At 39.8% G+C, this 68,786-nt stretch overlaps 1 protein-coding gene across 1 annotated transcript; it reads right to left on the bottom strand.

Annotated features, from left to right (window-relative positions):
* Positions 1-36,099: 36,099 nt before the first annotated feature.
* Positions 36,100-68,498, bottom strand: GABRA6 (gamma-aminobutyric acid type A receptor subunit alpha6). Its single transcript, XM_090064429.1, has 10 exons — positions 68,278-68,498; positions 67,985-68,103; positions 67,429-67,496; positions 65,877-66,097; positions 65,699-65,781; positions 64,981-65,124; positions 64,444-64,596; positions 58,299-58,546; positions 45,172-45,432; positions 36,100-38,554 (listed from the first exon to the last, which is right to left on the bottom strand). Exons 1-10 carry the CDS (start codon positions 68,313-68,315, stop codon positions 38,504-38,506), a joined length of 1,386 nt encoding a protein of 461 aa, XP_089920555.1. The 5' UTR covers positions 68,316-68,498; the 3' UTR covers positions 36,100-38,503.
* Between the last annotated feature and the right edge of the window lie 288 nt (positions 68,499-68,786).

Below are 68,786 nucleotides of genomic sequence, written 5' to 3'. Positions count from 1 at the left end.
ACCTGTTTTAAATTACCCTTAACCTTTCTGAAGGCTAGCCAATTCCCTAGTGCCCATCCTCATGGGATTAGGTAACCTTCTGGGGTATCTAAGAATCAGAAGTAGATGGGGAAGGTTTGTTACTCTACAGAATCCTATACTATACATAGGTCAGGTGGAAATCCTTCCCTACAAGCAGCATTTTTTTGATCTGCAAAAAAATTAATCCAGCAAACTTCGAGAGGCAGAAAGTTCAAATTATCATTAACTGTTGTGGTGCAAGAACTCCATGACATTGATCCCGTAAAGAATGCACCATGCTTATATCACATAACTTGTACGCTGCTGCCTAGGGGTTATATTCTCTCAGTAATCTACAGGGAGAATTTCTGTAGTGGACAGCATCAACAAAGCAATTAGCAGACAGAGAAACCAGCTGATGTAGCATTATTTTTAAAGGAGTAGGTCTGTGTGCTGGGTAACAAGGTTAAATAAAGGTGGAAGGGCTGGAAGACTTTGCACTGTTCCACAAACCTTAGAATGGTGCAATGCAACTAACGAGATATAAGAGCATGTTTAGTGGAAGCATGTGAATAGTGTGTACAGTGAATTCTCTTTAGTCTTATTTTCTGTCCTTTGGGATAATACGGTTTTATTAACTTCCCTGAGTTTTTTCCATTATATGAACTGAATCCTAAATCCTACACTTCGAACATCTTTGGCTTCACTTAGAATTCCTGAGGGCACGTGGCATCTGTTACGAGGCAATTTTCAGCTCCTACTCTAGATGTTTATCTGTCTGTGGTTTTGAGGGGTGGGAGGTTACATTTGTGAACAGTTAATAAGGTGTCATTGAGAATGTTTCTGCACTTATTAATATGCATGTTATCCATTTATTTCCTGTTTCCTTTGAAGTCACCTTCTCAAGGTTTTGAAATAAAGTTTAGACTTTCTATAGCACTCTTTTCTTTCTTGCTGAAAACATCAAAAGAGGGTTTTACCACCATTATCAGAACTGCACTCTCATTAACTGTTTCTTTCCTTTCTTAGGGAGCCTCTAGTTCTTTTTTCCTAAGAAATATTCCATTACTGTGGCCTCTGAAATCTCTGATCATTCTAAATACGCAGACAGTGAGAGGCATCGCTAATGAACAAGCATATTTTTTTTCTTTCTTCCCATCTTAAACCATCTTTTAATTAGATCTCGATCAAGTAATTTCTGAAACGAGGCTTGATTTCTATGCCTCCACCCATGGGCAAATATAGGATTTTAAAAGGGGGGTTGTAGATTTCATAGATTTTATAGACATTAGGGGCTGGAAGGGACCTCATGGAATTATCAGATTCAAGACCATACCTGCCATAGGTGGGAAGTCAGCTGGGATCAAGTTACCCCAGCAAAAAATATATCCACCTGGTTTTTGAAGGAGTCCAGAGCAGGTGCTTGCACCATCTCTGGGGGGAGTTTATTCCAGACCCTGGACACATGCACCATAAAGACCTTGTTTCTTATGTCTAATCTAAATTGGCCTTCCTGGAGTTTATGGTCATTAGACCTTGTTATCCCTTGAGGAGCTCTGGTGAACAAGTATTCTCCCAGGTCCTGATGTACCCCTCTTACATAATTGTAGGCTGCCACCAAGTCCCCCCTGAGCCTTCTCTTCTCCAGACTGAAGAGTCCCAAGTCCCTCAGCCTTTCCTCATACGGCCTTCCCTCCAGGCCTTGGATCATATGAGTGGCTCTCCTCTGGACTCTCTCAAGCTTCCCCACATCCTTCCTGAAGTGAGGGGTCCAATACCGGACACCATACTCCAGCTGCAGTCTCACTTTGAGCCTAGTAAAGCAGGAGGATGACTTCGTGGTTTTGCTTGGGATGCATCGGTGAATGCACGCCAGAGTTTGGTTAGCCTTGCCAGCCACAGCATCACATTGGTGGCTCATATTCATCTTGTAGTCAATCAAGACCCCCAAGTCCCTTTCAGTTGTGGTGCTAGTGAGTGTACCACTGCTGAGCCTGTAAGTATGCTGGGGGTTCTTCCTACCAAGCTGCAACACCTCGCACTCCTCTGCATTGAAGGCCATCAGGTTTTGGCCAGCTCACCTTGAGTGTGTGCAAGTCAGCCTGTATCCCTAGACTGTCCTGCGGTGTGACCACCCTCCCGCATAATTTGGTATTACCCAGGAACTTGGCCAGTTCACAACTGACTCTCGAATCCAGATCATTGATGAAGATGTTAAAGACTACTGGACCAAGTACCGAGCCCTGAGGGACTCCACTGGTCACCCTGTGCCATGTTGATTTGCTCCCTTTGACTAGTACTCTTTGGGTCCAACCCCGTAGCCAGTTGCCTAGTCATCAGACTGTATGATGTTCATGGCCACAGTTCCCTAGCTTAACCATGAGGGCATCATGGGGATCTAGGTCAAAGGCCTTCCTGAAGTCCAGATATATGATGTCCACATCATCTCCCTTGACCAGGGCACATGTTACCTGGTCATAGAAGGAAATGAGGTTGATGAGGCAAGACCTGCCAGTCACAAAGCCATGTTGGCTGGTGTTCAGAAGCTTGCCTTCTGTTAGTCTGGCATTGATGGATCGCTTGACAAATTTCTCCAGGATTTTTCCAGGGGATGGGCTGATTGGTCTATAATTCCCTGGGTAATCCCTCCTCCCTTTCTTGTAGATAGGGACCACATTGGTTCTTTTCCAGTCATCTGGGACTTCACCCGAGCACCATGATTTTTCAAATATCTCTGCCAAGGGGAATGCAATGATGTCTGCTAACTCTTTCAAGACTCTTGGGTGCATTCCTTCTGGGCCCATGGACTTGTGAATATCCAGTTTCTCAAGGTGTTCCCTCACCTGATCCACATCAATGTTGGGCCCGTCATCTGCTCCCAGATTGGGTTGTGCCATTCCTGGCAGTATGATTCTCCTGGGAGGGTAAAAAACCAATGCAAAAAAGTCATTTAGGAGATTGGCCCTTTCTTGGGCATTGGATGTCAGTTATCCTGTTAGATCTCTCAAGGGCCCAGTGCTATCCTTGTGCTTTTTCTGACTTCCCATGTAACTGAAGAAGGACTTTTTATTGTTCTTGATTCCTGTAGCTAGCCTAAGTTCAGTTTGTGCCTTGGCTTTTCTTGACCACTCTCTACAGGTACAGGTGAGTGCAGAATAATCCTCTTTGGTAATGTTTCCTGTTTTCCAAATGGTGTAGGCTACTCTTCTGAGCTTAATGAGGTCCAGCAGTTCCTTATTCAGCCACGGGGGCTTCCTTGCATGTTGACTGCATTTACTGAGAGATGGTATGGCTTTGCCTTGTGCTTCAAGGATTATGTTTTTGAGAGATGACCATTCCTCATGTACTCCCTTTTGTAAGGGGTATGGCCTCTACTTGCCTGGCTCACTAATTCTCTCAGTTTTCAAAAGTCAGCCTTCCCAAAGTTAAGGACTTCTGTTTCACTGAGGGGTTTGCCTGCTCTTCAGTAAACTAAGAAGGTGACCGTTTAATGGTCACTGTAACCAATCTTCCCCTCGATCTGCAGATGGTGTAGTGCATGAACAAAACACAATATTTTATTCCTGTTAAAGAAAATTAGAAGATTTATTAATATGCTTGGGCCCCAGAACTATATTATTCAGTTTAAGATCAAAGCAAAACAAAATGCAGCATTATTGGAATGTGCACTATTTTTTTAGATTAAATATTAAGTTTAAAAGCCAGAACAAACTAAGCAAAATAGTCTAAAGATATTGTTTTATTAAAGTTGTCATCTTTATAGTTAAGTGTACATCTCTTATGAAGATACATAAAACAAAATACAACCTTCTTGAGCATTTTGACAGTGCATCCAATACTTCAATGTTACTCATTTCCACACCTGAGTTAATGAACCCCTGACTTAAATTTACCACACCGGTTAAAGTTTTTAGCTGGAACTAAGAGCAGTCTTCATGGCTATGATATAGAAGAGACATATTACCAAAAATGGCAAAATTACATTGCATAGAAAAAATAGCTTTATTAATGGAACATCAAGACCATTAAAAAGGAGACAGATTGTTAACATCTGTGGATTGAAGAGAGAGTAACAGGAATAAAATAAATTATAATGAGCAGGGATCCTGGTTTTTTCTGATTAAAAATAATCCAAAATGTTCTGACTTTTTTTAAAATTCAAGATCCACATCTTTCCATGATGAAAGTGATATGTCCCTATATTTAGTGGTGTTTCATTCATTTTTCTGTGATTAAAACAAAATATCTCTCTCTCTCTCATGGAAAAATGTGGATTTTTGGTTTTGGTTTTTAATCAGAAAATGTTGGGTCTTTTATCACAGAAAACTAGGGTGCCTGATAAAGTCCACTGACCCTGCGACCACTCCCACCCACCCCTGCCACCACAGCTTTAATAGGATTGCCACCACTCCTCCTAGGCAGTTGGTTTTAGACTGTGGGTGGGTCAGGAATCAAAAGGGGAGAGATAAGTTGTGGTGGGTTGGTGCAACTGAACCACACCTATCCTGCATCCCTCCCATCCCTCACCCCTGTGCACTCACACTCCACAGAGTTCTAAGCATATCTGATTTTAGTAGAATTTGGGGTTTGAAAAACCTCCAAAAAATAATATTGTAAATTTTCAACCTTTTTTTTTTGTCTTAACAAAATAGGAGGGGCCTGAGAGTTTTGTTTGTTTGTTTTTGACCTCCCAAACTCTTTAATAGAACATGTTTACCTGTAGGTTAGATTGGGAGGTTCTTCACTTTTCTGGTGTAGTAATTCTTTTAGCCTAAGAGAGTTAAACTGAGAGCAATGCCATTGCTTATATATTCCTCTGAGTTCAGAAAGGATATAAGAGCAAGTTGTAAGGATGTGGGTAGAGGGTAAATCCAATCACCCACTTCCAGTTCTAAGAAGAATGATCAGTACTGCATAGTTTCCTCCTCCTGAGATTAGAAGACACATCCTCTCTGGATGAATTGAACTGGTGTTAGGGGCTAACTACAAACAGTCAAAAAGCCTAAGGCAGAACAGATTCAATCTTCACAGGTTAATCTAAGCTGCATAGACTGAACTGCTAAACAAGTAAACAGACATTCACTTTTGATTCCAGAAATGCAGCCATGTGACTGCAGTGGCCCAGGCCAGAAGCTGGGGGGCACAAGAGCATGACTTCCTACTCAACTGGTGCAGACAGCTTGAGCCAAGCCTAGCACACCCACCCTGCAAGGGGAGAGTTTGGTGGGAAGGTGCAAAGCATCCTGGGATTCTGGGGGACTGGAGTTAGCTTGGTTCTGGAAGGGATCTGGGACAGAAGTTCAATAAACTGATTTAACCTAAATCAGTCCAGTGTGATACTACATCCATCCAGGCTTATCTTAAACCAGTTTCAGCCATTTTCAAGGCAGTTTATGCACACTGAACTTCTGTTATGTTACAGATTTGAACCAGTTTCCGATCACTTATACCAGTTTACAGGTAATTTATGTCCCTAGTCAGAGAAACTGGATCCAAATATATATTAAATCCTATAGATTCCTTCCCAGCCTGCCCTAGCTAACCCCTGCTGTGGCTTTTTTTCCTTGCCTGTCTTGGATAGTATAGCATTAGTAGTTATTGATAACTGGGAAGTAGAAAAATATGATCTTGAGCTGAATTAAGGTTTAGGACAACTGGATTTGCCTACCCCACACTTTTCCAATGTGACTTAGAGGCCACTTGCCTATGGCCATATTTTCACATGTGTCTCTCATGCAGGCACTTCAATTGTCTGGCCAATTGATCAGCTCCATTCTAAGATCCATCCATTCTAAGATCCATCCTTTGGCCTCAAATACTATTGTAGGATTAAGGATCTGTTCCTTTCCTTTTTGCAACATTGCAATGCATGCTGAGACTGCTTCAGCCTATATGTATGTCAGTTTGACTTTATTTGCTCTGAAAACAGGTTCCTTCCTGAATTTTCTTTCTTCCCAAGCCTGCATGGCAGTGCCTTAGTAAATTTTTACAAAAAACAAATGTGCAAAATGATGCAGTCAATGGTATCTTATATTTAAACAAAAGGCAAGATCAATTCTACAAGCGTTGTTCATTTCAATATGACTACTTGCATGGGCAAGAGTTGCAGGATCAGGTCACTAGGAAGATAATGAACATTCTTCATGAGTATTCACAGTTCATATTAGTGTAAGGTAAATCTTCAAATAAACAAATGCAAATGAATATGATATTTCACAATTTGGCTAGTCTAGTAGGGGAACTTTCAAATGTCTCCATTTAAGGAGATAAAATAATATTCCTTTGAAACAGGTTTTCAAAAGATTTAAATCTGTCTCTGGACTCTACTGAATATAAGGTCCTGAAGGATACCTGTGGATACACATTTGGGGTTTAATTTTATTTTCATAAATGAATTATTCCCATCCTTTTTAAACTTGCAGCTATATGTATCTTTTGCATCATTCACTCTTCTGAATGCACCGTTGCAGTAATTTCCTAATGTGTTATATTTGTTGTGGTGGTTGTAGGGTTTTGTAGGGGGCTATAGCAGAAGTGTTCACATAATGACCACTGTCATATTCCAACAAATATGCAAATTCTGTTAAATACCTTGTTATTTACCATCTCAGATGTATATAATAAAAACCTCTAACTAGCAACAGGTTGACCTGCTGTGTCACAACCATGGGCCTTTTTCAGGGCTGGCACTGACAGTCATCTCTGTAAACATCAAGGGACTCACAGGAGTCAAATGAGATATTCTTTTCAGGATGTGCACTGATTACAATTATCATGTGCTGTGCCTTCAGAGACACACAGAGGTCCAAACAGCAATAAACTATTGATCCCTGGGATGAGATTAGCCATCAAAAGGCAGCATGAAAAATACAGCAGTACCATATTGGTAAAACCAGAGCTCACCATCAACATTGTACTGATGACAGAACAAAATGACATTGACATTTTCACCATTGACAACATCTCAATAACATCCACTTATAAGCCTCCAGGGAAGCATTTTGCCTTTGTGAGCCCAGGAAACCTAGAGCACAACATAGCATGCATGATCATCGGTGACACCAATAACCATAGCATCATGTGTGGTTACAGCAAAAATGATGAGACTAGCAACTTGGTGAAGATGAATGCTGAGGCACACCACCTAAGCCTGATCCATGACTCAGAGTTACCTGGGTCTTTGACTAGCTCCCAATGGAGATGAAGCTATAATCCAGACCTCATCTTTGTTTACAGTAACATAGAAGTTATATCCAAAAAAAGACATGTTGTAAGCCATTCCCTACACATAGCACAAACCAATTGCCAGGGTTCTAATTACAGGGGAGCTCGGGGGGAGAGGGGGACTAAGCCCCCTCAATAAGAGAAGAGAGCCCCCCCACCTCACCCCTCTGGCTTGCCCTGTGCCTCAGGTGGCAGTGATGGCAGCAGCTCTTTCTGGATGCCATCACTGCAGACCTGCCACCCTGCCAAGACTCAGAATATAATCTGAAGCCTGCTAATCACTATCAGTGTCAGAGCAGCCATAACTCCAAATATGGTATCAATGCATGGATGCTTCAGTTTTAAGACAGCAGATTATAGGCTTTGCCGAGGACTGACAAAATGTGACACACATCAAGTAATGACTACGACCTCTTTGTGAATGCAGTGTGCAAAACCTCCCAGAGGTGTATACCTCGAGGATGCAGAACTGAATATATACCAAGACTTACTTGCTTACTAGCAGCCAAATACAAACGTTACCAGCAAATGTTTCAAAGAAATCCTTTCTCAGTAGACATCATTGTGGCAGACTGCTGTAATTAACAAGCTCCAAGAAGAAAGATGACAGAAATAGAAAGAATTGGTAGAAGGAATAGACATGACCCACACTAGTAGGAAAGCATAGTTAACCATTCACAAGCTAAGTAACGACCTGAAGAAAGTACAGCAATACCACATCACAGCCAATCACGTGGCTCACCAGCTCCTGCTCAATAGTAAAGCTGCAAATAAACAGCCTAAAATATGGTTTAGACTGCAAATTGATCCAGAGGAAAATAATTTTAATGTACTATACACAATGGATGAACTCGATGCTGGAATAAGTTACTTGAAGAACAGTAAAGCAGCTGGACTCAACAACATATGCATGGGAGAGATCAAGCACTTTGCTTGTGTAATAAGTTATGGGTTTTATGCCTTTTTAACAATTACTCATCAACCCTTAGAATACCTAAACTATGGTGACAAGCCCATGTACTAGCTTTATTAAAATCAAGGAAGAATGCTCGTGGCCCAGAGAACTTCAGGCCAGTATCACTTCTGTGCCATCGTTATGACCTTTACACATGCCTTATTCTTAATTGCCTCTCATCTCAGATCAAACAGCATCTAATACCAGAACAAGCCAGATCAAGACCAGGCAAGTCCTGCTCTGGCCAAATGCTAAACATCACTCAGCCTATAAAAAACAGATTTGAGAAAGGGATGACAGTAAGTGCTGTGTTTGTAGACTTATCAGAGGCTTATGACACAGTCAACCACCAAAACCTGCTTGCAAAGTCTACGCTATGATGCATGACTACCACCTAGTGCAGCTCACCTGATCTCTTTTGGAGAAAAAGTATTTTTACATAGAATTTTGCAAGAAATGGAGCCACTGGAGATGTCAATGAAACAGCCTCCCACAGGGCAGCGTGCTAACACAAATCCTCTTAACATATATATCAATGACCAGCCCATACAGAGCAATATAGGGAGTTTCATACATCTTGATCATCTATGCACCATATTACAGGAGAAGGACTTTTTGCCACTGTACAGAACAGACTGACATGAGCACTGAGCAACATCTCAGATTATTATAGTAAGAACCAACTTTGTGCCAACCCAACCAACATGCAGGTCACAGATTTTCACTGACACCATAGAGAAGCCAAGTAGAAATTAAACATCACCTGGGATGGAATCCCACTGAGTAATAACCTGAACCCTGTGTACTTGAGGATTACACTGGACTGAACACTTAAGGCATTTATACACATACAGTTTTGTGCTCAGACATGCCAGAGATCTGGCATATCAGAGCAGACTCAATCAAGTCTGCTCTGTACGCACACTGATGCTCACAGCGCTGTGTAGGCTTGCAGTTGTATAAGTGGTGAAATGTGTGTCCCCTTTTGTAATCAGGTAGTTCCCCTTTTTGTAATCAGGACTGTAATTTCATATGTATGCTTATTAGTTAAAAAATAGCTTCTAGGTGTACTATTTTGCCTTTTTTCCAAATGTAAAGTGTGCTGGAGAGAGCAACAGTATATTTAATAATTATACATTTGCATTTTCCCCCACTGCTTTGAAAACAGCTTGCCACCATCATTCTTCCAGGTGGAAGAACAGATGTTTCACAGTTGACATCAGTGCTACTCCTTGGCCAGCTGGCAGTGGAGGTTGTGACTGCCTCCCACATGAGACCACAGATGTCACTTTTGAGACACCACTTTACTAGGAGGGGGATCAAGCTGTGACAAACTTGGCACTACCATGCAATATTACTTTGTGTCTCTGTGTGTGTGTGTGTTGTATACATACATCTGTGATTTTGTGCATGTGTGTTGATAAAGATCAGCCAAATTGTATCAGAGGAGTCATACATAGGGATTCTTATAAACAATTCAATGGAGCTAGAAATCATATGGTGCTGGCTCTTGATGGGACAACTTTCCACACACAAATAAATGCTTGCAAAGAACAAGGCTGTCATGCCAATGCTGGCATTTTTTGCTGCATGAAAGCTCCTCTTAGGCTTCCCAGTTGCAGTTTATAATCAAGCAAATGTTTTGCAGTGCCAGTTCCCTGCTGCCTCTAACTTGCTTGATACTTATGCTTTCCAGCTTTGGAGGTGGAAGGGAAGAAAAGGTGCAAAGAGAAAAGGCAGTGCTAGTTTGCAAACACTTGTGACTGAAAGAGCAGCAGTCACAAGCACGAACAGGTTTAATGGTTTTATTCTTAAATGTATGACATAATTCAGTCTCTTGGTCTTCTGGCCTCATGAAAATCAGACTGCTTGAGGATCCTTGCAGTGACTGCAACAAAATTTAGTACGACCAGCAGTTACAGTTAGACTCTAGAACTAGTGCTTGCTATACATAATTCCAAATACGGAGGTCCGCTTAACTTTCCAAGGCATTTTCTTTTTGTCCTGCATTCTTTAGGTATAAAACATCATACTGTCATGTTATTTAATGAATCATTGACTATGATATCATTAATTACTAAAAAATAGTTTTGGAAGAGGTAAATACTTGTTAAAATAAAGGGAAGATATTTTTAAAAGGCTCATATATATAAATAGCTATATCTGTGTTTGTTCCTATAGAATTTAGCTGCTGAGATAGTTAATTTTGAAACCAGCTATATCTGCCTCTCTCAGTCTTCCCTTCAGAAAATCTCTTTTCCTTCTCTTTCTTTCTTGCTGGTCAACTGACTCTGGAACCAAGTGACTCAGGAGCCAAGTACCCTTGTAAGTGCCCTTACAATGTGCTGTAAATAGTTTGACTCAAGTTAGATTTTAGGAAGCAGGAAAAGATAGGGTTAATTGTTACAGTTGAAGCAAATAATAAATACCAAAATAAGTCCAGGTGTCCTTTACTAATGAGGGAGGAACAGAATAAATGCTGAAAATATTATAAATGTTTATTAATTTTGTAAGAACTATTGTTCTTGTTGGAAGGATACCTAAAATAAAAACTCTAGCTAAAATGCCTCTGATCCTTTTTAATGGGAATTATAAAATATGGTGCATGACAATCTCCAAATTTTAAGAAGAGTAAAGCACAAAAGCTTTGCAGTAAAAGACAAATTACTACTTCACTTCTGTGTAAAACTGAGTTTACCAGTCACCTGCCGAGGTCCAAATTCCAAATATTTTAAAATGTTTTTCCCTATGCCTGTTTACAAACATTAACCCCAATGCCTACTGCTACCATCACAAGTAACACAAGTATATGGAGGGAGGGCCAGATTTTGACCAGTCCTTGTGCAGGTACAAAGGAGCATAGGAATACGCAATAACTAACCCTCCTCCACCTCACTAATTAATATGACCCAAGAAATACATTGTCTCTCACAGAGTGCTTACAGGGTAGCACAATTCTGTTTCCCCTCATCTACAAGGCTTTATATAATTTGCATAATCTAGCCCTACCTCAGAATAGCAAGCATTACTTGCCTTCATTTGGTAGAAAGATCCCAGAGCAAAATTTCTTTTTCTGACCTTTACCCAACACTGAATTACCTGGAACTGCAATGATATTTATCTAATAACTCTATTCTCCTTGAGAGAGATTTTTCTATTAATAGTAATTATTTATGACTTATAATTTATCTTGAATTTTCCTTACTTGTATAGCACTTGAATTGATTATGCACTCCCACTATTAGAATCAAGAAGTGATGTGACTGCATTCTTAATAACAGCTGTGTATAAGTGTGTGAATAAAAATATCACCTCTTTTGAAAGTGGGAGGTGTTTCTACCCACAGCAACTAGGGGGAATATTACAACCTCAAAATAACTGTTATAAAGAAGCTCCTGATATTAGGTTTAACCAGAAAGGACATCTCATAGTTTGACATTGACTTGTACAATTTCAGGTAATTTACATTATTAATAGTTGATTGTATTTGTTATGAAAGCACATGGATGCTTCAAGTAAAGTTAGTGCTTCATTGTGAATAGACCTTGTACAAGGACATAATAAGAGATAGTCCCAATCCAAAGAGTTTAATTTAAATAAGAGAACAAGAAAAAGCTAGAGAGAAAAGTATTGTTGGTTTCTTATCTATAAACAATTAGGATAATACTTATTTACTTACCTCACAAGGATTTGTAAAACTAATTAAATTTGGAAAGTGAGTGCTAGCTTTAAAGAATTTTAAAAGGGATATTTTAGAAGAGGGAACATCTGAAAGTCTGTGACATAACATATGTGACATCTCCTCAAGCCTACAAAGACTCTCACTCTTGCAACCTGTATTTCCATATACAACTAAAGATTTGTACATACAAATCATGATATTTTACTAAGGGCTTGTTCACCTTAATAATTAGAAATGTAGCAGTGACTGAAAAATCAAACAGAATTCAGGTATATAGGAAGAAAATACTGTACAAACTTTCCATAAGTGAATTATATTAAAAACATAGGCTGAGTCTGGGCTTGTTCACTTTGGTAATCAATGGCCTGAGTCTGCCTATGTTTTTAATGTAATTTACTCTATGTACAGTATGGATACCAGTGCATGAACAGAACTAGTCACAGACAACACACAAATGAACTCTAACCTGGACCTGGATAACAAGATGGACTATAAAGATGAAAGAAATCTCTCTCCAGCAGAGACCGAATGGATTGGAATGGCTTTTCATAGAAAGAAAGGGGACATGATTTAGGAAAATAAAGCAAATAGTATAAAGAAGTCAAAAAAGAGATGTGACTCAAGATTTTACATAAAAGAACATTAAGGTAAAAACTCCAATACTTTTTTTGCATAATTCAGTTTTGGTCTGTGGAGTTTTGTACAACTCAGTCCTAAAAAAAGCAAGTTTTAAAAATGATTTTTCATTTACTATTTAATTATTTGATTTATATACCCGTCTTCCCAACAAAGCTCAGGACAGCTTACAATAGCAGAAACTGAAAAAATTATAAAACAGGAGAATTAGTAAACTTATAATTCATATGCTGTGTGTAGGCTGATATTCTAGTTACAATTTAAGTTGTTTTCTAAAACAGAGATACAATATCTAAACTTCATTATATTTCAAGGTTAGTAGAAACATCCAAAGTTATAAAAGTAACATTTAAACCTTCCAGAGTTTTCTTTAAAGGTATATTGACCTTTCTGTTTCATAGTACAAGCCAAACTCATAATTAATGTTGATTAACTTTGACCTTCCTGTTGTCAAGTTATTCCAAAATCATCTCCCTTAGCATTTCTTCTATCTTCCTCTAAAACAGTACTGTTGGGCATGGGATACTGAACCAAACAGACCAGTGTTCTGATTTACTATGCCATTTTTTATTTTTCCTAGAAAACTGTTGATCTGGGACTTAGAACTCTGTTTACTAAAAATTATGGCAAAACAAGGTAAATTGCATTGCATAAATTTTTGTGCATATGCGTATATATTTTTTTTTGCTTCCTTTAATCTTTAAAAAGCTCACGTTTTAGCACTAAAGTAGCTAGGAATAATTGGCAGGTAGATTTTTTTTCTCCAGTCTTTGGACTTATTTATTAGTAGTAGCACCTTACATTGTTTTAATAAGGCTGCTAAGTGAAAATTACTCAGAAAAGTAAGTTTACATATGAGTTTCATAATTATCTGTTCATGTTAACAAGAAGAGTTGACAATTTTTTATTTAGTAAAATGAGTGAAGCCCCTGAGCCCTGCCAACAGTGTTTTTCTGTTAATTAAAGCAGGACTTTTCCACCTGACTTTTGGCTCTTAGTAGTTGGTTTAGAATCTTTCATATCTTTCAAAGAGGTAATGAGATGGAAATGTAGCACCAACAGGACAAAAACAAGAGTATGTTTTTTCATATAGGCAATGGAAAGGTTAAGGACTTCAGTCACCCAGAATGAGGAATGTTTGAGAATTGACTGTAAACCTCCAGTATATCATTTGATTGCCTTGATATTTATATGTAAATGCTGGGCTTTCTTCTTCAATATGATGAACCAGCTTTTCATCACTTCACATGACAAAAACAACCTTTTAGTAAAATGCTAGTGAAGGGATCCCCTCAGCCAGGTTGGAAGAGCCTCTCTGTAAGCTTTCCTGTATAATAGGAGACATGCCAAAGGAGGCAAGTCATTTTCCAGTCATATTCTGCAAAAGATGAAAGAGGTCAGTTAGGCCTTCCTGTACTCTACTTATTGTCACTTGCCAGTTGCTTCTATGGGTTGCGCAGTAGTATAGCCATAGTCCAAACCTAACTTGTTCATGCAATATGTACTATGTATGTTTATGGTTATGTGTGTGTGTGTGTGTGTGTGGCATCTGAGTGAAGAATTCCCATTTAAAATCCTAGTTTTTCATTTTCATAATTTCCCTATTGATACCCCTTGAAGGCTTAAATTTTCTACATTTTGTTTCTACTTTAAGGTTGGTTTGCTATTTCAAAGACGTCATTAGTTGGTTATATTGAGGAGAAGAGAAGGTTGGATTATAGCAAGTATTCTATTTTCCATGTCGATTGAAATCAAATCACTCCAGGAGATTCTCAGATACAAAATAGGTCACTAAATTGAAACATCTGTATTCAATTTTGCATATGTGCATTTGTAGTGTGTGTGTACACAGCTCTACTGATTCTGAGTTAACACCCCCCCCCATACAAAGTATAAGCATGGTAACGAGACTAACTTGTTTGGGTTTTTTTTAAAGACCGAATTGTATTTTCATTGTAAACCAGTATTATATCAGTGATCAATGATTGTGTGGGAAAAATATTGTTTACTAAAAGTTGTGCCTTTAGCTCAAAAATATTTCCTTCCCTCTGGTAGGCCTGAGACATGACTAAAATACAGTGATGACCAGCGAAAACTGTGGACCTAGCATAAGCCTAAATTATAACATTATGTGCTTAAGCTTCCATTTTAGTCATTACCACTAGGGACAGAAGTTACACATAAACCAATTTAAGTGATCACAAATTGGTTTAAGCCCATAACAGAAGTTCAGTGTACATAAACAAGTTTCAAAATGGCTGAAACTGATTGAAGATAAACCTGGTTGAATGTAATATCAGACTTAATTGATTTGGCTCAAACTGGTTAATGAAACTGCTGTCTCAAACCCCTTTCTCGTTCAAGTTAAATCACAGTCCCCCAGCATGCTTTCCAGCCCTGGGCTGGGCTGGGCTGGACTGGACTGTCTGCTTCTAGCTGGATCACTGAGGGCTGGCTGACAAAGGTGGGGGTGGGGCTGGGGATGCAGCCCAGTCTAGGGTGAAGGACTGCCCACTGCAGCCAGGGTTTGGGGCAGGGAAGGAGGTTAAACTTTCCTTCCCCCACTCAAACTTACTGCTGGCTGTGACTATGGATCACAAATCTTAGAAGTACCTGGAAGCAGGAAGAGGAAGTGGTAAGCAGCCCAACAGAGTCTTGCTACTGTAATTTTGGACTGCAAATCTCAGAGACCTCTGGGGTAGCAAGAAGAGAAAGTGAACACACAGCCAGAGAGCTGTGCTCTAGCACCTCCCTGGCTTCTGGTCTGAGCCACTACAGGCATGTGGCTGCATTTCCTGAATTAAAGGTAAATGTCTGTTCACTTCTGTTTCAATCTGTGTGGCTTAGACTAACCTGGAAAGACTGCATTGATTCAGCCTTAGGCTTTTTGACTCTCTGTACCTAGCCAAGCATGGGAAAGTAGAATAAAGTCTGTTAGTCAAGTTCACTGATACTGGGCCAGGCTAGATGTGAATAATTGTTTTCTGAAAAATCCTAATAATAGTAGTAAAAGCCACTGATAGTAGATGATGTGTTTATGTTGACTGAATATGGTAAGAAAGAAAAAGTATAATCACTTGTTGCCAGTAATGATCATTTCCAAGGGACCTATGCCAATCAACAAAGTGTGGCTAAAAGAAATAGGCCCCAAAAGCCTATATCTGAGTGAACACAAAGCAAACCTTTGCAAAGATGGCAACTAGCTTGGTCATCAAAGAAAAGCATTTAACACACACAACTGAACTAGATCTAATTAAACAGAGCACAGGCCTGAAAGAAGACATTTTAAAAGGAATGCCATGAATTAGATAATCCAAACATACTATATTGTAGCTTTAGTTTATAGTAGCAGTATACCATGATGGCTAAGGGAAGGAGATAAGAAATCCTCCATACTAGAAGTCATCTTCATAAGAACATAAATTCAAACTAATTGCTACCTTCCAGGGTCGTGAAAGAACTAGTTCATTTCAGTTCCAAAAGTTTCAGTGACCCAAAGAAATGCTGGATAAAACCAATTATAGAACAAGTTTTAAAATAAGCTATTTATAAACATAGGGTATAAGCTGGAGGGGAAATATGGGGAACTCTACATGTTCAAGAAGACAAGCTGTCCATCTGTATGCTACCTTCCCTCACTCCACTACTCCAGCTGGTAAAAATCTGTATTATGTTGTATTATTTTGTTGAGTGCCTAGATGAGCATTAGTGTTTATTCTTATGCTTTTTGGGGTGTGACAATTGTTACCTGTCCGCTCCATGTTCTTGGGGAACCCTGACACAGGACACAGACTGTCTGACTCACAAAGAATCCCCGCCCCCCAACACACACACACCCAAACAGAAGCTGATTAAGATGCAGTGAAAGACATACCTAAAACCCTCCAGATAAGGGTGAAAAGAGTGAAACAACTGCCCTATGTCTCATTTGCATCTGAGATGGGAACAGATGAGCATTCATTTACATGAGAGATGGAGAACAGAAAACCTGAAGCAGAGACTGCAGTGAATTCTGGGATCAGAGAAGCAGGGGAGCACTGCACGATGGGGAATCTGTGCTCCAAATGCTAATCAACCCTCACACCCAGCTCAGCATTTATCAGACCAGTTCTAATCTGGATTTACAAAGGACTTCCAACCCCCCCCACTCCCCCCGACACACACACCTCTAAGCAGAAATAAGTTTAATAAGCATCTTGGGCCATACATTCCCCAGTCCCACTATGGGAGGCCTATTTAAACTTAATTGGCTAAAACTCGGTTGCCAGGTTAGGGAATGCTGAAGCAAGACACTGAGTCAGAGGGGGTATGGGCAACATTTGAACAATGGTAAAGGGTTCATCACAGCATCCAGCCCGTTGGAGCCCTGACCACAAGTCTTGTCATACTTTTCCCAGGACAACTGGTGGAAGTCTTCCCCTCCCAAAGGTTATAAACACTCCAATAATTGCCTTAAGTCTCTTAAAAGACTATACTCACATCTGGAAAAGTCATGCTAAGCTGAGGCTTATTCACAACAAGTAAATTCCAAAACCCTGATGCTGCAAGCTATCTATTGTTTCTGAAGAAACCAGGAGATATCCCATCAGTATATCTGCTATCCATAGGAATGTCAAGCTGGCTCCTAAGTATCTGGTTACTCCCTAACCTTATGTGTTTCCTGAATATCAATCAGTTTCCTGAGATCTTCCAAACCATATAACCCCTTGTCAATAGAAAAGACAATTTGATTTACACTATTTAGAATGCTTGAAAGAAGCTGAACTGAGGGTATAAAAATCTGTAAAAAGCAGCAGTGTGTGTCCTGACACCACTCGCTTTGTTCTCGAGGGCTGAAGGAGGCAGATTGTCTTCCTTCAAGGATCGTGCTGAAAACTTTAACCTGTCAGCTTTGAAACCCAAGTGCCTTGGACTGGTGAGATCCCAGCTCTCTCTCTTTTCTCTTCTCTCTCTAAGCATAGATTTCTGAACCTGAACTGTATTAGTTAAGTTTGAGCTAAGTTTCCCCAAATACTTAGTGAAACCAGGGTGTACTGTGACTGTTTGTGTTTGTTTTTCCTTTGCATGTCTATTACTGCTAGTGTCATTATATATTTCATATACTTAGCAATAAATAACTTTTATAGTCAAATTGGTGGTAACTGGGTATATTTTTCCTTCTCTACTTCTCCTTCCCCACTTGCTCTGCAGCAATGCTTCTTTTACCTAAGCTAAAGATCCTTGTGTAGCCCAAAAATACTGTGGGGTCTGCTCATGAAGAGGCTAAAAGATTGGGCATGCTGAGATTGAAACACATAAGGGGATCAGCTTGCACAGGCTGATTGACCCAGTTTGGCTCAGATGTGCCCTAATGAACTGAATGCTCGCCCATGAGGGCGTCATCTGGACACCCAGCTGGATTCAGAGGTATTCTGTAAAACTGGGTGCTTGTGTCTGACTGTAGTTTATTGTTGCTCTGATGAAGTGATTCTTGGCATATGAAGGTGTCAGCCTGTCCATGCTGATCAGCCTGGCTAGGTCAGGCGTGCACGTTAATCTGTGTGTGTTTGTGTGTATGACTGATTTGGTGACTGGAAGAACCCAGCCCCACTGAAACTGAGTCCTGCAAGATAGCTCCATTGGGGGTGAGGGCTTGCAGAAGGGGGACATACAGCTCCGTATAGAAACACAAGTAACACAAGCAGCACATTGATAGAATTACCAAGACCCTAGAAACATATCCCTAATAAATGAGCAAACCCCAAAGTAATGGGCAAATCTGGTAACAAAATAGAAGGTCAGGCTGTAGAATTGTTTCTTGCTTCTTTTCTGACTGGGTTGTAATAATTAAGGTAATTTTAACTATACCGTAAATCTTTGTTTAAAAAACACTGGGTTTTTAGGTAATGAGGTAAAAGGTAAGATATTGCCAGACACAGAATGCTGACCATTTTTTTTAGTTTTACGTGGTAATTTTTCTGCTACCTTTTCATAAGACTAATATATGTTCATATGTCAGATCCATATTAAGAAACAAATTTAGCATCTTTTTATTACTTAAGTGCATAAATTCTTCTATTGGCTTAATAAAGTGTGATTGCTCTAGCAAGTGACAAAAGCTTTAATCAATAATGCATGAATTCTGTGTACTTAATTGCATGCACTGACACAACAGATCAGCTTGAGCATATCTATAATGTAAATTTATAGATTAGTAAATTAGAAGAACATCATAGTTGTTTTTACTGTTACACTTAAAAATACTGGAAGAAAAATGTATTTCAAAAGGAACTAAAGTGGAAAGTTTCCCTATAATATTAAAATAACATCATAAGATTGTTTCCATTTTTTAAAGTAAGGATAGTTAAAATTATATCTTCCATTTGGTCTGTAAATTTAACTGGGAATCTAAGTACTGTGCATGGTCTGGTTACACTATGGTGAATTAAATGAGAGCTCTGGCTGACTTTAATTGGGTGTTGTTTAATTAGAACTTAACATGACATATAACAGGTTAGTCTTTTTTCTTAACAGTTGTACATTATACCACCTTCTGTTTAGAATATTTGGATCTATCAGTGGCCTCCTTACATTGCACATGGAATGAGGTAACCATAGTTTCTTTCAATGTCTTTCTCTTATCAGCTTGTCTACCTCATATTCGGAGCTGCTCTTATGGGCTGCTCAAAGCAATAACAAATAGAAATTGAAACAGTGACATGTTTGGAAGGAGGGCAGAAGGTGATTTTGAAGGAAAATCCATAGGTAATGCTGTAAAGTAGTCTCTGCAAGTAGATTTAACTGAGCAGATAGCACACATTTTAACAACTCTGTGAGTAATTGTGTATTGGTAGGGATCCACAGATTTATTTTATACTTCCCAAAGAAATCTGGTTCAGCCATAAAATGCTAAAATCAAGTTGTACTATTGATAGAGGGCCAGATTCTGTGTAACAGACCATTATTTGAACTAGATAATCCCAAGACTTCTTTTCTAGAAAGAAGCTCTAAGGGGGATTGGTTCCGCTTGATAAGAAACAGGAAAGGGGCAGAAATGTTCTGTTTGGATTTGTAGGCCTGTAATTTATGGTGGCTGAGGTTCAGCCAGGGCAGAACAACTTTTTTGTTTGTTTTTGGGGGGTTTTTGCCTCCCTACCTGTTGGAAGGGAGGAAACATTTTGAAACCAAACCTGCTGTATGTAAGATTGAAGAGCAGAGTTGCCCGGGTAGGGAAGTTTAGGGTTTTGGGGTTGATTTAGCAATTGTAGTTGCAGGAATGTCATGGGACTCAACACAAGTAAACCAGATTAATATTCTTTTAATTCATGTAGACATTGTTTCATTGAGGAGGTATGTCCCTGGTACAATGTCCTGCATGTTTGACAAAGGAACTCTATGCAGAAACATGATCATCATGTTTAAGCTGAACATGTACACTAAAATGTAATGCTGTCATGCACTCTCATTCCTTTGATGTTTCAGTATTGTGAGGAGCCTTTCTGTGAAAAATAACACAAAGTGGAGGAACCAAGGTGCCTTTATTTTATGGTAATAACTAGTCACCAAATAGTTTGCTTAGGTAAAACATTATCTATCTCATAAAGGGAATCAGAATCTGACTACTAGAGAGTAAAGATATCAGGGACTAATCCTGTATGGACCCTGCAGTTTGGACACAGCTCTGCAGTAAGGTGCATGGGTAGAAGTCCATTACACCCCCCTGAGCCCCAGGACGCCCAGAACCCCTGACAGGACCCCAGCAGACCCCAACCCTGACCTCCAGCATGGGTGGGGCCTGTGGTGGGTGGGAATAGTACAGCTGTGGGAGGCAGCTGAGGAGGGTCACCCTCCATCCCAGCTCCTACTTGGCTCAGCCCCCCAGGGAGCCACACAACTGGAGCTCCAGAGCTGCAAAAACAGAATACACTTCTGGGCTTAGAGTGTGTGTTAATGTGGAAGTATGCGCAGGAGAGCACTAGGCTCTAGGCAGTGAGCCTAAAGGGAAGGGAATACACAGTAGTAGCCCAGACCACTATGTGGACCATGGTGGAAGGGACTTTTATAACCCCAAACTACCCTCCTTCACCTGGACCCCACTACTCTGGTACCACTGTGGTCTCTACTTAAACAAAGCCCATGATTCTGGCCTTTACCCAAACAGAGCCTGTGGTGCCTGTTTCCACCCGGGTGGGACCCACCACCCCAGGCTCCACTCACAAAGAGTCTCTGGCTTCCTGTGGGGGCTGCCCGGCATGGATGCAGGTAGCTGGGTTTGGGAGCACTGACACCTCCCCTTGACTGAAGTCCTGGAGTGCCAGATTAGAGAGCTCCAGGCAATGGTGAAGTGGTTGCGTGCCATTAGAGATGCAGAGCAAGAAGTGGATGCCTACTTCCAGGATCTCCACCTGACAGCTGATGGTGCCATGGCAGAAATAAAGAGCCGTCATGAAGTCCAGCCAGGGGTTGCCTGGACAAAGGTAGTCTCCCATCCAAGGAGACACTGAACCAGGGTGACCACTCCCCTGGAGCTGCACAACCATTTTGAACCTCTCACATCAGCAGAACCAGTTAAGCCACCAGCTCCAGAATCTGAGGATGGAGGGCCACAAGTAACTGCGCCTAGAAAAAGATGCAGAGTAATTGTGGTGGGCGACTCCCTCGTGAGGGGGACAGAAGGAGCAATCTGTCGCCCCAGCCCCTTAGCCCATGAGGTCTGCTACCTCCCTGGGGCTTGTGTCTGGGATGTGACTGAGAGGATCCCCAAACTCATCCAGCCCTCTGACCACAGTCTCATGCTACTCATCCACATGGGCACAAATGATATGGCATAGAACAATCTCAATGGGTCATGTGTGACTACAGGGCTCTAGAGGCTGGGTTCAGAGGTCTGGGGTCAGTTAGTTTTTTCCTTGATCCTCCCGGTCACAGGCCCAGAGGGAAAAGTGCATCAGTGAGGTGAACAGAAGACTTTTGCAATGGTGCCATTGCAAGGGGTTCGACTTCTTTGACCACAGTCTGTGCTTCAGTGAAACAGGTAGCGTATTGTTGGGAAGGGATTGCCTCCACCTCACCCAGAAAGGGAAGAAGCTCTTCTTGGCCAGAATGGCTGACCTACTCGACAGAGCTTTAAACTAAGATCACTGGAGGGTGGGCAGTCAATTAACAATTCTACCCGAGGTCAGGTCAACCACAGTAGAAATAATTTGGGTAGCCTAAGGAATCCCACTCATATGACAGCCCTAGGAAAGGTCACATCCCATCACATAAGGAAGCCTAGGGCTTCCCATGGCAGACACAACTGCTTGTACATAAATGCCAGGAGCCTGGAAAACAAGCAAAAGGAACTAGAGGCTAGATAGCCACCTAGCTGGGGTCATTTGACTCCAGCATCCTTTCCTGCCCATGGCAGGGGGTCAGACTAGATGATCTGCTTAGGTCCCTTCTGACCCTACCAACTATGAAACTGGCCCTTCTCTTGTGTGATAAAGGTTATGATCTTGTAGGAATAATGGAGCAATTTATTCTTATTTATTATTATTGCTTCTATTGGGAAGCAATCTTAGACAGAACAACCCCGTTCAGAGGAACAAAGAGATACCTTCTTGCTGGCCATGGCTACATGAGATGCTTACTGCTTAGTAGCTCATTAGCACTGTGCAGTAATGTTGCAGGGCATGAACCATGATGTGATGCTACTGTGCGGTAGTTACAAGCTACTTTGCAGTCAGCATCACCACAAAGCTGTGCAGAGATGCTACTCCACAGTAATGCCAGGTACTGTACAGCAATTTAGTACTTGGGTATGCAGGTACTAAATGACTGCACAGTAACAACTGCGCAGTCAGCATCTCATGTACATGTGGCCTTTATTACTTAAAAGGAAAACCAACTCTGACATCAAGGGACTAGGGAGCAAAACAGTCAATATTTGCACAGTCATCAGTGAATTATTAAAATTCTGTCTTGCTATAAGAAATATCAGTTCTTTAAATTAAACTGTTTGCAGTATTTACCTAGGTAAAGCATGGATTATATGGAGAAATTTGCCCAACAAGGCTTTCAGGAGAAAGCCTATAATGAATGTTTTTGGGGGGTTTTCATCATCAACAGTAGAAACAAATTATTTCAGTATTATGGCCCTGATGCAGGTCTTAAAGTAGATTCACTGAGATCTTGTTGTCATGTAAGGTATTGTACAACATGAGCAAGGTTATCTGCATCTAACCCTAAAAATAATTATTCCTGTTTCACCATCTCCAGAGCTGGTTAAAAAGTAACAAAAAAATATTTGTGAATAATTTATTCACCACAGAGCCAATTATTTGTGAGCTTTATTAAATCACACCTCAAAAGGGGAAAACCGTTTTACTTTAGCAGAACAAAGAATCTGAAGGAATCACTCAGCAGGAATCATTCCTTGTAATTACTAATGAAGGGGCATAACCCAAATATTTTGGGAATAGATTCAGTGAACACATTTCTAAAGCAATGAGAGTAAAATTCTGCAGCTGTACTCTAGAAATGCATGAGAAGTGCTGTGAGATTGACTGCCAGGGGCTTAAATGGATGATAGTGAGTATGAATAGCTATACTTATTCTTTCAGAAAAAGCGAAGAGAGATATATCATGCAAGTTACAAACTGAGCCTGTTAATAATACTTTAAAAAATGCTTGAATAAATCATAAAACAAGACAAAAATATAAAATAAAATGGCAAGTTGAGACCGCTTATAAAATCTAAGTGTTTATAGGATCTATTGCACTGGGTGGGGTGTGCATGTACGTAATAAATACTGAGCACCCACAAATCCCTCTGAAACCAGTTGGAAGCTGCAGACATTCAGTACCTTTGAAAATAGACCACAAATCTTCACCATTTGCTTGCCCTTCTACACTGCCATATTTCTGATGGACTCGCATGTGTGATATATTAGCTTGAGAGTATTACATTTTTAGCACGTTCACATTAAACTTTTATATGGCTTACATCATTTGTGAAAGTCACTTGATAGTTTGAGATGTATTCTGTTTGATAACTATATATTGTATTAACAATCAGCCTGAATACCAGATTCACATCTCTCACGTGCCTCAGAATAAAGTTCCTAATTTGCTGACTAATGGTATTCAAACCAGATTCACTCAGGGAAATGTGCTTTAATTTACCAAGCCTTCTCCCCTGCCTGCAGTTGTCACTATTCTGTTCTATTTAATGTCATCATACAATGTGTCTCCCTTTTTCTTCGTTTGTGCTAATTCAAACCAATGTCACACAGGCCTTGGATTCAAATTGCTTGTATAGTGCTATATGCAGCTTTCTAGCACTGCAAAATGTGACTGGGCACACATTCATGCTGTTTGTGGATCCACTACAAAAAAATTCCTGTTTCAAACAGTTACACATAGCATCACAGGGCATTTCTTGGAGTCCCAGCTTCCCAGAGTGCTCTGCTGTCCCTTCCTCCCCTTTTGTAGAGGGAAAAGGAGAGTGACTAGCTGTTAGAAAGCCATTGCTACTCCACTCTGATATTAGATACTTTTACGTATTGATTCATTACTGTGGCATCTTGAGGCTCTAATTATGTTTTGGCCTGACCTAAAAGTCACAGAATCATAGAAGTCATGTCGGAAGGGACCTTGTAGATCTTCAAGGCCGACCCCCTGCCTGGGCAGGAGAGAAAACTGGGCTCAAATGATCCCAGCTAGGTAGGCATCAAGCCTCCTCTTAAAGACCCCCAGGGTAGGAGCCAGCACCACTTCCCTTGGAAGCTGGTTCCAGCTCCTAGCCGCCCTGACAGTGAAGCAGTTCTTACGGATGTCTAATCTAAACCTCCTCTCCAACAACTTGTGGCCGTTATTCCTTGTCATGCCAGGGGGCGCTAGGGGAAACAAGGTCTCTCCCAAACCCTTCTGGTCCCCCCTAGTGAGTTTATAGCCGGTCACCAGGTCCCCCCTCAGCCTTCTCTTGTGAAGGCTGAACAGGTTCAGGTCATCTTGTTTTTGCTAGCCCATCCCTGTAACCTATCCAAGTCTTGCTGCAGTCTTTCTCTCCCTACTAGTGTGCTCACCTCACCCCAAATTTTATTATCATCAGCAAATTTAAACCTGTTGCTTTTCACCCTATCATCCAAATTGCTGATAAAGAAATTGAACAGCACGGGCCCAAGGACCGAGCCCTAGGGGACTCCACTGCCCACTTCTTCCCAGGTCGAATATGACCCATCCACCACCACCCTCTGAGTGCGACCCTTCAGCCAATCTGCAATCCATCTGACTGTGTAGGCAAGTCCTCTGAAGACAAATGAAAAAACACCTTTTTAATTGTTAAGTGTTATGGATTAGGCTTACAGGGCACATCTACATGAAATGTTAACTGTGCAGCAGCCTAAGAAAACAACACAGAGTGTCACAGCACAAACAGTGCCAACACATGACCACGCAGTATTATTAGGTTAGTGCACAGTCAGTCATCAGGAGCCATAGGTTTCAGGACACCATGGGGATTTGCTTTTGTTAGATTCGCACATCTGGAGAACAAAAATCTGATCAGGAGATGTGGGTAATGGTGTCTCTGTAACAGAAGGTAGGCATGGTGGAGGTGAGGAGAACATGCCTTGGTCCCCTTGAATATGGCAGTGGGTGGCCCCTCTGCCATGACTATCTCTAGCTGAGGTTTGTGGTGGCATCAGCTAGAGGCTGTATGCCCTATAACATCCAAATAGAGAGTATATACCTTTTGAGACAACTGTATCCCACTGCAACCAGGGGCTGTATACATGTGCACACCCCTATAGAGCTTTATTTTTGTAGCACTATAAAGTGATGAGGTACCTTTTAGCCCTACAGTTGAATATGTGTCCAAGGCCCCGATCCTTGGGGCAGCAGTAGCCAGGGGATTTTAGGGTATCTGTTAAGAGAGTGAAAATGTTGCCTTCTCCACTTGGATGCCATTTTGAAATTTGAAGGCTAGCCCATGTACACTGACTTCTTTGCATTTTGTTTTATTTATGAGAAGAGCATGATAATTTATCTTTCTCCATAATCTCTGATATACCATGGAATAATCACTTCATTTCTTGGTTCCTCTTTTACCACCTATCTTGCTTCTATGTCCTTTATTTAGATAGGAAGTTAAACCAATCAACAATTTTCTGTTGAAACTTCCTTAGAGAGTAAAATTAGAATTTTAACTTTTGGGGGCCAGAAAAATAAAGCTTTTCAAGCAATGCATTTCAAATTAATGGTTTTCAGACATTTTAACACTTGTTGGGGTTTTTTATGTTTCTCTCCAAAGAAATGTCAAAACATTTTGACTATGATAATTTGTATTAAATTTCCATAAAGGAAACACTTTCTAACTCTCTCTTATAAAAGCTCTCTGTCTCACTGTGGGCACATCTACACATTCATTAATGCACAGTGGTTACTGTGCATTTAATTTAGTACTTTTATAATCAAGTACTACATAAATGCACAGTAATGAGTTAATATGCAGTAGTGCCAGCACATGCCTTTTTAGTGATGCTACTGTGCAGTAGTGTTAGAAAAAAGTTAGAATAAATAATGAAAGCTTGGAAGTAGTTGAAAAATTCACTCACTTGAGCTCCACTGGCTTGCAAAATCTTGGCATGGAAGCCAAAATTAACGCTTGCATTGGAAAGGCAAGCAATGCCATGGCTAAACTTCAAAAGAGAGTTTGGAAAAACAGAGCACTCAGTCTGTCAACAAAGATGTCTGTCTACAGCACTTGCATACTTAGCTCTCTATTGTACGACAGTGAAACATAGACTCCTTATGCCAAGGAAGAAAGAAAACTGAACAGTTTCAATCTTCAGTCTCTGATATATCCTGGGCATAACATGACATGACAAAATCTCCAATTTTGCTGTTCTGGGATGGGCCAAGTTACCCAGTATGTTTGTGCTCCTGAATGTCTCTGTTGGTTAGGACATGTGGACCCAAGAACATACTCTATGGTGAGCTGACTGCTGGAAAACATCAACTTGGACAGCCCAAACTCCGTTTTGTTGTTGTTTGCAAGAAAAACCTTCGTGAGCTGTGCATTGATGGTCAACACTGGGAATCAATTGCTTTAGACCACTGCAGGTGGAAAGCTGCTGTGAAGCAGGGCCTATGTTGCTTTGAGATGCAGAGGGTCGATGAGCTAGAGAAGAGGTGTCAGAGGCAGGCAAGACAAAACAAAACTCAGCATGCCAGTGCAAGCTCAGCCAATTTTGTATGTGCAGCTTGCGCATTGGACTCCTCAGCCACTCAAGAAGCTGTGGCGGTACCTGGTAATCTACCAAAAGCGAATCCCCAGGGCATCCTGAAACCGATAGCTGCCAATGACTGTCTGTGCCCTAACCTAATAATACTGTGTGGTTGCATATTGGCACTGTTTGTGCTGTAACACTCTACTATGCAGTTTTATTAGGCTACTGCACAGTTAGCATCTCATGTAGATGTGCCCTGTAAGCCTAATCCATAACACTTTACCATTAATAGGTGTTTTTCATTTGTCTTCAGAGAACTTTTAGGTCAGGTCAAAACATAATTCGAGCCTCTAGATGCCACAGTAATGAACTGATACGTAAAAGTATCTAATCCCTAACTAATGTAGGTGAAATACTTTGTGAAGAACAGATCTTTAACATTTTGTGTACTTTTGTTTCTCTTTTTGTGCTTCAGGTGAAGTGGCTACCTTCCCAACCCGCGTGACACCCTCCGTTAGAGACGAGGCTCTTCCCCCTGCCCCACGAAGGAGGTTTGGCCAAACCCGTGCTGTGCGAGTAATCTCCCATACATGTAGATATGCAGTAATGGTATAAAATAAATCTTGACTAGGTCAGACTCCTGCAGTACATTTTTGTTATATAATCCACGATTTGCCTCTATGCTACAGATCTGCAAACTTCAGTCTTAGTTGAAATGGAAAAAATACAACCAGAATGATTCCAAAAATTGATTACTATCTTCCCTGTTGAAATTATGCAATCCCTTTTTATTAGAATGCAGTAGGCTACATGAGGCTAAATTCTGTTTGATCTCACTGTTGGAGTTCCTAAATTGTTATATATTTTATCTAACCTAGCTACATTCTTATTTTCCTAAGAACTAAGAACCACCATCTCTAGCCTCAGTCTCTAGGGTAGGAAGCATGTTAGTGGTGTTGCTGGTGATGTGAGGGATGGTCCCACTTATCTGACATAATGTTCTATTGGGAGCCACTACTGATGGCCCAGCTGTCCCCTAGGTAAGGGGACACAAAGCTGGTATAACTTCACTTTTGACTCCTTTCCTCACCCTCAAGTCCTAAACTGAGAGAAAATTCCATAAACCCAATAAACAGGCACAGAATCTAAAGGTATCTCCCATGAAATCCACCTTTATGCTAAGTGTTTTTCTCACAGACATCAAATTGCAGAACTGCGTATTTTGTAACTCGATGCCTGAAAAACACATCTTATCATAAGGTGTGTGTCATGAGCGATGCGTTTAGCTTGTTGTAACTTTAAATGGAACTCTTAGCAAGCCAAGGTGTCACATTCACACATCTGTGACCTGAATAAATTTCTGATGATTTGGGAACATAAAAAGGTGATCATTATAGAACTGGTGAGTGCTTGATGGGTATAACATTTAATGAAATGATACCTTGTGACTGAGCTCATTGCTTTATGATCTTAAAATAAATACAGGGCGTTGGAATCATGTGGATCTGCATTTCATAGTGCTGCTGGAATTAGAATTTAAAACCTTATTTAGCTTCTGTGACTGCTTATTGGTGCTCAATGAAGCACATTTACTCACTGGTTTTAATATTTTTTAAACAAAAGCTGCGAATACAACAATGCTCCTGTAACTGCTCTGTAAGGAGCTATTAATGAGCACATTTCTGATGCAGGAGGGCTTTTCCTCCAATAAAAACTTTTTTTTTCTTTTATGCCCAAAGAAAACATATTAATGAATAGATATATCACATGCAAGTTTTATACAGACATTTGTGGTTTCATATTACTCCTCAATTCCTGCTCCCTGAGGGTTTTCGCTGGAGTGTTACAAGCGCCTCATTTTGCGCCTTCACATTGTACATGAGGTCTTTATATTTTTTATATGCAAAGAATGGCATGTAATGTAATGGCAGGCATTTCTAATTGGAGTTTTTAAAGGCCCATTTGCCTTAATTCATATAACAGATGGTTGTAGATGTTATTTAACTGGTCTTTTTAGCTATTGCATTGACTTAAATTTAACTTCTATAATAGACTGTCCATCACTAGATGTAGTGCATAGTACTGTTGCAGTTAAGAGACTGCATAAAAATTTATATTTAAAACATCTTTCTAATATAAGGCCCCAATTCCAGTTTCTCTTACACTTGTTTAGCTCTGGTTTAATTTTATTCATTTCCACGAAATTACTCTTAATTTGCGTGTTACAAGTAAAATCAGAATCAAACCCTGAGAAAAGAGTCAAAACTTAATCTTACCTTCCACATTTATCTAAAACTGTGTCTGTATCATTTTTAATTTTGGTATCTTTTAAATGTTATATCAGGTCTTCAGTTGTTGAATATTTGTGACCAGCAAAATATGTTTATCCGGTAGAAAAGAACAGTTTTTTTTCATTCAGACTGATTTAGAAAGTGCACTTGAAGTAGTTAAAGACTACTTGTCTTTGTATGTCCTTATCCATTTCTAAAATTGAGAGAGAAACTCTTGAACACATAAAAAGTGAGCATGTTATTAGGAGAAATTTTGAAATCCTTTATTTGTATTTAATACAGATTTAATTCTGGCCATGAATTCCACAAGCATTTTAATGCGCTTATTAAAACAATAAGAACTCATTGAAATAAGGTTGGCTAAGAATGAAGGTAAGCCCACAAATAATCATAAGATGTTGTTTCTTTAAACCCATAGTCATTAGAATTAAATGTACATCTCTTTCAGATTCATAAAACAAAATCAAGCTTTCTTGAGCATCTTAACAGTGCATCCTGCACTTCACTAAAAGTTATTTCCACACGTGAGTTAATTGTTTTAACTAGAATAAACACTAGCCTGCAGGGCTGTGAAGCAGGAGCTACATTACCAGGATCAGCTAACAGCAGAATTACAGAAGAAAGAATAGCTTCATTACTGGAACATCAAGGCTTTTAAAAAAGGAGAGAGGGTTGTTAACACCTCTGTAATGAAGGGTTTGAAGGAATCAGGTAGATTATAATGAGCCATAATGTCAACTGACTCCCTTACTGCTGCCTAAATAGAAATGTTGCTGCCGTTCCCTGGCAGTTTGTTTTAAACGTTGGGTGGGTATAACTGCACCATCCACTGCCCCCATATCCACCTCTGTGACAATCTCTTGAAAGATGTTCACGGGGAATACTTTGAAAGGTATGATGCAGTTAGGTCTTATGGTTTCCCTTGGTGCTGTTAAACATGTATTTTGTCAAAGCAGGTTTCCATTAGAAAATGTATTTCTGTTAAACTGATTTTTTTCCCATTAAATCATATTTATTTCCCATAAAATAAATATTTCTAAAAGAAAACATTTATTTCAATATGAATTTATTTTGTATGTATAATCACACATTAGTTCATGATATGCCAGAAATGAATAACAGGACTTATATTTTTATGCCAAGTCCTCTCATATGATATACAAGCCATTCTATGCCAATTTTACAGTTGATATATTCTATATATACTTTTTTAAATGCACAAAGAACAGCTGCTATTTTGTACAAATTAAAACATCTAATTTATTCTCTAGATCAAAGCATCTCCTGTTCTGTGTGCATAATGAAATTATACAGTTTCTAATTTACAATGAAATAAATTCTCACAAAATGTAAATTTCAGTCTCCAGCTTGCTTTACTTCCAACAGGAGGGCTAGTAAATATTGCATAAGAAAGACACATGAGTATATTTTGTTATTTTTTAAGTCTATTTCTATTATGTTTTGTTCCTACTGTTAAGTTAAATAATACCTTTGTTTAAGAAAGCATTGTGGGGTCTCTGTAATCTACTGTTTCAAAACTCCCAGCAGGAACAGCCCCGGGTAGAACCTATTGCATAAACATGGTTGATTCACAGACATCCAAATCTTGGGACCTAGGTTTATGAAAATAATGATACCAACCTTGGAGCTATAACAGTTCAAATTCTAAGACCTGAAAATTGTAATCAGAAACCATAATAATGCTTTCTAATGCTGCATATGTGGTCTCACCTACATTGTATGGCCTCTCTACATGTGCAGGTAAAGGTGCAACAGGATCTAATGCACAATCCACAAAATGATGCCTCTTGCCATGCCACACATGCAAGGCAGGAGTTGTGATTGTGGGATCACAAATCATATTCCACCATGTCTGGTTGGTGCAGGGGAGCCCAATCATGGCCTCCTCCTGCACTGGCAAGAAGCAAGCACTTGCACCTGGAAGCCCCCAGGTGTGTCCCCATGGCTGGGAGATCACACCAGCTGGTCTCACAGCCATGGGTGGGGGGGAGGGTGGAGCCTGGAGCAGGGATCTCCCAGGCTCAGGGCACCCCCGCTCCTCCAGGTAGGAGCTCTGATCCCAGCCCCTGACCATACATTCAATTAATGGCATGATAGGAAGGAGATGCAATGTTATTACACATTTTGTGGAATAAGTTTGTAGTTTATTACACTTTTTATCAGGCCATTCATTGATTGAATGTGTAGCTGGGTAACAGATTAATTGGTTAATGCCTTAAATGTAACATGTAGATGGGGCCATAGTGAATGAAAAATACAGCTAATATATATTACTAGTGAATTTCCCGTCAACAATGATGGAGTGGCGGGGAACGAAGCTTGCTAACCCTAACCACCCCCTGTGTCGCCACCTCTGAGAAGCAGGGGCAGAGAGGGGAAGCTTGCCACACCATCCCCTCCATCCCCTTCTGCCTGCACCCCATGCTGTCCCCACCTCTGAGGAGCAGGGCCGGGTGAGAGTGAGGAAAGCAGTGCTGGCCTTGACCCCTGCCCCTCCCTGCTCCATCCCCTCTGTCCCCACTGTCATGGCAGCTCGCCGCCACACTGCCACTGCCACCGCCTGTCCAAAACAATCTTGGAGCACCCTGGTTGTTCCAGTAACCAAGCAGAGACCAGTAACTAAGACCATTACGGACAGAGTGACAGACAGACTAAGCCCCTTATTATATTAAAATGGGCAAATCTTCAGCTGATATAAATCAGCAAAGTTGTATTGACTTCACCAGATCGCATTAGCTCAGGATCTTGTCTCATCTCTATATTGAAGACTCTTTTTACCTAAAGATGATTGATTTCCTGTAACAGCATTGAAAGGATCATTCCATTGTGGTCTTTGGCACAGCATTTGTTTGTTTAAGTAAAATAATATTAGAAAGTTACTTTCATGTGTACTACCAAACATCCAAACCACTTACTAAACATCCATTACTACTTACCTAAAAGTTCCAATGCATTATCTAAGAAACACAATTATCTTTTCAAAATTTCCTTTAGTTACAAATATATTTGATATTCAAGTGTCTAAAGTCGAGTATGCAGGTGTCAGGACTGAATCATGTTCTTGTACTGATCTCTAAATCTCAAAATCACAACTATTTGATAACCTGTGTTCTAGACCCAAATTAATTATAGTATATTAAAAGTTGAGAAGTTATGAATTTTGGTCATTAAATGTAATCAATTCAGCAAAACTCAGATCTTTGAAAACCTCAGATTATAAAATCTTGATATTTCAAAATTTACATTTCTGAAAACCAGGAAACACAGAGGTCAGATATTCTCCCTAATTGCAACTCTTTCTGTATAGCCTGTCCCCTCTGTGACCTGTTTCAATCCATGTGCACATCTAGAGAGCTAAATTATTCCTTCAGTAACTTTCAATAATATATCACTTTTTGCTGTTACTGACTAGCTGGAATTGATAATGGAAGCCCCAATTGAGCTATAGGAATTAAAAAATGTTAGCTAAAGCTGTGAATTTTATGAAATCCTGGGGTCTTTGTTTGGAAGTTGGTGGAAAGGGCCAGCATGGGACCGACTATATATCAGAAACCTTTTGTTCAAAGTCCCAAAAATTTGAGTCACAAACCCTGTTTTACACCCAAATTAGGCACAACAAAGTTTGAACAATCTGAATATATATGTAAATTTTAGAGCAATTGGAACAGTAACTGCTGCTGAACTGTAGCAAAACTGGCATTCTGCTGCCAGGGTACAAGGTTGATATTCTTGTACCTATAAGCTAGTGGTAATAGCAAAAACCATGGTATCTCAAATTTGCTATATCATATGAATTGCTAGCTTTATTAAATCCAGATTTATTCACATCCTCTCCATAATTACTTTTTTATAGCACAGCAGGTTTGAAAGACAGTGAGAGCCTTACAACAAAGATTGTATATGGAATACTCATTGTTTTAAAGAAGACTCATTGTTTTAAAGAAGAATCATTTACTTTTTAAGACAAACAGGATATGATTCAATGCCTGACTTCTGAGTGACTCCAAATTGTCAGGATATAAAAATATGAATGGGGATTCTAATATGGGTAGCAGCGCAATAGAAGGACTACAGCAAATCAAAATAAAAAAACCCAGCAGATTGTATTTTCATGCACTAATGACCTTGTAAAAAGCACTGATCCAGTAAGGACTAAGGATCAATGACAGAAATGCTTTACGGATAATTTAGATATTAGTATACATCATTATTTCCCATTCTGGTTTTCTCCAATCAATTCTAGAGGGGAGAAGGTCATTCTAATTCATCTAATTATTGCAACATGTTACACTGAAATTACACTATTTCTTTTCCTCTTACTGTTCTTAGTACGTTATAGTAATAGAGTTACTAGGAAATATCTTAACTGGGCCTGTAATTGTTGGGGGTGCGGTAGTCTTGTATGGATACGTTAATTTAAAATGGTTCGTGATTTTTCTCATTTATTTAAAAGTTTGTATTACTCAAGTATATGTAAATGCAAAGCATTTTGGTGCAGTGTGAAGATGGAAGAAACCCAGCATGGATTGAAAAAGGAACTTGAAATGTACTTTAGCCAGTGAAAATACCACTCCTTATTTGTATACCTTAGGCATAGGTGTCCCGGGCTTGGTGTTGATATATCCCAGGGTCAATGTATCCCAGGGCTTGATAGCTGCAAAGCTATACGGTCCATAAGAGGATTGTCAAATGGTAGGATTCGGAAATTAGAAGCCTTAAGTAAGCTTCAAGATCCTGAGGAGCTTGAAAATTCTAGGCACATGGGCTGAGCTGTGCCTTGGTCATAATCATTGATTGTTCCCTGAAAATCAGGCTGCAATTTATGTTTTTAATCAGGGAGGCTTATAACTACAGTAGCCCTGGACTTCAGGAAAACTCCTGTAATAATATGTTTAATTGACTATTTTTCCCATCAACTCCTTTCCAGCCTTCCTTCTGGGACATTTTGTTATTGGTATTTTTTGCACAGGGTAAACATATGCTACCTCCAAGAAAATCTTGCATACTGGGGAAATGAGGGAAATAGTTTCACACTAGAAACATTCTTTTTTAACCTACCCCATTGGGATGGCCATCACATAGGTAGGGGAGCAAGGACTTGATCCTAGTGGTACTGAATGTCTCCAACCTTCATGGAACTCAATGGAAATTTCAGGAGTCCAGCACTCTAGACCAGAGGAGCAGACCCTAAATAGGCAGGTGCATGTTACATTCAAGGAAAGAGGACTCTTTCTCTCTCCCCTCCTTGCATACTTGTTCAAACTAGAACTATTAATGCATAGTTTCCCCCTCATTCATGGCATAGTTACAGTGTCACATTTACTTAGAAATTATTTGCGAAGTCCAATGTGCTTAGCTAACATAATTGCCAATGCTGCAATCTTACCCTGCGCTCTGAAAATCAAGCAGTGTTTTGGACAACTTGCTAGTGCACCTATTCTAGAATCAGGTGAAAGTCTTGCTGAAGAAATGGATGACAGAATAGCAAACTGTGTCCACCAGTATTTGGTGATGTATTGTGATTAATGGGGGAACTATTATTTGTCTGTAAAATCAGCCAAGGAATGTAACATAAGTTCATGTATACAGTCACTTTTCACATCATTTATGTGAAGAGAGATAACATTTGGGATTAGAAAGGGCAGAGTGGCACCTTTATAAACTAACTAGCCTGGAGAATTCAGGCCTCTGTGCTTCTAGTACTGACCACTCTTGGAGATCTACTTGGCTAGCTGAACCTTGGATCTGGATCCAATATGGCGGTGCCCGTATGCCACATTTTAAAAATCCAACTGGAGTTGTATTCCGTTTAGAAACCATGAAGAAAAAATGCAGACCACCACTAATGTAAAGGCCGGCCTCCTGTTGCTACGAGGAGGGGCTTCTCTTTTACTTGCATGTTGTTTCTCCATACCTACCTTAGCATACGCTTCTCATTCATAAATTCAGACCCACATGAAGAATCGATGGCACAAAAACTGTGCTGTCTTTCTAGTAAGACACAGGGAAAGGTTAGGTCTATAGTGAACCTTCTCTAGAGTGTGAAAATTGGGGTTCTGTTCTGGCCTGTTAGGTTCTAGTATCTCTTTGTCAAGCATCCTGTCCAGTATATATGCAGTCCAACTCTAGCTTTTCAAAGGGCCATGTTCCTTAAAATGGTTTGTCTTCTGAAAATAAAAATATATGGATAGTAATAATTATAAGCAGGATTGTTCCCATTTAGAAAATGCAGGAAACTTAACTGCATCCCTTAATTTCCTTATGCTCAAGTTCAAGCCTCTGGACCTTCCTGTTTATCTGTTCTTCTGCACTTCTTTGCTCTTGCTTTAAGTGTTGGAATACATACAGGATTGTTAAGAACTGACATTAATTGCAACTACATTTATTCTGAAATATAGCTTGACATTATTAACGTTATTACAAAGTACTCAATACAACCATAAGTAATATGTCTCCACAAAGCATCTAATAGCCAAACTAAATCTTTCTTCACTAACATCCAAACAGACATAGAGCAGAAAATCCTCCACACCATGAAAAAATATTGCTGAAGTCAGAAGACCAGTGTCTGAGTCCACAGTATGTTGAATATACCTGGGTCAAATCCTGAGTTTTTCTTTAGTTTTAAGGAGCTAATGCATTGTGCTTTTCTTAAAATGATTGGGATGTTATTAATTAATTACAATTCTCTAACCAGTAGGGTTTGTAGGTATTTAAGGGTTCTCAATATTTATTCTATACTTAGGTTTTTTTCTTTAGCCTAAAGAAATGAAATGTGAAAATTAATGAAAATGAAATGTGAAAATTAATTTCTACTATTTCAATCTAGCTTTCCCTTCACCTTAGATACATTTTTATTTTATAAACAAAATGATTTTTAAAGAACAAATGCTACTGGCAGTTAATATATACTATTTAAAATACAATAGTAAATATATTTGTAAAGCAAAAATGTATATATTTACAAAGGTAGTCACAGAAGCCAAATAGTCTTAACATTTGGGTCCCATGATGCAACTTCTAAAAACATTACATCTTTAAAGAACAAATGATAAAGTATGAACTTAGTAGTCTTTATTAAATAAGCATAGTGTCTAGAGGCAAAATATGGGGAGAACTTTCTCCATTCTGGTTTCAAAGCAAACAGAAAATAAATCATTTCACTGGCAAGTAAAGATAGAAAAGGCAAACTGCTGCCAATAGAGTAAAATAAACTGTGTATATGACATCTCTGTGTAGGCAGCAATTAATATAGGCCCACATGTGCTGATCACTGAAATTTACTCCACCTACATAAATCACGCACATTTGAGCTCTATGCAGGTATAGAACAGGGAGTTTGAAGTCTGAGGATATAACCTATTACAGGGCTGGCCAACTTTTGGGTAGCAGGGGGCACATGCCTCATGGGCCATAGACCCACGGGCCATATGCTGCCTGGCTGGCATTTCTCACTGCCCCTCCTTAGTTGCTATGTGGGCAGCATGGGCAACCAAGTCCATCTCTTGCCACATGGACAACCCAGGTCTCTTCCTGCCACGTGGTCAGAGTCCTCCCACTGCCCCCCCACTGCCCTCCCTCTGCCTCTAGGAGCTGAGGGAAAAAGAGCTTGGAGATCTTGGGCAGGAACCATGGGGACACAGAAGCCAGGCAGGAGCCCAGGGAGTTGTATGTTAATCCCTCATGGGCTGGATGCAGCCTCTGGGCCTCCTGTTAGACAGCCATGACCTAGTGCATTCAGTCTCATTTGCCAGACCGGGAAGAGCTGCAATGAGACAACTAAAGCCATATGCTCTGTTTGTGTAAATGGTGTCTCTCTGGTGAATGTAAAGGCATGCTTGCAACTTGCAGGAGTTATCTAGTCCCTAATTATCATCTTGCTTTAATGCAGATGGCTGGTTTAGAACAGGCCCGTCTCAGTTCAAAGCTGCTGGGGGGGGGGGCACTTGACGCATAGGCCTCACCAGTGGGGAACCATGGATCATGGGAGCCACCCAGGCTGCACACCTCATGCACATGTGTACAGGTAGACTCTTCTTCCATTGCTGCACCACACATGCAGGTGAATGCCCCCTGTGCATATGTGCAGAGGGGCATGCTTCTGTGCAGCATAGCACCCCACCTCACCTGTGTTGTATAGGCCTTCCAGGCTGCTGGCTTCCCTGGCAGTTCAGGCTGCTTCATGTCATGCCTTGAGCTTCTGGTTGCTGCTGCTGTGTGAAAAATAGGGGCAGGACTGGCCAGGTGGGAACCCAGGGGCTGCATGTTAACCCCTCACAGACTGCATGTGGCACATAGGCTGCCAGCTGGACAGCCCTGATTTAGATGAAGCAAGAGATTCTTTACAATACTTACAGCTACAAAAGTGTTGGATTTAATTTCCCTGTTGGTGCTAATTCAAATTAGATGTAGGATGGTCATTACCAATGTGAGCATTCTTACCCTATTTCTATTGTATATTCTTTGTTTCTCAGCCTGAAGAGTATCTAACAAGCCTACAAGAAAGAAGGCTCAGGTTTTATTTTATTAGGTAAGTGTTCTTCAGTTACAGTTTTAAAAAGGGTGTCTGAGCTGAATGGCGGCAATATTGTGAATTGACAGGAGAAATATGTTACAAAAATACCACGTCAAGACCTTGCTTTTGACAGAATGTGAATCAAAGTATAATGCTTTCACCTTTACTAGTGATAAAAGGGGCACTGAATTTTATCTCCATAAAGCCATCAGTAAGAAAACTTGCAGAACTGAAATTCACCAGATCAAGAGCTTATATTTCTTTTTCTTCCTTATGTTGTGTTGGTGTTTGTTTTATCCAACAAACATTTAACTTAAAAATTACATTTGAACAAGATGGTAAACAATGCTACAGGGTGCATGTACATGGTGCCTAAAATGGGGGAGCACACCACTATGTGCCCATCATCTGTAAACCCATGTGATCGCTATGTCACCGTAGCGCACCATACAGTGACATAGCACATCACTACAGTGACATAGGGCAACGTCCGTTATTATGATCCAATATACAACATCCATTATTCATTAAGACAAAGTGATTGAAAAGCAGTCCTTTTTCATAGGACCTCTCACTGCATATTAGGGCAAATGTTTAGGTGGTGTAAATTGGCACAGCTGACATCATCACTGCTGTCATCATCTTAAGATGTCTTTTATTATTAACTATTAACAGTATTTAAGAACCAGTGTGACTTTTGATTAAAGGTAAACGTGTATACATTTATGAAAGAACCAGAACATACACAATTCTAAGTTCTGGACCATATACTGAATAAGCAAAGAACAGATAGTAGAATCAACATAATTAATCCTTAAAACCAGCCTTTTAAAAGTTTGCAAATAATCTGTCCCTTTAAAATGCCCGAAGTTGAAATTTCCAGGGGAAGTCCTATACAGTCGCACAGTGTTTGACACTGCGAGGAAGTAAAGACAGATACATATCCTAAAAGACTTTTGCCGATGTGTCAGACCTGTACTGAGTTCATCAGTTGGGCTCATAGTCATTTTGAAGGTACATTGCACTGGGTTCAAAAAACTGAAAGAAAAGGTTCAAACAGAAATGTCAGTTGTGCTGCCAACAATGTAGAAGGTAATCAACAACAGAGCTCATCTGCTTTAGATCTCCAGTTGTAGCAATAGGCTTAAAACACCTGAACTAAGGTGTGGGGGGGGGGCGCGGAGGGGGTGTTTAGAAGCAGAACTTCCTACTTGGATCAATGAAGCTCAAATCTAAGAAAGCATGATGATGATTCCAGTTTTTTTCCCTCCTACACTTTAATTTGGCCATGTTTAAAGTGAAATATGATATGATATATATTGCATAGGTCAGCTAGGCCTTATGAATATTCTCACATTATTTATGTGAAATGCCTTTTCAGTTCTCACATGTCTCTGTTCTGATCTATCCACTCTACTGCAAAAATTAATTCCTGTCACATCTCTGGCCCATTCACTCCTTAGCTAGTGTCTACTCTGCTTCTTCAGTCCTCAAAAAAACCTTTTTTCTTCACTTCATCATGTAGCTCTCCCACCTCCAGTTACTCTCCTGCTGTTACCTCATGCCCTGCACTTTAACTTAATGCCCTTTTGCTTCCCTTCTTTTTCAAGTGTCTATAAAAGTTGACCTCTGCCTCAAATGTCACCTCTTTGCCATGTAACACTCTTCCTTCAAGTCCTCCTCATAACTGACTCTTCTGACACAGTTCAATATTGTAATATATAAAAATAGAATAAAAAAACTCTGTAGGAAGAGCGGGACTGATTATTTTAGAAAGGCAGTGCATAAAAAGGTAATGTGGCAAAGAGCATACAAAATAATGAATACAACAAAGAAGTAAGATTGGGCACTTGGCAAGGGACTTAACTGTATTGAAAGGCAGCAAATTTAAAGCTGATAAAATGAAATTCTTTTTCACACAGCATGCAATTAGCTGGTGGCACTCGTTGCCAAAAAGTATAATGAAGCCAGGAGCTTTGCAGGACTCAAGAGGGAGTTGGACATTTACATGGTTATCAAGACATCTAGACCTACAATAATCAGGACTGGATTAACAACAAAAACCTCATGTTTCAAGTCATAAACCAAGCTGTTAGTGATGGTGAGGAGATTATTCCATATCTACCTACTCTAGGACTGCTTTACCTGAAAGGTATATTGCCTTGTTTAGAGCATACTGGGTTGGATGAGCTTGTGGTCCATTCCTTAATGGTAATTCCTGTAAATTATTCATCGAAACCTAGTCACCCAGTTCTGTGGGAGACCTGCTGTATATATGGAGGAAATTATCATTCCTGTATTACTTTTTCCAAAGTTACTGTTTCTTTGGGTTCAGTAAAAACTGCCCTATTTGTTTCCCAAAGCTTATTTTTTCATTTTCCATTTAGGAATGTCTGTATCTGAGCTGTTTGCCTGGCAATTTTGCTATTTTGTTTCTTATGAGGGGAAGGGGTGAGGTTATTGTTTTTTCTTTCTTGCTGTCTTTTTTTGTTAATGGGTACCTCCTCAACAAATATTATGAGCATGGAAATAGAGGTGGCAGAATTCCAGTTTCACCACATTTTTATTTCTTCCATTTAAATTATGAATTCACTTTACAGAGAAAGGGAATAAGTCCTCTTAGAACAGTGATTTTAAATGTTTTCTTTTCATATTATAAATATGTACCAAACTGTAGCAGTATTTTTTCCTGCTGCTACAGTTAAACATCTATCAGCACTTCCAGAGACTTGTAAAATTATCAATTTACTATAGTCTAAAAACTAATACTAAATGTATGGCTTGGGAGTCGTTCATATAAAAATGTTAAATACTTTATTTTTTCATTATTAATTATGGTGGAAAAAAATCAGTTGGAGACTAGTAACCACTGACCATAAAACCTAGCACATAGAAGACAGAACATTGTGTAAGATTCACTGCCCTGCTCTGCTGTTATAACTGCTGACTTGCCCCACCATGGGTACTTTAGTCCTGAACAACTGTTAAACAGTAATAGCCAATTATTTCAAATACAGCAAGTCATGTGATGGCTTTATGAGGTAGATAACTGATATTCAGGGACAAAGGAAACTCATTTCCACTCATGACCTAAACAGGAGAGTCTAGGGCAGGACTTTTTCCTATCTTCTCCATGAATAGAAAATTCACTTAAAACATCTACAATTTTCTTCCAACTGTTTCTGAAGATGCTGCTATTTTTTTTAACAGGGAAAAAGCACAGTTACAGAAAGTTTGGTGAAGGGATGCACTAGCTTGTCTGATTCAAAGAGCTGTGTTTAGTTCAAGACCAACTTGAGAGATGCAGGACGGGAGTCCAGCTTTTTTATGCTATTTTTGCTATCCCTCTGGCTTGACGTCATCAAGATCAACCGAATAACATCAAGCAGGTTAGAAGGCTGCCAAAGGTTTGGTTCGAGCAGCCAGGTTTCAGAAAGATTCAGTAACATCCCAATAGTCCATCTTTTCCTTAGCCATACTATACTGGATAGACACTGAGGGGAGAGCTTATGATCTAACATGGGAGGATTCCACTATGCAAAGAAATTACTACAGTGCTTGGATCCACTGGGTTTGTGAATACCTTGCACTGATGGACTGGTGCAAATGTCCCATGAATCTAGTGCAATGTTTTAGGTGTATACTATATGTTGATCATTTGGCATAAATGCTCAATTATTATTTTTTAACTTGTTGATTTGTTGGGTTTGGCACATAGTGGGTGCATGTACATGAGATGCTAACTGCACAGTAGCCTAATAACACTGTGCAGAAGTGTGCTAGGCAAAAACTGTGCTAATAGGCTACTGCCCAGTAGCATTAGGTTACTGCATAATTAGGGCACATCCAGAGGAGCACAGCTGTGTAGTATGTGATGCTGCAAACATTTACAGAGTCACATACCGCACAGTCCAGTGGTCTCCGTGTTGCAATGGCACGCTGCGCAAGCATGCATTGTGCCAGTCCTTTTTTTCCCACGAGGTTTTTTGACCCCTGGATATCTCCTTTTTTATTGGATATCCAGAGGTCAAAAAAAAAACATGGAAAAAAGGACTGGCACAGCGCATGCTTGGGCAGCAAGTGCTGCTGAAAAACAGAGCTGGCCCACCTGGAACTCTTCTATGGCTATTGGCCAGGTTCTGTGCAGCAGAATTGCCATGGCTACAGCCCCAGGGGACCCCCAGAACCCCAGGTAAAGATGCTGGGGCCAACCCAGTGCTGGCTTCAGCCTCTCCTACCTCACCTGGGGCAATTTGCTACGTGCCGAAGAGCACATGGCACAAGTGTTCGCCAGGGACAAGTAGCTGCGGTGCTAGATGCTGCTAGTTGTCCCCAGGGAACCAAACTTCCACACACGTGTGGACACACCCTTAGTGTCTGTGTAAACCTGTGTGCTGGTACTTGCACACTACCGCCAGTTACAGTGCATTGATTTAATACTTAGTTATGCAAGTACTAAACTTAATGTGCAGTAATTACGGTACATTAATAAATATGTAGATGCACCCAGTGAATATTATAAGCAATGTTAAAACAATATTTTCCCCTTATTTGTCTTAGGATTTGCTGCAATTGTTTGTCCTACGATCATTTCTGTTGGGTAGGTTCGTTATACTCGCTGTTCTTCTTAATATTCAGAATAAGGCAAAGATGGAAAAAAATATGTGAGAAAATGAAATCTACTTCTAGTGTCTCTGTATATCTAGTATATTAATTTCATTTTCCTTCTTATCATTTCTGCAAAACTGTACTATTCTTGATAAGAAAAATGACTTAATGGTAACAATTTGACATTTTGTAAAGCACTGCACACCATAATGAATCCCAAAGTGCTTTACACATTTTATTATCTGATACATTAAATAAACTATACAAGAATCACTTGGTTCACTAGCTCCTGAAATGCAGCCATCTCTGATTTGGGCAATAAATGTAACTATTTAATGGTGCAAAGAAACACTGCACAGAGTTTTGGAACCTGATCCTTATCTTGATTGAAATTACTCAACCCAGATGATGATCTGAAACCAGGTTGCTCAAGTAGGATAGAACACTGCAGCCTACTGAAAGCAAGGGACAAATCTGGAAACAATATAACTATCACCACGTTGCACCAATGTTAACACCCCTGCTTTTGCAAAAAGTACCAAGAAACTTTAGTATGAATGACAGCGTTTCATTTCTATTACTCATCCAAAAGAAGTTGTATCGGATCTTTAGCTACGTAAAATTGCATTCCCTCTGTTGAATTAGTCATTGGAAAGACACTAGTTTAAAACAGCTGAAGATCTGACTCAAGCTGTAGCCACAGTCTTCACCATACCGGTGTATTGATTCTGTATACATTAAAAAGCCAGAAGTTGTAGGCTCTAAAAACACCAACTCCCTTTATTACTATGCCTATGCTAAGATTTTCGTAAAGGTCACCCAATCAGACATGCTCTCAGACTACCCCTGTTTAGATTGGCATATCATTCAATGTGGATATTTCATGAAATCTGACTGCACCAAGTATAGGTATTGCATTTATCTGTGAAGCCAATTAAAATTATACCTTTGGAAAATCTGCACAACACCAATCCTGACTGGACAACAGTTTACATCAGTGAGATGCAAATCTGTATTATTAAAATCCTGCAAAACACTTACGCTTGCATTTCCCTTTGCACTCCAAGCCTGGGGCCAAAGCCAAAGCTGGAGCTTCTTGCCCTGAGCCAGTACTTGAATCTAAGATGAAGCTTTATTTCCCCCATGTTGTTTGGGGAAAACACCACATAAATACAGTGTATAACTATCATTGTAAAAAACTGAATAAACTAGGGAACAGTATTAAAATACACATAGTTTACTTTTTTTTTAAAGATTAAAACACTATAACTAGAATGCATCATTTTGATGAAGCAGATTCGAGTATATGGATTAAGCTTCATTGTTACTTTATGTAAATTATGTCATCAGAGCACTATTAGGTACCAGTATACTGTTGGGCAAACACTTGGTTGGAAATGGTTTTCAGTCAGGGATGATCCTGGCTTGAGCAGGGGGCTGGATTAGATGACTTCATGAGCACCCTTCCAGTCCTACTTTATGATCCTAATGATTTTTATTATTTGTTAAAGGAATTTATTTCATATTCCATGTTTAGTTACTTTGACCTGGTCTTGAAGTTGAGTTGATTTATACTTATCTGTGTAGAGACAAATCCTACAAACTCTAACTATAGTCCCAGCTGTGTTTACCAGAGTACCCTTTTAATTGTAGCTGTGGTGGAGGATTTCTGCTATGGTATAAAGTAGTGTAACTTTGGGAGTGTTTAAGAGTGATATGTTAAAAAGAGTTATAGTCTTCACTATTTTTCTGTGTTTTAGAAATCTTTAAAAAATCTGGGGTTAATAGTAATATGTATTAACTGATATATATACAGATATAGATATATCAGTTTAAATATTTCATAGCTACTTTGGAAAACCATCAATAATACTGATTAATTTTACAGGCCTCAAGTTAGAATTTGTATCGCAAATCAGAATAGCTCCACTGAAGTCAACAGAGCTATCTCTGAGTGGTAGCTAGAGACCTGGTCCTTAAACTGCTTTGCTACAAGCATATATAATAATTATACACAACAACTAACATATCTAACACAACAGCTTTAGATGAACTTGAATACATATTCAAATGTGCATACAAGATATATTTTAATATATCAACATTTAGTTCTATTTCTGATTATTTAGTCTTGTCCAAATGTGGCAGTTTCTCTCTCAAACATAGCTAAGTGAGCTTACAATGTGCATTGCAAAATATTATGATGTTGAAAGACAACATGGTAATGAAGCAAATATATATAGTTTGTATCATTCCTCTGTCCCATGAGTTGCATTAAGGCAGAGGAAGAGGGACGTGGGAGTAGTGACAATTTAAATTGTTAAAAGAAAGATGTAAAGTGTAATGACTGCATAGAAATGATAATCTCATTATCAAAATGTTATCCCACAATGCAGTTTATAGAAAATGTATCATTGCTGAACCTCTTAAACCTCTTAAAATAATGCTGGGACTACTGAGGAGAAGCCATTGCTCTGTTTAATGCAAATAAAACTAATTTTTTTAAAGAAAGTTCATAAAAGTGTGTATGTGTATGTCAGAGAAAAGATAAACAAGGGTTCATAGGGATTAAAATGTATAATAATAATGAAACTGTATTCAGAAAGAATCCATTCTACATAAAGTTCCTTTTTCCCCAACAGAAAATGTTTAGAATATTTTGAACATTTTACGCAGACATTCTAAAATAAACTCTTACTTATCCTATTGAGGAAATCTTGGGAGATATTAGGGTTCTTATCTCCTCTACTGCATTGCTTCAGCAACTACCTTCCTTGCTTCAATTACAAAGATTAAGCAATGGAAAAATAAGGTTTATATATTTGTTGAGAATACTGCTGAAAATGCAGTCAAAGACAATTGTCCTGGTCTTGGTCAAAGTCAAAAGAAAGTAGAAATAAAAGTTTTAGATATGGGCTTCCATATAGAATGACTATGCTGTATTGAAAACATCTTTGTCACTAGATGCTATTTACAGTTGACTATTATAGATTGATAGCAACACCCATTCCCCCTGAAAGCAACATGAATTAAATGCTACTACTCACTTCCATAGTGTCTTTTGAAAGGTAAACAATCCAATATACCAGGTTGAATCCTGCAAATGCTACTGGAAAGAGGATCCTGGAATACTGGTCTATTTTACTAGTGCCTCCAATTTCTGGTTCTGGTGGTGGAGCTGGTGGAGGAACTGATGCTGGTTGAACTCGATACACGGTATTAGGCATTATACTGGTATCAGGAGACACGTTTGCCTGAGATGTCATGGGATTCGTTCGCTTCTTCAAGTTACAGTTGGAATGAGAGGGCTGGGGGAGAAAAAATGCTTATTATACAGGTTCCAGACTCTCAGGTCTGGGATTTGACCTGCATGTTCACGATTTCTTTCAAAACAGTGAAATCAGCCATCCTGCAATCTGATGCCCTTCTACTTGTCTTTCCAACATTTTCTTTTCTTCCTCTACTTCAGCACAGCATAGACATACAACTCATATATACACACATGCTAATAACCTGAACCTGTCAACTACATTCAAGAGCACAATTCCCATGAGGCTTACATGAACACATCTGAGGACATTTGTTCAAAAACGCTGACATAAGAGGATAAAAGCAAAGTTCCTCTACACATGTGTGGGTGTTACCTTCTTTATATAAAGAGTCTGGGTGAAGGGTAAAGATTAAATATGGAGCTGAACAGGAGAGAAAATTAAGGGTATGTCTACAAGGAATTCCAGAGACATGACTACATCAGCGTGCTGAGGACTTTAGGTAAATACTTGATGGCTTAAGACAGGGTTGTCCAGCTGCTTAGTGGCCAGGGGATGCATGCCCCATGGGTGCAATAAGGGTGCAGACCTCCAGGTGCTCCCTTATTGCACTAGGCATGGAAGTGCTCCCCACCTCCCACTGCATTGGGCCTTTGGTCACTTTCCTGTCACAGCAGGAAGTAAAAGATAGGTGGAACAGGAGTCTTGAGCCTCTGGCAGCTGCTGCTGCTGATGCAGCTGAATAAATGGTGGGAAAGCAATGCCAGGTAGGAAACTGGGGACCACAAATTAACCCCTCATGACTTGTATGTAGCCTACAGGAGGTCATCTGAATCTCCCTGGCTTAAATCTATGCTTGTGTGGCTATTTGCAACCTGAGCTAGCTCAGACATGTCCACGTGAGATGTTATCATTTCTTTGTGCTGCAGTGTAGATGTATCCTGAAAGAGAGAAGACAGATGAAAAATGGCAAATGAAAAGAAATTAACTGAATATGTGCTTGAGACATTGCCTTTAGTACCTTAATCTACATGGAATTCAACCCTTAGAGTTATGTATGTCTCTTTGATTCCAGCAAAAAATGTATGCGAAAAGATTAGGAGAGATGCTTATCTCTTGAATATGAGAACTGAAGCTAAGAAGAGATGTTTATCTCTGAGATATAGATCTCTCAGATCCTCTTCAAATGAGGATTGTCTTCTTTTTCTTTCTTATTTTTTTGGCATTACTAATCCAAAAAAGAGTAAATTCTCCTGTCTTTACTACTTAGTAGAATATCATTAACCTTTGCAGCTTTCCTATGAAAGCCCATTCCTCTGAAGCCAAATCCAGATGTGAGGCATGTGTGATTAGTGATGCTGCGAACCACTCTGTGCCACAAACCACATGCCCAGCATAACCCAAATTTGCAGCCCGGGGCAAAATATGCTACCCCGGTAGGAAAAAACGCCACGAATAAAGCAGTGTGGCACGCACCACAGAAACATGAACCAGCAAACATGGAGGCTCCGTCCTCCTGAGAGACACTGGCTGCCGGCCTCCATTTTTTCCCTAGTTCCTCCAGCACACTGTGAGCCAGGAGGAACAGGGAACAGCAGTTTCCCTGAAGCAGGGTATTACTTTACACCAGACCTCACATATAGGGGTGTGTGCAATGGCAAAAGCAGCAGAACAAATTTGTGCTTTTTTTCCCACTGCAAATGCGTCGGGGAAGCCCTCAGATTGCAACTTAGCCATGAAATCTTTAATATTTGGCTGGACCTGTAGACACGTTCCAAACAATTCAGAGTTCTGTTTATTACTTTTTCCATCCTATCAGTTTCAGAAGGGCTGAAAGCAGATCCTGAATGCAGTGAAGCTGAATGAACTCGCCTGAGACTCCCTAGTCACCAAGGATGTGCTTATTCATAATGCTACTTTCATTCTATGCGGTTTCCTGTAGTTGATATTTTCCCCTCAAGTTTAGATGGCAGTGGATTCACTGACTAAATAGGAAAGGTGGGCCAGTGATTAGAGCTCTAATCATAGCCAGACCTGCATTCAGTTTTCTGACTCTGCATAATTTGCTCTAAGGACGATAGAGGTAAGAAATACATTCCTTTCTGTACAAGACAATAACATTCTCTGTGTCTCTCTCTTTACCCTGTCATCTTTTCTTTCATGGGTGCCAAATTCCCTACTCACACAAAGTCAAATAACCGGTGAGTGCCACATTTTGCACAGAACTTGCACAATATGCATACTGTAAGACTGTACACTGTCTGGATCTAAGGGCCCTGCTACCCATTCAAATTAAAGATGGATAAAAAACAGCTATAGAGTTGTTACACATTTTGAAGCACTAACTTTATAGTTGGCTGGTTCTTTTTAAAGCTGGATAGTCATTTTTATCATGTGATAACAATTACTTTGTACAATTGGCTAGTCTAAATGTATTGTATGATTAATTAGTCACTGGCATAAAATATGAAACGTGTATGATTATGTATTTTCTAGGTACACAGAAACTGATTTTGGAGGGGGATCATCCACAGATGTCACAGAAACATGTTCACTTACGTAAATCATAAAATTAATTCTCCTCTCTACAAACTGACTGAGACTGAGCCATTACTTTCATACCATTTGCTTTGTAATTCCCCTGCTTTGAATCTGGAATGTTACTGCTACAAAGTAGCTTGTCTTTTGCTTTACTCCAGAAATGCTTGGTTTTTCTACAGTTCAGGAGAATAGCAGATTAAAGAGCATTTGTTATTACACAGGGCCAATTATCATATAACAACATTATCATGTGCATTAGACTATGTTCTTTTCTCAGTTATGTAAGTAATATTGAGAATCACTTCAGTGCAGTAACAGAAATATAGCAGTGCCCAGCTGGTATAAACTGGAACAGGAATAGGCCCCTGCCACTTGAGGGCAGCATTTGCTGCCCATATGGTAAAGATTGCATTATTCTCCTTTGCAGTTTTATTAATACTGCTGTGGGGGGTGGGCTTTCCAGACAATTCTGGCAATTGTTTATTAAAATGGAATTTGAACAATTCTTTCTTTCGTGTATCCTGAATTTTCATAAATAAATATCATCACTTGATCTGAAGGACGCTTTTTCTACCCTAATGAGAACTTATGGGGCTGTTGCCATGATGAAGTGCTAGTGTCTCCTAGTCAGAGTAGTGCTCTCTTTCCATTTTATCTTCTGTTTTTTGTTGGACGGCCCAGCTGTCTACCTCCTTCATTCGCAAAATCCTTGATATCAGATTCAATGTCTGGACTATATTATTAGTCCCATTTCTTTTGCACTGCTGAGCAATATAGAGGACATGAATAGAAAGGACAAAGGATCCATTAGCTCAGGTCAGCAAAGGGAGGTAACAGTCTGGACTTACTATTCAAGCTAAATTGCAAAAGCATGGGCTCTGTGACATTTGAACTCTGGGATATAGCTGGAGTCATTGATTTGCTTTATTTGGATTTTCCCTTTGAAGTGTTTTTATCTGACAAGGAACTGTAGCCTCCAGTGAGGTGCTAAGATCTCAGCCCAAATATTAAGGAGACAGTACTTTCTAGGGTTTTACATTGTTTCCTATTTTGGCAGAATGTACTACACGAATTTGTGCAGCACCCCTAAGAGAGCCTCTCAAATGCAGTTCATTGCTTTACAAAAGACACTGCGTGTTAAAGGATATAACCTTTTAAAAGTAGGAACAAGTTGTTTTATAGTGAAATTAAACAAAAAGGCTCTATTCCTGCAGTCTGACTCATGTCAATCTGCCTTTGCATCAGTATAGAGTACTGCTACCGTTAGTGGGACTCCACGTGCAATTAATTGTCCAGCATTGTGGACTGCACTGCAGGATTGGGGCCTAATTTGGCACGTAATACAACACAACTAAAAAGGAAGTGCTATGTTATGGAGATAAATAAGGTGAAGTCTTGATCTGTGTATGCTATTGCAGTTCAATTGACCAAATCCCTCATAAGGTCGACAGAGCAGCCTCATGTATTCTATCAAGAGACTGAGGTCTATCAGCTATCGTTGACTTTCCTTGGATCTATGCATGCTCAGTGTATCTCAGGAAGCTCTCAGCAAACTGTGAATTGGGGTCTTAACTCCAAATAGAAAAGAGAGCAAAGGCAGCTGTAGCCTCTAAGTTACTCTTCATTCTAGCCCTCTATAACTTTAGCTGGATGCTGTAACTGTTTTATAAGTGATTTTTATGTCTGTAATTATTTTTCTCAGGATATTTCTAATAAAAATATCGCATTTTTAAATGTATCTGTTGACCAGGTGTGGCGAATTATTTGGGCTGGAGGACCACTTAAGGAGCTTTCGTGAGCTGTTGCAAGCTGGGATCTGGCTGACCTGTCCCAGTGTGGCAGAGAGGTACTGACCCAGTCCAGAGCAGCCCCAGCTGAACCCAGCCCAGCATGGGGGATAAATTGATCCTATCCATCCTGGTCCATCTCCGGCACACCCACCACCAAGGATGTCAGATAGATTGGGCGGGTGGGATTCTCCATGGAGACTGACCTTGGATCCGCACAGGCAGGTTATGTTTGGCTGGGCAGATGGGATGGGGCTGTGGATGGGCAGAGAGCAGCATCCAGGACCAAGATGGGTGGGCAGGGCGATGACCGCATGGGACCAAGATCTGAGGCACTCCCTGCACATCCCTGTGACAGGTACAGGTTCCATGGGCAGGGACATGTGGGGAGTGGATCGTGGCTCTGTCCTGGCCCCCCACAATCCTGGCCCCAGCCCTGTCCACCTGGCCCATCCCATCTGCCTGGCCAGCCATGCACACAGTGGTCCCAGGCCAGCCTCCGTGAAGACTGCCTACTAACTCCATCCAGTGCCTTTGGCAGTGGGTGTGGGGAAGGGCTGGGGTGCCCAAGCAGTAAGGTTGGGTCCAGCAGCATTGGTTGACACTGGCAGCAGCAGCCAGAAAGAGCCACTGCTGTGGGAGCTGCCAGGAAGCTGAGTCCAACTACCATGCTGCACCGCCCTGCCCCTGCCCTGCTGCGTGCCCAAGGGTGGCAGGGCTGGCCACATGAAACCATGACCCAGGCTGGTCCCTGTGTCTGGGCCAGGTGGGGTCTGCAGGCAAAATAGAATCCCCTGGTGGGTCGTGTTTTGTCCGTCCCTGCTATAGAGCCTCATTCCTTTGTTCTGTCAATACGGTATTTTGCTACCAGTACAGCATGTTGTATGGCAGTAAAAAAATGAACATCTAATGGATGTGCCTAGACACTAGCAAATTTTAAACTAACAAATGTATATTTGTCCTTTTTCTGTCTCTCATTCACTAAACATTATATACCTTTTCTGTCAGTTCAGTGCAGTAAAAAAAAATCAATGGTAATATACTCTAAACTTTCAAACAGAAAAAAATGTATTTTTGCTCATTTCCTTTGAAATGTATTAGCTTAAGGGAATGGAATTTTGCTTTCATCATATTGAATTACAAAAGTAAAGCCAAGGGTCAATATAACTGGACAATACAGAACATTAAACAACACAGTTCTATCTCCTATTCTTTTTCTGTTTTAATGTTTTTGGCATTCTTATAGATGCGTAGAGTTCATACAGGTATTAAGTAAAGTACAGGAAATCACAGGTTTATGGCTTCTGGCTAGAGCCATAAAAGACTTAACTAAGGATTTGAAGTCCAACCTAACTCCCAGTTTAGGTACAAGTTCAAAATTGTGGTCCTCAAAACTCCTGTTTCTACTGAGGACTGGTCAAAAACCCTGAATATGCTTAAAGTTTCTAGGTACCTCTATTTTCACCAGTAAAGTCCTTTGAACACCTAAAGATCTGTTTCTGAGCAAGCAAGAGCATGCATGACTGTCTAACATACTACATATCTAAGAAATCATTTCTCAATTACTGTTCAAAGTAAAATATGCATATACGCATGCATTCAGTGGAATATAGGAACAAAGGTCTTTGCACTGGTTGAGAGAGTCTTGTTTATTTCTTCTGTTGTTTCCCCCCACCCAATAATATATATTTTATATATATATATATATATATATATAAAATGAAAAGTGAAACAGGTTCAAGAAAGGAAACTAGTATCCCCATCCCTCATACCCTATACTCATACCCTATAATCTAGTGCTAATAGCATTCCTCCAGAAGGCAGGAAATATAGGTTTCCTACAGAACAATGGTTCTCCACCTTTTTAGACTCAAGGCACCCCTTGAAGGTCTTTGCTCAATTTAACTATAGAAAAATAATAGGGCAATTCTTCTGCTCCAAAAAACTCAGAAAGATCCCACCAGGTCAGAGTGATTTTAACACTAGGAATTCCTATTTGAAAAATCTGGGTTTATCTTGTGAATCCTATGTGCATACCTAACAAGGCTAACAATGCTCAACCATTTCACCCTGGTTGAGAATCACCACTGACACAGAAGATGCATGGGAACTCAATCTGCCACATCCCTAACTGATGCTATAATGCTTTCTCTTCTGGTGTTTTGTCAATAAGGACTGGCACAGGCATTTAACTCGGGGAGAAAGGTTTGGAGGTGAGCCACAAATGGAAGGAGATGTCTCCATATCAGAGAGTGGTGGGATTAAGATCTACCCATCTCCTGCAAGATTACTTAGAAAATGATTTGGCACCAGTTTGAGGGTTGTCCATGCTGGCTTTCAAAATGTAGTATAGAGAGCTTAAGTATCTACTTCAGCTGCGTAGGGTCTGCTGAAGTGGTAAAATGCCTAAAAGTCTGGCACTGTGATCAGCATTCTCAGGCTGGCCCACTTATATTAAACTTGACTCCGGATTTCTGTTTTTCGTACAGCTATTGACTCCATCATGAACATCTAAACAGTATAAGACACTGGCAAAATTGGACCCCTAACTGTTAAAACTAGAATTAAAAATTACAAGAAAAACACTGAAATCAGGTCTTGGCCGGGAAATATTTCCTATGTTCACAATTTGGTAAGAACAATGTACTTCTATGATGTAACAGAGCAAAATACATAGATAGTGTACTGCTCTTTACAAAATATTTCTGTTATTATTTAAAGCCAAATTTTGCTCTTAGATATACACTGATAATCAATGTCAAATAACTTCATAAATGTAAACTGGAGTTACTCTAGATTGAAAACAGTGGGCCTATGATCATAATCTAGCCATTACATTTTCTTTGTGCAATTGTTGCAGCCATTATTAAAAGAGAAATAAAAATCCTCTGGACTCTGCAATTACAGTTGTTTGTTCCATTTTTATATGTGCTGCTGTGACTACAAAATGCAATAGTGATATTGCACTGTAACACTATAAAAACTCCTAAATGCTGCAGAAGAATAAAATCTTGGGTATCCTTAAAAATAATTTAAAGTATTTGTATATGATTTAAACTCTTTCTGATCCCTTTTTGCCTTCCCTCTTAGCGACATGTCTGGGAGAACAAAAACTCAATATAATGGAAGAGTTTTTTTATTGGTCTACTTGCTTTTTCAGTTAAGGGGTGCAGATATGTTGATGTTCCTAGGATGATCTTACAAAGGGTCATTAACAGTCTGAATGGAAGCACTCTGCTTTCAGCTACCCAAAGATGCTCGTTAAAGGCACTGGTGTAATTTCAGGAAAACAGGGAACTGCAGGGAAGCAAATCCTTTATACTGGAATGACATCCAGCTGTAGTACAGTTGGGGAGAGTTGTTAAAAGATAGAATGAGACTCCCTTGCTGCCTAAGCTGTATTGTTTTGTGCCCTGGGGAAAGAGATACTTGAAAGGGGGGTGGGGAAAACAAGCGAGCAAACAAACGATTTTCAACAAAAACATCTCTCTGGTGTGTAATGATTTTCATCAAGATGCTGACAAGCCATGCTAGGAAATAACACCAATTAATCTCTTTTTCTCCCATATTGCAAAAGCTCTATAAAACTCTTTGTAAACTAAAGGAGACACTGCCCACTTGGAAAATGGACCACAGCTCTTGGGCAAAGTACATTTAAGTCAGAGAGCTGATAGGGCCGGGGATCTACCCACACAAAACTTTCAGGATTTTGGAGCCTTTCCACTACAGATGATTGTAAAGATGAACCAATGTGATTCAATAAGCATCTAATGGCCAAGCTGCTTTCCTGTGCCACAGATTTTGAGTCTGGTTTTGATAGCCTGAAACAAATGTGATTATGGTGACCGAAAAATAAATAAAAGGTGGGGTGCTTCTTTCAAGGCACAGATGAGTTCCCAGGTTGTTGCTGTCATGCTCTGGAGCGCAACACCCAAAGTTTTGTACTTCACTCAGGGATCACTTGCAGTTGACAGAATCAATGTGCCAAAGCGTTTTCAGTTACCTGCGGTACAGAAGAGTGCTTCCTCTGAAACCAATGTAGTCCCTCTAGCTTTACACTAATTAAGTTGAGGTTACAATTCAGCCTATTGTATATCTTACGGAAACCAAAGGACTCTCAGGATTTCAGTGGAGTTGTCTGCATGGTAGCAGTGTGGAATTCCTCCTTCATTTTTTAGATTAAATAGTTTTGTTTGGGGATTATGTTAGAACGGGGCGGGCAGTTATTTTGGGCTGGGAGGCCACTTCCTGAGTTTTGGCAAGCCGCTGAGGGCTGCATGACAAGCAACCTAGGGCAGATAAATATTAATTTTCTAAAATTTTTAGGGGCCTCATGGGCTGGATAGGATGGCCTGGCAGGCCTCATGCGGTCCCCCAGGCAGCATATTACCCACCCCTGGGTTAGAACCTCTGAGGAAAAGAATTTGACTAAGCATGAATTTGAACAAAATTAACTATATTGAAGGCTGAGGGAAACTTTTGAATGATTTTTGCAGTAGACTTAATTAGATTTAGAATTTTGGAAAATTGAATATATTCCTCATTTTGATGGGTTTAAAAGTTTATGCAAGCAACTAAAGCTTTTAATTGGATTTTTGAAATTTTCATCTATGCCAGCTCTTAACACTGAATTTTTTTCACTACAAATGAATTTTGGGTGAAATGTCATGTTGCTATACTACCCATGGAAGTATTAATGTCAATCACTTACAGGCAACTTTCGGTAACGTTCACTAAGGAGCATGGTGATTGGCACTATAAAAACAGAAGACAAAAGAGCATTCCTATTTCCACACATACCCTAAAATCCTAATAGTCACAGCAAAAAAAGCATGGTGAAAAAAAGGGTTTTCTTCTCCATGAGAAAAGATAGCACAGAATAGAAAACCACAAAAGCAGAGCCAAGGGCACAGGAGAAAGAGGGGAAAAATAATTAGAGGATATTTTTTAAACAAAGAGAGAACTTGATGGTTAGTTAGAATGATAGTGAGAGAGATTTTTTTTTTCTGTAAAATATGTTCATGGATAATACTGGCAGACCCAGTTAAAAAAAGACAGACAGAGGAAGAGTTAAAGAAGATATAAAGCTCTAAGAAATTATTACTTATGAATACAGAACAAGAAGAAATGTGCCTTAAAGCAAACAGAAAAAAAATAAAAAGAAATGTAAGAAAATGTAAAGAGAAGACTTAGAAACAGACAAAGAATAAGGATCTAAAGAAACTGGGAAATAAAAGAAGGGAGAGAGTCCCAGAAACAGCCAAAAAGCAAAAAAAAAAAGACCCAAACAATCAAAAAAAGGAAAGCTTTCAAAAGACAAGCTCTCAAAACTACAACAGGAAAATAGAAGAGTGCTATAGAATATATATCTGCTGCAAACCAGGTGTGATTTCAGCACATACAGAAAGACCAGAGCTAGCTTTAAATTAATTAGCTCAGGTAATAATAGCAGAGCCTCAACAGCACAGAACCTGACACAATTTGCAAAATCCATCTGAATAGTTAAATGACTGAACATTGTGTTCTTGATATGCTGCTACTGGTACCTGAGCTAACTAGTTTAAACCGTGCTCAGGCTCATCTATATGAGCTGCAGTCACACATTGAGCTGCAGTGTGAAAATATCTATAGTGACAAAGTAAAAAGCACACAGCCCTCATCCTCCTTTTCCAGAAATCTGTTCCTTAGAGACTTTCTAGAATTTACTACGTCTTCTTGCAACAGGATTACTCTTTAACAGAATATTTTTCCCAGCATGCCTTTCTAGAGTGTGACCTTTAAATCTGGCAGTCAAGCAGCTGCAGTTGTCTGGAAGCTGCAGTTCCTCCTTCAAAGTGGTGAGTGCTCAGTGGGTTATTCTGGGGTTTTCCTTACTTATTCCTAAGGGGAATGGCTTAGTCTTGGAAATGATGGCCTAACTTTTCATTTAAAATCAGAGACCACTGATGGGACATCTGGCCTCTGCTAGAAGGGAAGTATGCTTTTTTCATGCTCATGTAAGTGTTACTTTAGAGATCAGGGGATTTGGTTTGCAGTTTATAATATGTTTCTGGCTGGTTTTGTTCATTTTCTAGATCTAGGTGTTTATTACTGGTAGATGGGTTTCTTAAGGACAGAGCTGTAGGGTGTGTTCCTGTAGATGTTCTGGTAGTTGGCTGCTGTTTACTGTTGTAAACCACTACAGAAGGGAACCTTATTTATTGTACTTAGTTTTACGCTGGCTTGTGGTTGAAGCCCTTGAGAGAGCAACTTGACAAACTTGGGTTTCAAACTTTTGTTTGCTGTAGTGATTCCTTCAAGGGAAAACTTCACCATATTTAACTTTGGCTGCACGACTACATAGATCTCAAGAGCAATGGGAGCAACCACGCTGACCTAAATAAAGTCCTAGCACACTGAAAGAGCCATAGGGAACTACCTTCTGTAACTGGTTTCTTTGGCCATATACTGTGGCAGAAGCATTTGATACACAATGTGCTTTTGGAGATCAAACCCTATGAGCATTTGTTGGTGCTGTCACCCAGTCAAAAGTTTAAACTGAATGATCAGGAACTATATAGCCATATTTCTCTGAAGTTGGGACCTCTCTCTCCCCAGTGATGCACACTAGCACTTGACAGTAGATGTAACTTTGAGAAAGCTCTGTAGTTCTTCATCCACATTTGACTCAATACAAGTGAAATGTCACTGAGAGAGAGGAGAATGAGGCCTGTCATGCTAGACTGTAAAACTTCTGAAAACACTCTCTGCGAAACAAGGAAGGAAATGAGAAAAATCATGTAGCTCACTGGATTTTAATATTTGATTGAACAATTGCATCTAGCTTAATGTTCTCTTGCCCAGCATTTTTTTTAAGTGGCTTAGAAAGCAAATAGGAATGTAAATCATCAAGACTTCCCACCAAGCCTCCTTGTGCCATTTTATACTACATAGGTGCCACTGTATATTAAGAATGACCCGGTCTTGAGATCTACAGCATTATACAATCCCTTGTCTGTAGGGTATATAAGACTCCCCTCCAGGCAAATTATGATGTTTCAGTCATAATAGCCAAGTCCTTCTCAAATGTCATGACATTTGGAAAGAAATGACTTTCTTAGTATTAGCTTAACATTTACAAATCTATTCTGTTTTTATTCTTGAAGCTTATATTATTAAGGATTCCTTAGACTAATAAAAATGCTTTGTATAGACATCTAGATGTACTTTCTTCAAATTTACTTACATTTTAATTGAAAGTTCAGCTGACCTTTCCATTAGTCACTTCAGAATTACTGTTAAACTAAAGCAAAAGCTAGTATACATACTTCACTTTCCTCAAAGCTTGCTTTTCTTTTGTATCTCATTTTATGCAATCTTGGTAAAAAAGCTGTAAATTCCTGAGTTGTGATGCATAACAGTGTTATTTTGTTTCACAACTTGTATGAAAGTTTAACTCCATGTTTAAGGCTTAGCTGGGGTTCATTTGTATGTTTATTTTCTCTTCATTTGTATTCCCAGAATGTCATGGATTATTATTTAACAACACAATAAAAATAATATCTTCACTGAAATAGACTTTGGCTTATAGACATAAATCTCCTGTTGGAGATAAGGATGAGTTTGTTGCTACTCCAAGTTGGAAGAGCAACAGGCTTTCTTAGTAAACTTAGCTGTTTATTTGCTAAATTGTTTGGGGTATACCTAACCTGTTAGTCTAAGCTGTTTAAACACAGTAATACAGAGCTACTGTAGGTGGGTACTTGAAGACTTGAAATGGGGTGAAGGATAGCCTTGCTGGTAAGGCACTAGACGGGGATTTGAAAGATTTGGGTTCTGTTCACAGTTCAGCTACAAGTTTTTCTGGGTGACCTTGAGAAGTTTATTAGTCTCTCAGTTGCTCGTCTACAAGTAGAAATGCTAATGATCTCTGTTTATAACAGAGGAGTGCTGAGTGGCGACATTAGTTCAAATATGGGATCATTAACAAGTCTGGGATGTAATGAAAATATTTAAAAATCAGTGTTTTTTTTAATGAGAAGAAAAAGCATCTCTGCGCCTTGTTGACTCCCTTTCTTAAAACTCTAGTTCTGTTGCTCCTTCCCCATGTTCTCACCAAGACTGTTTTTATGGAAGTAACAGACGCCAAGTTTACTCAAAGTTTAATTCTTCTTCCTCCAGATGACCCACTTCTCTTATGCTCCTGCAATCATCTGTCCAATACCTGCTCTCATTCTTTTGAATAGTGCCCTACCAATTCTCGCTATGATTAGGTCCACATTTATTATTGCCTCATATTAGTACCTATAAAATTGCTTAGAGCACGAATTTATGGTTAACAGCCTAATATTTCCTTTTATATTTTATGAAATTCAAATCTGAAGGATAAGATCTCAATTTAAACCCAACAACAACAAATAAACTGCTTCACTTTCTGAAGGTAGTACACTAACTTCCTTGATTTTTGAGTTGATGTGACTTGGTTATATAACCTCTGCAGACTAAAAATCACTTTAATATTGTTCAATTGTTTTGCATTCACTACTTTGGCTGTCTCTTCCTGTATGATGCTTTATTATCAGAAAAGTGAGCAATTACCAAGACAATCTCGTCCTCTGCCGGTACAGTTGCTGCTGCTAGTGTTGCTGCCCCGGCTGCCTTCCTCATTGCTCGCTGAGTCTGAAGATTGGTAAAGTAGTTGACAGCTGCAAACTCGATAAGTGCAGAGAAGACAAAGGCAAAGCACACAGCTATGAACCAATCCATGGCAGTAGCATAAGATACCTTGGGCAAAGAATGGCGGGCACTGATGCTTAAAGTGGTCATTGTTAGGACTGTAGTTATCCCTTTACAATAACAAAAACAAAAAAGGAAATTAGAAATTACTAACCTGTATTGCTTTAAAATCCATATAAATACAGGGTTTTAACTTCCTATTGTTTCACTACCACCCTTCCAACCTGCTAATTTTATAAAATTGCTAAATACTGCTTATGCTTAAAACCATTCTTTATAAATCTAACAGTTCTGAATAAACTGCCCTAATTTGCAGAATGGATTTTCACAAATGTTGGGCAGATTAAAACTGACACTCATCTACTGAACAGTGATACTTTCTTGGTCATGTTGAAACACAGGCATATAATATTCTGTCTAAAGATTCAAAAACACGTACTTTTACCTAAGACTTTATAAGTGCCGTCTATAACAAAAGCCTATGTTAACATGCTGTGGTCTAGGACCATATCGTTTTATCTCTTTTTCTCTTAGGTTTACCTAAGTAAAACAGAACTGGTCATTACATAAATTCTAGTGAAATCCACAGGAAATTTGCATGGAAGTCAGTACTAGTGGTCTGAAAGTCTTCAACTAAAAACAGGAAGAGCCTGAGGGATGGCCCCAGACACAGAATTTTTAATGTTGTAGGAAACTGGGGCTTTTTAAAGTGTTTGTAAAATGGATTAATGACATATTTTATATGATTAAGTGCCCCACATCTCACCCATTCCAGAGAGGTAAGGATAGAGAAGACCCCCGTAGCCTTTAAAGACTACATCTATTCTAACAGGACGTGTGGATCAGGAACCTTTCACCTCTTTGTTACTGAACGTATGCGCCCTAAGCTTTTTTTTTCATTTTCATTTTATTTGAAGTGAATGTATAGTAGTGCTCGTATGCATTCTCTACAGATGCAGAGTGCAGTGTCACTGCATACTGATGTTAACATCTCGCTGAACCATCAGGACAGTGTGACTTGATTATTTTAAGGATTTCTTTGCAGCTGTCACATGATGTGGCTTGCCAGCTGTCTGAAGATAAGAGTTGCTATTCCAATATCATCATCTAACATGCTTTAATAAAAATGCAAATACAAGATGCCAGAAAATAATAGTACCTCCAGTTCCCCAAATCTTGCATATACTTTTGTACGTCAGGCTTATTTGTACTTGTTACATTTTAAGGCTAAACTTCTCTGCTGAAGTTTTTGAGATGATGAGATTAGAACAAGGCCATGTGCTATTCAGTAATAAAAAGATGTATTCAGTATCTGAATAAAAGGATACCATGACTAGAATTTAAACTTAGGAATCTTCTGGATCCCTGTTGGGAAGGAATGAATTATGATTGTAAGAAAATTCATTATTCTATGTTTTGGATTGCTGAAACCTTTCTTATCTAACAAAATGCTAAAATATAGTTGGGGAAAAGTATAATCAATGTCTGCTTATCTTTGCCTTTAAGTTTGAATTACTTTTCGGTAATTTTTAGAGATGTCAGTTAACATTCCTGTTTAAAGTGAATTGTCCTCTATTAACTGCACCATACAAATCTTCCCCTACTTAAGTTTTGGCAGTGTTGGAGTGATGTTGTAGCCAAGATAGTCCAGGAACTTTGTTTTTTTTTTCCTGGATAATGTCATATTAAAAAAATGCATCCTGACCTGAAGAATGCACCACATTCCAAAACTTGGCTAAGTCTATTCTCCCCTTGCAATTGATACAATTAAAGATATCACCCACAAAAACCGTTGCTTCCTACATCTAAGATTTTAATAAATATACTGGATCAACAGTAAATGCTGGTTCTCAATTGGCTATGCAAGCAAGGAAACAATCTGAGCATATCTATCCCTGCATCTGTTACTTAAATATTCAAAAGAGGGATTGCTTGGCAGGGTTTGGAGGCAAGACGTAGCACATAAATAAGAGCAAGAGTAAAACAACCTTGCGTATGACCTTTAATGGAGCACATTTAGATTTAAGCCTCTTGGTCCACTCAAGTCTGAGGGTAACATAGATGGTGAAGGGCGCATAGGTAATCCACTAGTTTTTTTGTTTTTTTGTTTTTTTTTTAGAATACTCAGGTATAAACCCAAGGGAATACTGTTTTCCCAGAGCCATTTCTATCTACTACTCTGTGGGTGCATCTATATGTACACTTTCTTGTGGATTTGGCTAATTAGCTCCACAGTAAAGTGTCACCATCTACATGTGTGGCCCTATTAGGGCTCAGTAAATTAATGAACTCTGCTTTAGGACAGTACTGTCTTGGAAAAGTATTATTCTACAATGGAGTCTAGTGCACCAAAACACATGTGTAGACAGTGACTAGGGTTGGCTGGGACTACCTGCTGGTGAGCCCTGCACTGTAGACTCAACATGCTGTGGAGGGGCTGGCTAGGCATGAGAAGTTGGGGCAGAGCAGCCCTGAGATGGCAGGCTGACTCCCCAGGATGCTGTCAACCAGGGCTCCTCTACCCTGGCTCACTGTGCTGGGGTTCTGGGTGCCCATGTAAATACTGCACCCAGGAGCAATAAACTTTGGCACAAACTGTGCTTGAGTTTATTGCTATGCATTAATCGCATCGGGTGTGCAAAGTGGGCCCTATTTGATTCGGATTCAGCCTGAACTGGGGACAGCAGTTCGGTTAGTTGATTTAGATCACTGTCCTTGATTAGATTCATCCGAATCCGAACATGAAGAGAATCAGCGATTCAGATGTAGACACAGCTTTAAACGTTTTTTTTCTACATACCTTGAGGTAGCAGGCGAGGCTCATGATTGCTGCGATGCTGGAGTACATGCAGCATCCCACCGGAGTGCGGGGGGTCCTCCACATGCTCACTGGTGAACCCAGAAGTGGCCCAGAAGTACTTCCAGTCCACTTCCAGGTCTGGGTGCTCCTCTGGACCCAGGAGGCACCAGTCGCCGAGCTGGGTGTGGGTGCGGGGTGGGGGCTCCCTAATGTATTCCCCAGCCAACCCAGAAGTGGACTGGAAGTGCTTTTGGTCCACTTACGGGTCTGCTGCCAAGCATCCTGGGGAGCCACCTGTCCTTCTGTGGGACACTGCATGCGCCCCAACATCACAGCACTCACTAGCCACTGCTACCTAGAGGTATGTAGAAAAAACATTTAAAGCTGTTTCTATGTCTGAGTCTCTGAATTGATTCAGAGGGTTCCACTTTGATTCGGAGAGATTACATGATCCTCAGATTTGATTCAGATTGAAGATTTCGCTACTGAATCGGGCTGAATCTCCACCCAATCGAATTGAGGACCAAAGCGTCTCATAGCCCTAGTAGATGAACTCTGTTTCACTTGCAATATCCTTGGGTACCCTTGATTCAGTTCCATCATAAGCCCATGGCATTTTCTGTAGCATGTAAAACATTGTAGTCTATGGAATTTTCTCTGAATAAAAAGTATAGGGCAACACAGTAACTGAGAAAAATCCTCCTTACTCTCTTGAAACTCCCAAACTCTGCTGAATTTATTAGATTGAGGCATCTGAATATGGGGTAGGAGATTGACTTAGTCCTTTTCATAAAAGAGTTTAGGGTTAGCATTATTCATTTTCAGCAAAACCAGGGAGAGTGCTCTGACTTTTAATAATTGGAACTCTTGGGGAGGTGATATCTTTTATTAGAGCAACTAGATAGTTGCAAAAAAAATCTTTATTTGCAAGCTTTCGGGCATATGTGCCATTCTTCAGGCATAAGAGAGTGCAAAAATTGTAAAATTTCTCTCAGGTGGAAATGAAAATTCATATTTCACAGGAAAGCCAAAGTAGTGTAAGATTTCCCGGTTGGGAAACTTCATTTTATGCAAAATAGGCTCAGATAAAAGTTTGAGAAGTCTGTTTACCTCAGAGTTATCTGATGGCAAGCAAGACGTTGTATTACACTTCTTTTTTGTTATGATGTTTCATATTTCACTGGAGGATGGGTGATGGAAAGCTCTCCTGGGTGAAGAATTTCTCTTGTGATGAGATTGCTCTGTGAGCATGCAAATATGGCTTGAAACAGAAGGCTGGAGCAAGGGTGTCAGTTTTCAAGTCTCAAGGTGTTGTATTTTGCTTCTTTCTTGTAAAATTATGAAGTTTTCATTTCAAAATGGCTCATCTGTGATATCTGCCGTGTTTCAGAGATACAGGAGTTTTGGTTTTTTTTGCAACTGTCTAGTTGGTCTAATAAAAGATATAATCTCCCCAAGAGTTATTATTAGTTTTGCCTGCAAACCAATATGGCTCCAACCTGCATTTTTAGTGTTTCCCAAAGAATTTTACTTTGGGGCTTTTAAGGGGGGGGAGGGGAGGGGGGAAGGTAAGAGGTCATAAAAAGCATCCAAAGAGGGGAATTTTGTAAACATAAAAACAAATTTAAAGCCAGGCTTGTTGAGTAGACCAAACAGGTCCAAAACATTGGGTAAATAATATTAATTTAACAAAACAGCATATTATGAATAACAGTCTGGAGACATTCCAATACGATGCCCGATATAAAATTCCATGATTAACCTTTTCATATTCATCTGAATGCTTTACAAGTAATTTCTAACCTTTCAAATATGGCATTTCACCTGGCAAGTACTATGATGTCTTATGATGGCCAACTGCAGTCAGGATTGCAAGAATAAACAAGCTCTAGTGCTTTGTATTCAGCACTTGTGAAGATTTGGTAAAAAGCGTTCAACAGCCCACTTCCAGAAAAACATCCATGAATATCTTTACACATATCAACACTTCTGCTGAAATCAAGGTAGGTGAGCATGTTGGTCCCTTTCTTGAGGCTGGGTAACTAGAAATATATATGCTTCTTTTTGTCGATTTGACTAATCATTTAAGCACAGCGAGCATATTTCTGCAGTTGTGGTACAGATTTCACAATCGGAATATGCTCTGTACAAAGACTTCAGGACTAGCTCAAATGACATTATAGCACTTTACATGGAGGTGATTAAGTGTGTCGGGCGAGGTGGATCTCACAAAAGTTATGAGATTTTTTTTTTCCCCCTCAATTTTTCATTGCAACTTTTTCCCAAACTGTAGTTATCAGCATCCTCCTGCCTAATTTCACAAACTGATGAGTGGGAGTTTTTGCCTTTGATACTGGCTGCAGCATGGACCCCCAGCTCAGTAACAAAATAAAAAGAAGAGTCTAATTGACTACAGTCAAAGTCATAGTTGAGGCAAAATGTGCAGTTTGAAAGTGCACCCTTAACCCAAGCCTCTGGAAAGAAAACAGTCCAGTGACACGAAATATAGGCAGAAAGGAATACTAAGCCCTGTTTTTGTCAGACCTTGCATATGATTTTCAATTGAGTTTTCTAACTTAATGCCGTAGATTCTTTTTCTTTTTTTTAACTTTTTTTTAATCAAAATGTTGGCTTCAACAGAATACAAATCAAAGCAAACTTCTCTTAAAACTGACTGATGGACCTTAACTTTGAAATTCTCCTTTCTTGTGTCCATGGAATGTCTACAAACATTAAGCACGAGAAGCACAAAATAACAGTCAAGACTGGCCTTGCACACTTTCTGAGAATAAACTTTGGTCCTAGTGGGATTTTTTTGTTTTACATTATTTATTTGACTTCATTTATTTTTGTTCCTTGGGACCTCTAAGCTTTCTCCTTTGCTACATCAAAATAATCCCCATTGGACTCCAGCAGCTCTGCAATAAAGTGGATTCAACACAATAAATGAAGTTCATGCTTAAAATAAGATCTGCTTGCCAGTCATGGTTTCTACTGGATCAGATCCTTTGCTGATCCAAAACACAACTAGACAGGGCTCCTGTTGTGATACCTGGAACACAGGAGTGAGTAGGAGTAGCCTTTTTCCCCTTACAGAAAGAAATAGGGCGCCTGAAGTGTGTATTTGCCTAAAACAAACAGCCAATGAAAGTGATGGATAAATGGGACATGATGCTGGGCTAGTGTAGAAATTTTAATTTGTCTTACCAAAAACTGTTCTGGCTGGAACAGACTCCTTATTAATCCAGAAAGACACCTGAGAGAGAATGACTGTCATAATGCAGGGAGTATATATCTGTATCATGAAGTAGCCCATCTTCCTTTGCAAGTGGAAATAAACTGTCATTATTACGTATTCACCTGTTAGAAGATAAGTATCTCAGCATTATTTTTGACAACATATGAAAGAATATTACTGTAGTAAACCTCAGAAGGTCTTAAACTATAATATGCTGTCTTTTGACGAAAGCAATAATTGGCTTCCTTCTATATGATAAAACTTAAGTGATCAATAAAAGCTAAACTGAATCAACAGAGAGAGACAGAGAGAAAAGGGGTGTTGTGGGTATTGTTTTAATGTTGTTCTATGAAAAGCAATGGTTTTGAAAGTTACTTACACTTTGCATCTTTAAATACCATTTCTCTGCCTCATTTAAAATTCTATGCTTTCAGCAATTTTAGATTTGGGGCTAACAGAGGAAGAGTTTGTTGTATGTAAGCATTCTGCATGAGGCTACATCTTACCTGTGTTGGATTTCATTGTTTCACTAGACACTGTTTGTCCTATAAGATCATACTGGAGGAGACTAGAAGACTCTTGTGGTACTTCTACTGAATAAAGAGGTCCCTTTTTCCATGTGTAAATGATTTCACTTTTTGGATAGGCATCTAATTTATGGAAGAAAGAATGGGTATTATTAATTGTTCAGTAACAGCTATTGGCTATATTATAACTGTCCTGCTGCTCAAGTACACAAGGAGACCTGAGCCCTGCCCAAAAGAGCATCAAATCTAATTAAAGGCCAAATATAAATAATAAGCGGAAGGGGATTTATATGATGAGGATAACATCTTAGCAATTGCTTGTGAATTTCAACCTTAATCCTCATGACATGACCACATTGATCACAACATCTTTTAGCATTTTTCTGCATTCAGGTTCCTTAAGTGAAGATGTGTAATGGCAACAGACTTCCTAGGCTACATGAAATGCATTCATGTAACATCTTCTCATACAGACTTGAATCTATGAGAGGAACAAACAATACTGTCTAAGGTATGCCATGAGAGCTGCCGGCATTGTACCCCATGCCTATGTACAGGTCAGTCACATAGGAGCCTAACTACAACCTTACAAGGTTGTATGTAACTACAACCTTAATTTCATTTGTTTTCATAATGGTAACAAGCCTAAAATACAATTTTTTAAACCCAAATATAAATTTTCAAAGCCAAAACTTACAGCTCCCAAACTTCAGTGGACAAGCATGTCCGTCCATAGGGAAGTTTACCAGTCGCATAGGACAATCGGCATTAATCGTCAGTCTAAAATATAGTAATTCACATTAAAATTACCTGGTACTTGGTTACATGATTATCAGGTGAAAACAAGTTAAACAGGAAACAAAATAGGGACTTACCTCATTGTATAGAGAATAGTTCCATTCTGCATAATTCTGAAAAGTTTGTTAGGGGTAGTCATGTTATGAGCAATTGACTTTTTTCCATTTCTAAAAAAGGTGTCCGGTGTCCAAATCTTACTGACCATCAGATTGTTCAATTTAAGAATTTCTGTTGGCCCACCAAATTTCAACCTCTCATCAATCCATGTCTGTCGAAAGAAAACATCCATTGTGTATTCCTGTAGGAAAATAAACCCATTATGGGTGAGGGTCAGCAATGGTGAGCTACTGTATATACAGTATCTCCGTTGGGGGGGAGGGGAGCAGGTGCTAAGAGACCTGCTAGCTACTTTGTATTTACCACTTAATCATTTAATCTTATTACTATTAAATAGTTAGGGAAAAAGCTACTCATTACAAAAATGTCCTAGGTTCTTACTGTCCTAAGGAATAGTTGTAGATTCATCAGTGAACAGAAAATTTGATGTGAATAAAAAGAATGTTCATTATGCTCTCACAAGACATTGATTGAAGTCAAATGACTGAGGTTCAAAGAAACACAAGTATCTAATTTTGTATGTTTTACAACTCTGCTAAAACAAGCCCACAGTGCTCACTTATTGAAAGCATCCTTTGGTACAGTACATCTCATGGAGCTTACTGTGCATACCTAGAACAAAAATCTCACAGTGGACTAATGGCAGAAACATTCTAAGTAGCAAAATTACACAACATTTATTAAATGACCTCCTAATACTCCAAAATGATTTTTGCAAGGAGCTTTTTCGTAGTAATGACCAAAACATTCACAAAGGCGTACCATAGTTAGGCACTGTTACGCAGGAGTCCAGCTGGAGCGTCAAATGCCTAACTTGATACACCCACACTGGAAAATAGTCAGCTAATGTGTTCAAGTAACAAAACAGACACGTAACCAGAAACTGAATACAGTCCCCAGAATGAAAAGATGCTTCATGATTATTTGGCAGTGTGTTTTCTCAGATGATCTAAACCCTTGCTGTACATTTCGCCCTGCATTATGGCAAGTCAGTTTTTCAGGTCTGCAGCTACCTGTGTTTGGATGCCGTCAAATATAGCATGGGCTCTTTTGTTGAGAAAAAGTACTGGGTGACTGCTTTAGTCTTTCTGAATCACTGCCCATGTTGTTTTACTACAGCATGCCTATCAGTGTGCTGCCTAACACTCAGCCCCACTCTAAATCAGTGCATCTTTACATATATGCCTATTCCATCCATACTGAACATATTGCAAACCAGCACAGAAATAACTTCTTCCACCTTCTTTGCAAAACCATCCAGGCTTTCTTAGTTGCACCTGTCCACACTACCTGACTCTGGACTGATTTAAGTTGTGACAAGAGCTTGAAGTAACCCCAAAGTCTTGCTGAGATTGGCAGAATTAAACCTAGTCAACTGCTAAGCTCAGTAAACTCAGATAGCACCATAAAGCCCAGGGAAAGTGAGCTATTTCATGGCTTGTGGGCAGAGAAGGGGGCAGGAATTTGCATGTTCTTGATCTCCCAGTGGGAAGAAGTCTGGATAAGTCTTACCATCTCCACATCTGACACGGGACCAAAGCTGGTCACATAGATGTCCGTTTTGACTTCAGTCACAACCCCTAGAAGATAACCAGAACAGAGATAAGAATGGCCGGGGCAGAGCCAGAAGCAGGGGGAATGTGTTCTGGCTTGTGGATTTTACAAGCTCACCCCCGGGCAGAGCCAGGCTTCAGAAGAGAAGCCTTCCTACTTGGATCTGCATCACCCAGTGTATTACAAAGCAAACATGTCAAATCAAACAACTTAGATTGCCCACCAGGCAGTTTGTGCCAAGTCAAGGGGGTAGAGGTGGTGGGGGCACCATTTCATGACTGGATACATGTGTCCCCCTGTGAATAGCCCCATTAAAGAGTTGCAGAAGAGCCAGCAAGTTGCTGCCTTTCTGCAGAGCAGCTGTGTGTTCAAATCTCCCTTGGGGTAGGAGAAGCAAGACACCCACACCTGGTTTCCCACGCCCCACTGCTTCATAAATGCAGTGGTGTTAACATTCGGGAGGAGGCAGGGGAAGAGACGAGAGCAGTAGCTAGGGCCATGGGTTTTCCTCTACCTCCAAATCCAGGTCGGAGCCTGTTGTCATAGCCATCCAAGAGCTTGTCCAGAATGCGGGTGATGTTTTCCGAGTACACATTGATGTCCTCACTGTGGCTCCCCAGCGCCTCGTCTACACTGCAGACAGGGGAGTAACTGCCATCAGCCCGCTGGTTCTTTGCTTGTGGGTGACCTTGCAAGTCGCTACCCCGTGCATAGCAAGAGCACAGCATGCACCATCTCCCTTCCCTGACCCAGACATGCAGGGGACTAGTGTGGTGCTTATCTAGTCCCCTGGACAAATTTACTCACCACAGTGTGATGCAGATCCAAGAGATCAGTAAATCCATACCTTGGTTCCAGCCTCTGAAATGTCCTAGTCACCCGGGGCAAGTTTCAAACCCATTTTCTGCCCCTCCCCTCTCTCTTTTCCCAGCAAGTCCAGCGTTTGATGATCTAAAAGTGCAGGTAGAGTGTCGTGGTTCTTCCTTTCCTCTGCTTCTCTTCCTCCCCCTCCTTTTGTATGTGTGGGCGTGTGGAGTTGATTCCTCTGCTGAGTTCTAGCCTCATCTGACTGGTTCATTTGGAGAATTAGAGTTTGAAAAGATGGGCACGGTCGGAGAGCAGTGACAATAATCAAATAAGGCATTAGGGGAGATTAAAAGGAAGCAAGCCACTGCTAGTTTTGGCATGGAGTTAGCAGGGCCCCATTAGGAAATCTGGAAGCACGCTGGCATCTTGCTGATAGAGATTATGTTAGGAATGGCCTCAGCTTGTGCTATTTTTGTGGTTCACAGCTATGACTATGCAACTCATGCATC

This window comes from Crocodylus siamensis, chromosome 10 (genome assembly GCF_052110815.1).
Source record: "Crocodylus siamensis isolate JL-2025a chromosome 10, ASM5211081v1, whole genome shotgun sequence".
Taxonomy (NCBI): domain Eukaryota; kingdom Metazoa; phylum Chordata; order Crocodylia; family Crocodylidae; genus Crocodylus; species Crocodylus siamensis.
This window is presented reverse-complemented; position numbering and strand designations above follow the sequence as displayed.

What these genes read in the sequence shown, in the direction of transcription:
- GABRA6 (XM_090064429.1), bottom strand. Translation starts at nt 68,315, where the DNA reads ATGGATTTACTGATCTCTTGGATCTGCATCACACTGTG. An exon ending in GCTCCGACCTGGATTTGGAG is followed by an intron (nt 67,497 to 67,984) that starts GTAGAGGAAAAC and finishes GTTATCTTCTAG; the next exon opens with GGGTTGTGACTGAAGTCAAA. An exon ending in CCGTGTCAGATGTGGAGATG is followed by an intron (nt 66,098 to 67,428) that starts GTAAGACTTATC and finishes ATTTTCCTACAG; the next exon opens with GAATACACAATGGATGTTTT.